General features: G+C 42.7%; 1 protein-coding gene across 1 annotated transcript; it reads right to left on the reverse strand.

The window, feature by feature from the left end:
• Positions 1-33623: 33623 nt before the first annotated feature.
• On the reverse strand, positions 33624-59934 carry TRIM36 (tripartite motif containing 36). The gene is made up of 10 exons (XM_071424339.1): positions 59786-59934; positions 58612-58846; positions 50472-50797; positions 47093-47239; positions 45976-46071; positions 44852-45105; positions 44127-44251; positions 43048-43341; positions 42474-42771; positions 33624-38377 (listed from the first exon to the last, which is right to left on the reverse strand). Exons 1-10 carry the CDS (start codon positions 59810-59812, stop codon positions 38023-38025), a joined length of 2157 nt encoding a protein of 718 aa, XP_071280440.1. The 5' UTR covers positions 59813-59934; the 3' UTR covers positions 33624-38022.
• Between the last annotated feature and the right edge of the window lie 12155 nt (positions 59935-72089).

Below are 72089 nucleotides of genomic sequence, written 5' to 3' on the forward strand. Positions count from 1 at the left end.
AAGGTTTGCAATTATTGTCAGCTTGTTATCCTTGGCACTTGTGTCAACTGAAGGCAACTCTCAGACGTGGTGTGACAAAGCTGTTGGAATGTTAGCACACTTCAGTGGTTTCCTTTTTAAACCTATTGCTTTGTGGCAATCAGCCTGGACATAATTAATTGCACGGGCTGCAGTACGCTCCTCAGCAAGGGAAGCTGCTCGCGGCAGGTCACCTGCCAGGCCCCTGGCGCGGGGCTGCTCTGCTGCAAGCTGCAGTGCCCCAACGCCAGCCTGCACTGCTGCAAGCTGCAGTGCCCCAACGCCAGCCTGCACTGCTGCAAGCTGCAGTGCCCCAACGCCAGCCTGCACTGCTGCAAGCTGCAGTGCCCCAACGCCAGCCTGCTCCCAGCTCCTCGCTTCCCACCCCCGACTGCAGCAGTCGGCGGGGCTGTCTGTGCTGCCGAGCAGTGTGGTGATAGCAATCGCATCGCTCTGCTCAAGGGTTTGTGCTATCACATCTCCCAAGCCAACAGCTCTGCAGCCCCCTTCACTTTTTCTTTGTCTCAGAGGCTATGTGATAAAAAAAACTCCTCAAGGTTACATAGTTCACTGGTGACAGAGTCAGAGAAATAAATTAGGTTTTGCAATTGCTGGCCATCCTGGCCTCAAGTTCTCCTGCAGAGAAGAGGTAACAGCCCCTGGAGGTGGAGAAAAGCCCACAGGGAAAGGCCAGCAGCAGTTCAGCTGATAATACAGCAGAGAAGCAGCAAAACACAGGGCTGCATGGACTGTAAGGCAGGCATCAGCAAGCATTGCCCTCATCACTTGCAAATACCCCATTACTCTGTTAGATCTCAAAGCACGAGAATTTTGTATGAATGAGAGTCCATCTTCTAGTAAAGTTTGGAGAAAAGCAATCCCATCCTCTTTTCAAAGGAAAAGGGAAAGCAGCTTTATCTAAATGCAAATATTTTACTGGTGATTCAAGTTCAACCTCTACTCATAAACTCTTCATATATACCTTTTCATAATGGAACCAAGATTAATCTTTTGTAGTTTATTCTGCAAGACAAATTAATAACATTTTAATAACTAATACATACCAGCCATTCTTAACACCAGCATGAAAATGTGAACACATTCAGACATATGTCTGCTGTTAATACAATCTGTGAATAAACCATGCTACAACAGTATTTTCCTAGATTCACATCTTCTCTTAATCCCCTGTAGCTCTGCAGAGTTGACTGAGATGATCTGTGAGCCAAATAAATGTGTTACATTACAAAAGCTGTTAACATCCAGAGTACCATTTACAAAATGTTTTTTTATTTTTTGCTTTTTGTTTGTCTGACACTAAAATAGCACAGTGACATTACAGCTAAAATATTGTATCATATACAGTATATATATGCACTACTGTATTTTCTGTGTGTCTGTGATGTACAGTGTATATGTATTATACATGCAGTACTTTTGGTACATTAACTGGTTTTCAACCTAACTGTACACTGAGAAATATTCCATAGTAACATACATGACCTTGCCTTTCAAAGCTATGGGTCATGCCTCTGTTGCACTCACTCTGGTAATTCAGCCCTAATTAATTCACTAGGAGATTCTCAGCCAAGTTCAGAATGCTTAAAAAAATGTACCATGGGCACTCTAATTAATTTCAATAATACAGATTTAAAAATTATTCCCTTCCAGGTGTACATTTATCATCTTTGTGATATTTCATTAAAAACTTTGTCTTGGCCACTCACTTCATAAACAATGAAAATGAAACTAGATTAAATCTCACAGGCTAAAAAGAATTTTTCAGGTCAATGATGTGCCTTAGAAAACTTAGCATCTTTTCTACAGATTACTAACAATATATACAAGAGACAATTTACTACATAAGAGAGGTAATTATTAGAAAAAATTAATGACAGTTTCTCTGAAACTTTCATCTCTGAAAAATATAATACTTGGTACCTTGCATGAATGCCTGTTATTTATGTTTCCTGTGTGATGATGAAAAAAGTGTCTTTTTATTTGGTGTATAGTTTTCTTTGACTTTACTATGCACTGCTTAATATTCAAGGAATTTTTCAGTCATATACAGTCCATGTTGTACTGCTGTTGTGATATAAGATGCACCTTCAACACAGCTGACACTAGGAATTGAAGTGGCAACCTTTATCATTCAAAGATTCCCTTTATGTGTCTCTACAGCTTGAACTAAGGAAACAAGCTTCTCAATGAGTAGATTCATATTTGAGATACATCAAGCTCATGCCCAACAAATTAGGTAAATACAATGTTAGGAAATTTAAACTGGTAAGAGCTTGTGTTATATCACATTCATATTTCTTCACGCATTGCCAAGCAACTAGCAATACCAATGAGAACTGATGAGAGACAATCCACTGTATCCTGTGCAACAGAGCCCCTAGGCTCCTTTGAGCTCCTGTCAATTTGTCTTCCCTTATGGTCCTAAAAATAACCTTTGACTGTGTGGTAATTCTGACAAGCCGAAAGAAAAGGGTGCAATTATTCCACAAACACTCAGTGCCTTCTTGTCAATTAATCTAATCAAACTGAGAAACAGTAATATGTCTACAAGGAGCAGGAGGAGGGAGGCCTGAGCCCAGGGAGGGAGGGAGGCGTGAGCCCAGGGATTTTGGCGACAGGTGAAAAGCCCTCAGCAGCATGGCCTAACAAGGCATGCAACACATTGTGGCAGGTAGCTATGCAACTAAATACCTGTCCTGGTTTCAGCTGCAGAATTTCTCTCAGTAGCTGTTACAGTGCTTATTTTGGATTCAGAATGAGAATGGTGATGATAACTCACTGATTTGTTTATCTGAAGTCAAGGACTGTTTTTTCCCTTGTCTCATGCTCTGCCAGTGAGAAGGTATGCAAAAAACCCAACAAACTGGGAGGGAGAATAGCTGGAGAGGTGACCTGAACTGGCCAAAGGGATATTCCACACTACAAAATGTCACACCCAGTCCATAAACTGGGGGGAGTCACCCAGAAGCTCATCCAGTCTGGGTCCAGGAGTGGCTTCTGGCATCTGTCAGTGGGCAGTGAGCAATTGCATTGTGCACTTGGTTTTTTCCATTATTATTATAATTATTATAATCCCCTATTATTTTATTTTATTTTAATTATTAAATTGATATTTTCTCAACATACAAGTTTTATGTTGATTCTCCTTCCTATTCCACTGGGGTGGTGCAGAAGAAATGGGGGAACTTGAGGAGTGGCTGTGTGGTGTTTATTTTCCAGCCGGGCTTAAAACAACAGCAATACTTAAAGGGAGTCTGCCCAGCTACTAACCTGAAAAGCCTGTTTTTGTAGTGAGACACAAAAGACACAGAAAGGACGGGCACTTGTAATATCGCTATCAGCAAAATGTCCCTGGCCATATAGAATCATAATGAAGGACAATTGAACCTCAGGGAACCTGAAATACCCTCCTTCACTCCAAAACAATAAAGACTGAAAATGGGCATGAGAAAGAGAAAAAAAAATTAAAATACATGTGAAATCCACTGCACTGAAAACCAGCAAATAAAGCTTTCTGGTGCATTAAAAGTATCTTCTGGTTGTGTGGTACTGTTGGCAGTACCTCATTACAAGCAGAATAAAGAAACTTTTGGTCCTTGAGAAAATAGGTTATTGCCATTATCCTTGTTCCCTCTTCCAGGGCTTTTTTTTTTTAATGCATCAACTGATGACTGTAGCAGACATCCTGCAGCTGAATATAGCCTCACTGGCTGGAATAAACCCATTTTTATAATGACAGTACAACTCAGAAGTTAAGAACAACTTCCACCGCAGAATGACTGTTACTGGACCTTTGGCTTCAACTTTGTTCCTAAGGAAAATTTCTTTAAAAAGGTCTAAGAAAAAAAAATTATTTCATATTTCATGTGCTTACATTTCCAGAACTTTAATACTCACAGCCTGATTTAGACCTAAAGGGAAGCAAGTCACCTAATCAGCACCATCATTTTCTAAAACGTTCTTTAAGATGTTTTTTTAAGTTTCCTATACCTGTGCTTAATCCCACTATTTCAGTTTAAATAGGCGTGATCACCAGTTGTTCAACGAGAGGCAAATTCCATTCCCAAGGCACAGAACACATTTTCTTCAATTTTCTCTCTTTTCTACTTCACCAGCTCTAGTGATTTTACAAATGGTCCTGGGTTTTCTTCTTTTGGGCAAGAAAAGTGAGTGTTAAAAATACCTTTTTGTTGGTTTAATTCTTCAAGGGGTTAGAACAGTGGAGTGGATTCTCCTTGATACCAGCTTGGATAAATAAATGGACTCAAGTGCCCTCTTGTGTTCTCTGCCTAAAGCTTTGAGAGGCTTAAGAAAATATATAATATTTCAATTGCGAATACCAAAAAATTGAGGAAATATCCTTAAGAAAATATTTAATAGCATATAGCTCTTAAAACATGAAAGAGGTATTCAGAATTTTTTTTTTGCCTAGTCTTTCATGCAAGCACTATCTCATTTCACAGCATGAAAATTATGCTGAAATACTTCTAGTCTTTGTTGATCCTTTGTCCTGTACTGTACTGCCTCAGCACTGCTGCATTCACATCTAAGTTACAGCATAATCAAGAAAGCAGAACAGAGTTACAAAAATAAACACTCATAAAACAGTCCAAAATGTGACATTTTGCTTTAGTCCATTTCCTAAAGTAACATCTTTTAAAATCGCAATAAAGCAAGGTTTTATGCCAAAAAACCCTTCAAGTAGCAAATATTTAGTATTAAACTGGTGTCCTTTTTGTCAGGTGAAGGGGATTACTCGTGTTAAGACGGGATAGGACCTTTTTATCAAGACCAAGGGACAGGCCTGAAATGTTTTTGTGGTTGTCTTATGTTTCACACTAGGATATGCATGTTATATGCAAATGGTAATGTTTATATACTGTTTTAGTGTCCTTTTCTTGGGAGAAACAACGTGAATGATAGCAACAAATTTATCGTTTATATGTGAAGAAGGAAAATACCTAAAAAATGAATTCACTTTGGAAGAATCAATGACAGTTTGAATGTAATAGTTTGCAAAGTAGACTCTCAAACTTTCATGTGTCTTTTACTAGGCATATTCCCGGCACATTTAGCTTGTTGAGAAGTGTTGTGGTTTAGGAATGGTGTTCTCCAATTTCATGCTCCCACTAAAACCATGCTGCCACCCACTTCCTCCCCCTCTCCCTTCTCCTCCCTCTGTGGGTGACTGGGGAGGAGAAAAGGAGGCACAAAAGTTGAAGATCACAGGTTGAGATAAGAACAATTTACTGGAATCAGCAATGAGACAACAACACAAATGGTAACAGCAACAATATTAATAACAAAAGCGTTAAACAAAAGAGAAAGTGATTCACATACAAAATTCTCAGTTTAGAGCCTGCCTGCCTCACCCTCCTGGCATGAACCCATTCTCCTCAAAATACACTCTCTTTTCCCTGCCTCTGACAATGATGTGAGGTGGTAAAGAATGAACCTCTGGGTTCTGGCCGTTCCCTCTCGTGACTACTGCAAAAATTAAGATGGTCTTGGTCAAAACGAGGACAATGAAATAAAAATCAAAAGCAGTATACGACATCCATGAAGTAAATTCAGATAACTGCGGCAGGACAGGTGATACCTGCCTCTTGTCCTGGGCTGGCAGAGACATCAGGCACTGTTCATCACCTGGGTTTTCAGCTCACAGCACAGCATTCCTGTTCAATTACTGCTTTGCTCTGTACCTTCATTTTTGACTGGGAGGTCCTGCAGATATCTCTTTTAATATATAACAGTTGTAATGGAGCAGTTGTTTGGGAAAAGAAGCAGAGGTTCTAGGGTCTTGGAAATTTTGCCTGGAGATGAATTATTCTTTCATTGAAGTGGCTGGCTTACAGTTGCAAAGATTTAAATGTTCATTCTTAGGTTGCACTGAAGTTCTTTTCTTTTTCCCCAGCTATAAAAGCTCATTCTGAAATGAAAGATATAGTCCTGTTCGATTCCTATTTGATGCCCATCAAATTATAAGTTAAATGGGCCTCTAACCACAAATATTAATATAAAGCAGACAATGGGATGGAGTTGGACTGGTTTTGGATCTGTCAAAATTCAAAGCCTGATATGCGTGCAGAACTGGGCTGTCTGTGGAGCATTTCTGCTTTATTTCCCACAACTCTGCTATAATTTGTGACATCTATGTTTTAGGCACAATCTAGGGCAGATTCCTCCTTGCCCGAGCTGCTCCACACAGACACACACTGACATGGCCTCTCCTGAGGAGAGTGGAGCCATTTTTTTGGCTGGCAAATCTCCCAGAGGACTCTGAGCTCTGCAACAATCTACACGGGGGTATCTCAAAACCCACAGTCCTGTCCCATCCCCTCCTTCCTCCCTCTCTCCCTCTGCTGTAATGGAATGTATTTTGAAAGCTCTCATTTTCACAGCCTGTTAATTTTTCTCCTTCCTCCTCTAATACCACTTTATAAGCCGAGACCTTACAAACCAGTATGTTTCACCACCACCAGGTAAAAATTCAGGAACCCTAAAGAGGGTTCACTGGTTATTGTCTCACTGATTCCACCCTACAATATCTGAATACTGATCTGAATACTTTGATGACAGAAATCCCTTTCTAAAATATAATCTGGCTTACAGATGAAGCTATTTGGGTTTATTAATATTCATAACTACAGCCATGAATAATAGCAGTGAACAACTGCCTCTGCTATGATAGGATTAATCTAGTATTTTTCACTTATTACTGTCTTGCATTTTTTTATATTTGGATGTTGTTTTTAGTTTTTGTGTTAAATTTTGTCTTTGTTTCAGCTGCTCATGAATTGTGCATACGCCCTACATAAAAAGCTGTGTGAAATTCCACAAAGCATGAAAGAGCAATTCCCATCAGATTGATGACTAGCATGACCTAGTAACCTGCTTTCTTCACTCAAAGTTACAACTAGTATGCCATTTCTCTGTTCTTGCCATTCCCCTCACTGAAGATTCAATCCAAAGACTTCTGGGTTCAGCAGAGCTCTTCCCAGTGGCTTTTTTTCATCTGGGCTGTCCATCAGGAACCTGACTGTGATACACATGTAGATCACTGATCACTGCAAGTTCTTTTCATGGCTTTGAAGAAATAAAACATGCCTCTGAACTAAGCATTGAACTCACTGGCTGAAAGACCATGACTGCTAGCCATGACAAGGAGGCAAGTGTGTTTTGGAAAAAAGATAACAGAAGCCTTGTGCAATCACTCTGTGGGGAACTAAATGATACATCTCTGCTGTTTGTGGGGTACTCTTCTCTCTGTAAACACAGACACTGATCTGAATAAGTAGATATTATACCTATTCACAAAAAGTGCTCAGATACAAAATATGTTGAGTTAGAAAATTATCATAATGAAATCAGACACTCCCCTGAGCACAATGAAGATGCATCTTGCAAGATTGACTAGTGACAATACATGTGATGATCTTACAAGTGTAAAATTTTATCTTCTTCAAGTAAACTATGACTAAATTTTATGATAGTGTGATTACGCAGAATTTTCTACTTTTGATTTTCTTTTTGTTTAGAGAAATGAATATGCATTTTGCATATCTACTCAATATAGGCAAAAAAATTCAGACTATAATTTATTAAACAGTTTCAGCTATCTGTTCTTTGTTACTGTAGTATGACATGACAGGGAGTAAAAATAAGAAAGGATTTAGAGATGCTGAGCAGAGGACAGTGTCATGGTAAGTCACACAATTCTCCACATAATACTTTGCTATGGATGCAATACCAGCAAAAATCTTATAGGCCCTTGATTTGTTTGGCTATTTCTATTCAGATATGTTTTCAAATAAATTTTTAGTCACCAAAACTTCAAGGCATGTGCTTATTTCTTACTTAAAAACTGTAGTCAATGTATCAGCTCTATCAGTGTCTATAGGAAACTCACTGGAATATTGCACTTCTCATGCTCTAGATAGATGTTGCAAGTTGCATCTCCAAAAGCATTATTCTTTCAAATAGTTGTATTTTCTGTGTGTTTGTATTCCTCTGTCTGTGTCAATATGTGGAACTGACAGAACAGCTGACTGTCCTCGCAGGTCTTTGCTTCTATTCTATACTAAAGCATTAGTTATAGTCAAAGTATCAGTTTTGAAAAACACTTTGGAGGATTAGGGCATAACAAAGGTTATTTACTTCCCTTTTGTCATGTTTGGATGTGTATTTAATTACCAGGACATATGATAAACAAATCTAAGTCAGTCATGTTATAAAACAAGAATTGTTTGCTGAAGTTAGAGGGAAGTCAAGGATGTTTTTTGTTCCCCAGAGATGACATGTCTGCTTTTAAAAAATGTTCCAGTTGATGCTCAATATAGATACCAGAGATAAGTGAATTCTTGAAATGACATGAATTGGCATCTCATAAGCAAAATCAAACTGGTGTTAATGACTTAGCCCCAGATAAGCTAATGGTGCTAAATAAAACCTTAACAGCTGAGGATCTAACATAAGGCATATCTTAGTGTGAGCTTAAGCATTTCAGCCAAGAATCACACCTGAGAAGATGAGTTCTTCTGTAATTATTGGTGGGTGCTTACTGCTGTAGGTTTGATCAACTCATAAGTCAATTCAAGTCAAAAATAGCAGAAGCTATGAAAGGACACCAAGTATCTTCTGCCAGAAACCTAAAAATTGAGGCCAATCTACATACATCCTGGAGAAAGACACCAGCCAACTGGCATATGCAGTAATCCGTGGCTCTCCGGGTTTTGTACGGGTCCAATCCGCCCAGCTGGAACCCAAGCCCACACGGACTGCATAGACGAAAGATAGAAGACGAGAAGTGCTCTTCCTATGTGGGAGCGAGTATCCTGTTTATTGGCTTGGCCAGGACACTTCAAGAAAGAGTGGGCAGAAACTGGGGTGTGGCCCCGTGCAGCGGCGATTTATGCCCCAGGAAAAGGGGGCGGGGAAAGAGGACCATGGCCAATGGGATGCCACTGGGGAGGGGCGAGGGGAGGGGCCACCCATACCACCCGAGAATACAGAAAGGGGGGGAAGTGTGAGGGAGCAACCATGTGAAAGGGAGGGGAATACACCATCCACGTGACCAGTAACATTTTTTCCCATCACCCAATACAAAGACAGCCACTAAATAAAACTATTTAGTGCAATACAACAGGCATACTTTTCATAAAATACTGACCTTTTATTTACCCTAACCCTTAGTAGGATTATTCAAAGCATACATTTTCTCAATTTTTTCCTCTCTCATGATTTTCATGAATAGATTATAAGAAAATAAAAGGTTAGATGCTGTAGATGTGACAGCCTGGTCAGAGAGCAAGAAAACTAGATAAGTTTTCACAGAATAGGCTTGAGAGACTTTAGGGAGTTTAAGATAAACAATGATAGCTTATTATAAACAGCCTGCAGGTGCTGTTTGCCTACTCTCTGTATTCTTGTTTTTCTCAAAGATTGTTTGTAAGAAAGGTGTCTTGTTAATTAGCCAATCAGGTGAAATGTATTGATTGATTGACCAACCAGGTCTATCTGTATTGCAGCAATGTATAAAAAGAGGATCCGAAGTAAAGAAGCGTGCTCTATGCAAACCAGCCTTCTGGTGAGTATGTGTCATTTCTTACTCAATAGTGACAAGATATGATACCCCAGAAAGGACTTTTATATCATGAAAGTAAGATACCAAGCTGATAAATCTCCCTTGGCAGGGCCATTGTCCAGACTCCAAAATGTTCTCATGGTGCTTTCCTAACCTCACATATTGTCATCATCCATTTCATTGTGATAGCACCTAAATATAGTGCAACCTGAATCACCAGAACAACCAATGTGAGTAACTGCATCCACACTAGATGACAGAAGAATATACCGCAATTTCATGAATAATAGCTGCAAAAGAAAAATTTGCTGTGATTTGCTGTATTGCAAAAGGCTGCCCAGCTAGCTGGGGGTCTCAGGAAGGCATCTGTGACTTACAGGCAAGGCTGCCCTCTCAGCTGCATGCCAAGGCTCAGGCAGCTGCAAATAAAGGCTATGAAACTACAGACAATACCTGAAATCTCCACAAAGTCCTAAAGCAGACAATGGTCAAGACTGTGGAAGCAACATAGCAGACTGTCATGTGTCCAAAAAAGTGAAGTCCAAGAAAACCAGTATACTTCTAATCAATTGAATCCATGATCTAAAGCAATTAAATGAAGTACATTTCACAAACCCTATTTTATTTAAAGCCCTATTGACTGTCATTAATTCTGCTTCAATCTTTTAAACATTCCATCTTCTGGCCACAAATCAATGCAAGATTGACCTAAAACTACACAGGTCATTTCACTTACCTTTCTAAAAATATTATCATGGCTTTCATATTCTCCCTTGTCTCCTGGAACACGTGCAATTATAACTTTACAAGAAATTGCAGACACAGCTCAGATATGTCTACTACAAATACAAGCATTTTCTTGTCATCTTGGTACCTTTGTTGGATAGAAGAGACTGGTGGAACTCGGGCCTCTAACCTGTGTTGTCTGATGCAGATGGAGGTGGTATCTCATTTATCCCTACTATTCCCATACATCCCACTTGGCCATTCTCTCCCCAAAATCTTAATGGGCACAGTCAGTCCTGTGCTAAGGAATTTGCAACCTGCACTTCTGCAAAATTCCTCAGGCTTGTCACTTGTCCCTGTGAAGAAGAGTGCGAACGTCAGGAAAGCAGTGTGAATCAATATACCCTGCTGGGGGAAGAGGATTTGTCCCTTAGGATGTGCTGTGGGTTAGGGAAAATGTAATACCACTGAGTAAAATAAGCAAGTCTCTCTCAAACATAATTGGCCATGACTCTGGATTATATACTGCTTACATCATATTACTCTTCTGAACCAACACTTGAATCTTAACATCTTATAGCATTATCAGGCTGTTTGTTCTAAATTCAGTCCTCTCCACACGTCTTCCTTCTGGCTGAAGTAGTACTAAATTTCCGACTTCTTCTAAGATAGGGCTTTGTCTTTGCTTGATTTTTGAACACCATCTCATTTCTTTCAAAAGAGCCCTTCTTATAATGAATGCCTCAACAACCACTGCCATCAAAACTATTCTTTCTCCAGATTTAACAGTGATGACAGCATTAATAGCAAAAAAAAATCAGTGTATCAGGAAGAGTATTGGGAAAGGAAAAACAAACTGGGAGCAACTAGTCCCTTTAAAATAATTAGCACTTATGATAAAATGCATGTCAGAAGGCTTCAAAATTTCAACCATTAAATGAAAGTGCCTGAAAGTAAGAGACACAGGTATACTTAGGTACGCCTAGCTGCTATATTTCCCTGTGCAGTGATTCCTCATGTTAGACTTATCTCTAACTTTCAAGACAGTCCAGAAAACTGAGCATGTTACCAGCACATTCAGAGGGCATTTCACAAGTCAAACTCACTTTGTTACATAACATGAAAGCAAAACTACACACAGTCATGCAGCATTTCCAGCAAAGACACGCTAAGATATGAATTAGGTCCCAAGGCCATGGTGTGATATGCCTCATTTCCCCCAGTAAGGCCACAGGGAGAACAGTAAGGAATATCTCAGTCACAGTAAAGTCAAAGCTGAAACTCTCTGCTGAGGCCTTTAAGACCCAAACTTCAGGTTTATTTTGTCAGTTTCTGGTAACTGCAAATAAATGTATTTTTCATGGTAAATCATTGCTTGCTACCTGCTCAGCAACAGCACCCTTTGCAGACAGCAGCTGGTTCAATGGTTTTATTTTTATTTAGTTTTCCATCTCTATTTAAAGACATGGACAGTATTGACTACAATGCACTAAAGATCTATTTAAACATCATGGTACAGGCAGAATTTCAGACTGCGGAGGTTCTCTCTTCAAGTGATCTTAATGGCTAAACATTGCTTTTGAACTTCTTTTTAGTTTATCTAATAGGCCACTATGTTGTTCATCTAGTTTGTAGGACAGTGGACAAGTGTATAGTAGGACTGGTCCTTGAAAAATATCTATTTTCCACTTTCCATCAGTCTTTACACATAATCCTAACAATACAGGGAGACCTAAAAGGCAAAACACTAGTGACAATTAAGTCTGCTAACTTAATTGCTGTCATCATAGCTGCAGGAGGCCTTCTCCTTCCCCACTTAATAATCATTCCTGTGTTCTCAAACATCAAGGGAATGTAAGGACTGCCAGGATAATGAATTTCCCATACTCAGACTGTGCCAGGAAGCAAGCTAAGGAACAAAAGTATTGAATTTGGTCAGGTTGGCTGTTCAGACAGACATGCTTGTCTTGGCCAGTTGAATTTTCACAAGATTGTTTGAGGGAAATGACATTTGCTGATAATGGATTGACCTAGTTCCTAAATTTGGAAATAGGAGACATGAGCATGGAATTTCACATTAGGCAGAATGGGGAGTAAGAGAAGAACCTCATTTTTTTCTGCACTTAGAAAAGAGCCCCTGGAGTAGTAACAAATCTAAAAAGAACACCAGCACCCAAGGTGAAGATCTGCCATGCAGAGGTGCACAGTCATCAGCAAAACAGGGACAAGTTCACTGTTGTTGTAAGTGGACACAGCCCTTTATATCTCATGGAATTACTTTTCTTTTAACCATCAAAGTAAACATTACTTCTCAGTGTCACAGCACAAAACCCAGCTTACAAAATTGCCATTGCCCTGAGGACCCTTTATGTATTGAAATTATTTTTCAGACAGTAATCAATGTAAACAAATCAGGGGGTCTTCACTCAAATGGAGAGGGTGATTCATCTGAGTGCACTGGTGGACTCTGCCTCTTCTAATGGGAGTGTCAAGCCAAATTCTTTGGTCTCACCCCTTGACTAACCCCTTCTGGTTGACAGGCCTGCTGCTGGACCTGAGCCCTGAGCTCCCTGGAACTCCTGGACTACATCAAGAGCAATAGGGAGCACTTCCCTTCCTCCTCCCGTAGAAGTACTCTCTACTTCTATGGGAGAATTTCCCTCACAGTTAGTAGTAAAAACTCAGGTGAGTTGGAAACGTCATCATCAGATTAATTTGGCCATTATGACTGCAAGTACTGAATTTTAGGCATATTCTGAACATTGCAGAAATCTTTGTAGATCAGTCTTAAGGAAGGACATCCTTAGTGGAGCTGCCCAATGACCTGAGTAAGCACTGCATTGACAGCTACTAGCAACAAGGAAGAAAGGGTTAATATCACTTCCACTGCCAGGGGAACCTTACTGTGGAATGATATCACAGGACCCTCCAAGGTGGGGAAATTAAGGAACAAGCCTGATCATGAAAGTACAACAATTTTTTCCACCGCTCCTCATGAAGAAGGCAGTAGTGAGGGCCATGACAGACAGAAAACCTTATATAGTTATTATCCAAACTAGACGTATAGCAAGATGAAGAAGCACTTCAGCCTCTAGAACAATTTTTTACTAAGAAAAATCATCCCAGGACACTAAATACTTAAAAGACAGCTTAGCAAAGCAAGTGTGCCCATCCCATGCATCTTGCTTTATCCATACATTTATTAAAAAGGCCTTACTAAAAAGGTACCAACCTTGTTAAATTCACCAGCAAAACACTAGGTGGCCAAGATACAGTGATTGAAAAGCACTGAAGCAATTTATTTCTGGGCACAACTAGGCAGCTGCCTGGCACACAGGTATGTGATCATGGGTTAACAAATTAGTATTTGTGTGACCTGAAATACCACATCTTGTATTTGGACTATGAATATACCCATTAAGAAACTGATTGGAATCAGTTGTGTGCTAGTCCTTCAAAAAAAGCAACAGTTTCATGCAATCTTTTTTTGTGGAAACAACACTGACTGCTGTTAAAACACTTAATTGCAATTCAAGCAAAGACCAAATTTCCACAATCCAAGAACTTTTTAAAAGATATCCATTTTTATTCCTCTTACCAGCTACCTTCACAGAGCAGTAAATATGATAATATCAACTCCCAAAGCAGGGAAATAATGTAATTTTTTTAAAGTTTCCTTTCCCTGTCAGTCCGGAATTAGAATTTTCCAAAGGTAAGTGAATGATACAAACAGCCCTAATTGCTAAAGGAGGGATTTATTTTAAAGGGACCATTATGAAGTCATCTCTATAAATATCCAAGAAAAAACACATCTCTATCTTCATCATAGACAGAAACCAACCTGGATTGCTCCAGTCTGAACTCAGATCACGTAGGGCTGTTAAATGAACCCTTAGTAGCGGCTGCACCACTAGGATGTCTGATCCAACATCAAGGTCGTAAACCTCCCTGTTGATACAGACTCTCGGGGGAGATTGCACTGTTATCCCTGGGGTAGCTTGGTCCATTGATCAACTGTACTGGGTCTGGATGCTATTAGCACGTTGAGGGGTTGCTCTCAGTCTAGAGGTATGGTCTAATTTTTGGAGGTTTTGTTTTGCTCCAAGGTCGCCCCAATGAGATGTATTAAGTGATATGTTGCCCTCACAGAAAAGTGTATATTGAACATTTGCATTTATGTACAGCCTCTGTAATGTGCAAGCAAATTTGAAACCTTGCTTTTTGTTTCCTGCTGTTTTCCGATTGCAAGGTCCCATTTGTGTGATTCATGTGAAAAATGTGAAAATATGTGGATCTCAGAACTGACCTGAAAAACAAACTCCACATTTCTATGCAAAGTCACAGACTGGGATGTTAGAGGTCAAGCTGACTGGATTTTTCTGTTGTTTACCCCTCTGTCACATATACATACACTAAATGAACCTTCGCCTCTCTAGAAAGTGAAAAATCTCTGCTGTACAACATTGACTGTCACTGCCAGGTTCCACAGAGCCCTTCTACATGACTGTCAATGCTTTGTGCTTCCTGATAGGGTGGGCTCCTGCAGCCACACTTGACCAGCCAGGACTCATGCAGCCACTCCACTACAGCTGCTCCCAGGAACAACTGCCTCAGTTTACCAGTATTTCCATGGATAGGCAGGATTCCTTATGGAGAAGCTTGCAGAGGCTTGTTTGCTCTCTTGCCACTCTATCAGGATTATTTTAGTTGTACCTCCCAACACAAAATAACTACTCAGCCATCTGTGGAGGCAATCCTCTGCTGCACCCTGATTCAGACGCAGGCACAAAACTGTAACCAAGCCCTCCACTCTTTGATGGGGTGGCATCAGCAGATCAAAAGAGTAAGCAACACATTGCTAAAAATCACTGCCAGACGAATCTTTCAAAGCACCTATCAAATCAATTTCGCTAATAAAATTATTCCCAGTCAATATACAAATTGAGCAATATAGAAATACCTATTTTTAATAAAATAAGGCTTCCAGACTTTAGAGGGGACTCCACTCTGGAAGTCAGTGCTGATGACTAGTGTTCAGGCTCCCAGGAGGCTTCCTAGTGTGACTATCAGAAAACTGCATGTCTAGTTAAATTACAGCATAATAATGGAGAGAATTCCACAAACCTGAAAGCATTGTTTATCATCAAAAAAAACAAGAAGAGACCTAAATAAAAATAAATTGTACAAGGAAAAAAAAATTAAAAAGAAGAAATCACCATATGCCTCTTCTGGTTCTTGGTTACAGAGTATCTAGCTCATTATTGCATGTTAAATTTTCATAATGTGGTTTAATTGCCAAAGATGTTCACCCTTTCCCATGGCATGTTGCTCATTCTCACCCATGCAGTATCAGTCATTGCCCTTTACAAAATATCTCCTGGGGGTGTGAAAAAAGCAGTCAGGCAGCTGGTGGCAGTGCAGTCAGAAGCATCTTAAATCAGCTTTGCTGCTTAAAACTGTAATACAGAATTACATCACTGCTCTTAACAGAAAATGTGACTTAGAAGCCTTGGCCTGAAACATCCCTTTTTCACTTAATCATGACACAGCACTGATGGCATAAGCATGGCACTGTGCCCTTAAGCAGGGCACAGATGATTCAGAGAAATCTGTGTCCGCGTGTCAGAGAGGAGAAAATTAGTACAATTTTTAGGCTAATTATAGGATAAACCCCTGATGCTACTAAATGAGGCTGAGATAATAAGCCATGGGAAAAAAAGCACAAAGACGCAAACAGCAGATAAAATACCTGAGAAATAGAGGATCAGGATGCTGGATCCCTTGGAAATATGAGCCAGGAAATACTCAGGGGACACTGCAGAAGCTGAACGTGCCAAAACAATCCATTCCTCTCCCAGGGCCATCTTCAAGCACACAGTTAATAAAACCAGCAGATATCAGCCCCTAGATGTTTTGAACCTAGCTTAGTAATGCCAGGTGAACAGTCTTCTGGTTGACACCTTCAAAACCATAGTTTTATAACTTTCATATGTTTAATTAGTTAGCAGGTTTCTGGACTGCCCTAGAGAAGCAGCGTCCTTCTTGAATTATTTTTTTTTCCTCTTTGATAAAAAAAATATATCTGCTGAAACTTACAGGCAAGAAGCTGTTAAGAGTGTGAGAAAACAGATATATGTAATTCAGACTTTACATGGCACGCTTGCAAATACGAGATGTGAGGCACTTGCCTGCTCTGCCTGGCTCTGTGTTCAGTTTCAGACGTGTCTTTCCATAAAAATAGGAGCCACTTGAGAGGAACTAGAAGCATGATGAGGGTGGAGGAAGCAATCAGCAAGCTAGAAAGCATGACTTTTAGAGCCAGATTAAAGAATTTGGCAGAGAGCTTGTACTTAAAAAGAAAGGACAAAATAGGAAGTGGTGTAATAATGATCTTTAAAACTTCAAGAAACTTATGCCTAGGAAAGAGGGTGATTTGTTGAACTCCATCATGCAAAAAATTCAACCAGGCAACCAGGCAAGCTATGCTGCTGCAGGAGAGGAGGACACTACCAGTACCATCTTGAGAATCTGTGGAAACTCCCTGATGTTGGGAATGGTTAAGGACATGTCATGTTACTTACTCTTTGTCAGGACATAGTTATCAGTGATCTACTCACACCATGGCTGTGACCCTTCTGCATCAATTATTCTGGTATGTGGCTTTTCATTATAAAGCAATTATTTACTGAGCTGATCATGGCAAAAAATTATCTCCTATGTGTTGCATAAAATAAAGCAAAAATAGTCGAAGACACTTTTTCTGACACACTTGTCAGTAGAGAGCCTTTCCAAAGCTGAATAGCTGCATTGCTTAGTAGGAGATCCAGATATTCAGATACCCAAAAACTGCTTTAGATGGCTACAGCCCCATCTAGACAGCTGTCTTGGTTTGAAAGACAGGGGTCTGCTAAGGAAGGCAGGAGCTTCCCTTGGAGCGGAGAATGTAACCCTCTTCCCTGTGAATTATTATAATTTTGAACCTGAGGGGCTCTCAGGCAAAGATAGGACAATAGGAACAGCAGTTCATGACCAGTGTGTGTAATAAAGCACACAAACATCACCAGCCCCGGCACTGACCCCACACAGAACCCGAACTCGGGCCCGGCCCGCTCGGCCGCGGCGCTTTCCCTCTGGCCGGCAGGGGCGCTGCTGCTCCCGGGGGCGGGGCGGGGGCGCTGCCTTCCCCGCGCCTGCAGGGGTCGCTGTGGCGACGGCGACTCGGCCCAGACGGGCAGGGATGGGGACAGGCCTTGCTCCACAAACCCCATGGCACCGATCCCGGGGCCCAGCGGGACTCTCGGGAGCACCAATCTGGGGCGGCAGGACGTCTCGGCAGGCAGGGGTGGAGGGCTACAGTGCAGTGAAAGCTCGGAGCAGTGCCGAAGAAGCTGCAGGGGTGGAGCAGCGGCAGCCCGGCTTGCAGCAGGGCAGGGAGAGCTCAGGCTCCCCGGCACGGAGCAGACGGGGACAGGTCCCTCTTTTAGTGAGGTCGGTGTTAATGAGCTCCCAGTCCAGTGGCTGCTCTCACCATCAGAGGCTCACCCCATGGCAGGAGAAGCAGCTCTGGGCTGGGGTCTGGCGGCAGCAGCGAATTCTCTTCCCCAAGCAGCAGCTCCGACCGTCCTCCTCTCAAGCTGAGAGAGAGAGAGAGAGAGAAACAGAGACAGAGCCAGCAGCTGCCCTAGCCCGTCCTTTACCTGCCCAATTCCTGCTGTATCTCTGCCCTCCGGAGAGAAACTCCCAGATAAGAAACGTGAAACCAGATACCGTCCTCCCCTAAGCTTGGCCACTTCTTTTGTTTTCCTTAAGTACTCGGTTGTTAGAGTTTCCTAGCAGTTTATGGGGAAAATTTCTACATGTAAAAAGGACGAAAGGAAAGAAACCTAGTCCCCAACAGCAACAAATTTTCAAAAATGTCCTCTAGACTGAGAAGCCTGTTGTGTAAATGGGCATTGTGTCGTCTTTCCACCTGTGGATTCATCACCAGATTAAGAAATGGTAGTGTGATCTTCTCCAAGTCCTTTGGTTTTAAAATTATTTATAGTCTCAGGCACAGAGTGCCTGCAAATTGAGTGTTCAGTATTAGAACAAGCTGTATGTCCTTCTGGGAATGTAGTGAACATATGCCAAGAACAGCCTCCAGCTGAGACAACCCGAGCTCAGCCAGAGGAGGCTCTGCTTCACCTCACCTGGGGTGACTTGCTGCCCACAGACCATATTGTTCCCCTGCACAGGGCTGGGGGAGCAAAAGCAGTGTGCAGGCGTTGCCTAGGCACCGTGAACAGGACACAGCCACTCAGCTGCATGTGTGGGAAGGATGTAGAAGGGAAGGTAGTTGGCATCTATTCAAATTTAATCCTGAGTGGAAAAAAAAATAGTGTTTCAAAAGCATGTCTGGAACTCAGCATTCTTTCAGGAAGTGAAAAGGTGTGTAATCTTTTTGGTTGGCACATGTACTCACACAAGCAACCCCCGACCACCTGCTGATACAGCAGTTAAGAAAATAGACCTAGTGCCCAGTGCAGAACTCCATTTTAGTTTTTCCTGCGATGGTGGCACAAAGCTGAGTGCTCCTGGCATTTCTAAAGAGATCAGAACTGTACATCTGAAGCATGTTTGGTAGATGCATTAACCAAGTGTGGATAGAAACGTCTTTTCGTGTATAGAGGCCTGATCCTCAGCACTGTCAAGTGAACACATACGCTTTTTCCTCAATTTTATTTCACTACATCAGTCTTGGGTTTTTGCTTGTTGGCTAGCCTTTGAAATCTCTTATTTTTATGAACTTGTAGGGCACAGCAGATTTTTACCACTGTAATACCTAATGTATATATCCTGCCTAGTACCTAGTGCATACCTAGTGCATGCATCCTACAGTTTGTTCTTGCACTTTGCAGCAGTTCTCTTAGCACCAGTGCAACAAAAGCAGACATGGTGCACAGGTGGTAATACTGCATCTTCTGTCTCACCTAGATGGCCCAGAGATGGCCAGACCACGACAGTGCCCAGTTCTGCCAGAGACACAGATCACAGACTCGCCTGTCCCACTTCTGCATGGGGAGGTGGGTAAGCAAAGACTCGGCAGGTCTTTGGCAATCGACTTGGCCTTTGCTGTCTTCCGCTCTGGGAAGCTGCTGGCAAAGCATTCCTCCTCCATTTCTCAGCTCTTGGAGGGGCTGCAGGACTCCCAGGTGCTTCTTACAGGGCTGGGGATCTCCCCGGGCCAAGGCAACCAGTGAGCACACAGGTGAAACTTGGCAAGCCAGCGCCTCTGCTGCCGCTCGCTAGCACCCTGCAGCTGCCCCGGCCGTATCCCGGGAAGTGGGGGCGCCTGCTTGGCGGTGACAGAGCAGCCCGGGAGCGCTGCGCGTTCCCAGCCCGGGAGCTGCTCCCGGCTCCCGGGGCAGGGCTGCCCTCTGCCGGCAGCGCCGCGCCACAGCGCGCCGGGCCCGGCTGCCTGGGCTCCCTTCATTTATTGTGTTTGGTTTGCTGGTTTATGTTTTGGACGGTATTTGTTGCTTGGGGGTTTAGTTAGTTTGGTTTATTTTGTTTTCGTTTGGTTTGGTTTGTTTCGTGTTGTGGTTTGGGTGGTGGGAGTTTTTTGGACACGGGGGTTTGAGTCAATAGGCACGGATGCCACCCCTTGCTGCTAGACAGGAGTTCCTGCTACGCTTACAGACCTGCTACTGGGTGTTCCTGGTCTATGGCTGGGTCCCTTGAATCACACTTTGGAACAGCTGGCTCTGGCTATGGCAGGATTTCATTTCGGGTGCTCCTCAGCAAGAGGTGTTTGGGGCCACAAGCTTTGTTCACATGACTCCTTCCAAGGTCACTGGAAGGGCCACATCCCTAAAACCCCATATCTCATCCCAATGGATGGCCAAACACATGGAAGCTGAAGGAAATATATTCTGCTGTAAAGCAACAGAGTTTTTAACTGATTGGTACCGTGGATGCTTGAGACCAGACATTCTTTGGCACAGACTATTCAGATAGACAGTTTTGACCTTCTAAGTACTTTTTTCCTTTTTTCCTCACTGACATTTAGAAATGTTTTGCCTTTATAGCAGCAAATTTATATTTGTCTGCATTGAAATACACCCTAAAAGAGAGCTTCCTCTATTCCTACAGCACAAATTAATACATCTATATCTCTACCACCTGCAGCAATCCCATAACTTACTTTTAGCAGTATATTAATTTGAGCTGTAGGCTTTACGTTTAAGCAGGTATCCTATTTCAAATTTCCCCTTTTTTATCCCATTTTCCTTGCCTTTCATGGCACTCCAAGTAGAAATACATGTTCCTTGGCATTTACAGATTTCTCCTTATGGCATTAAGGTCTGTCATAAGGTCAAGCAGAAAGAAGACACATCTAAACCTCAGCTGCTTGTCTGCACAAATCCACAACCTTTCTCTGGATCTCCAGGTGACCCTTGAGAAGGGGTCACTGGCCCTGGTCCAGCAGTGCCCCTTAGCTGCTGGCCAGCCATGCCATGGCCAGGACACAGGCAGGGCCCTGCTGGTACAGTTGCAGAAGAGTTTCCCATGACTCTAGCTAATCCTTCTCTCATAATTCATTCCAGGCATTTGCTCCATAGACACTCTGGGAGGGCACCCACTATAATCCGTCTTGCCCACCATGGACCGCTCTGCCCCCTACTAACTTCAGCCTGGTAGTGAAAATGGTAGTGACAAACCAACCAGGCAAAGGTCTGCGACTTCTGTATGCAACATGCAGTGGGCAACACTCCTGCCAGTAGCCCAGAAAATGGACTCTGGTCCTCCTGTAGCAGACTTCACTGCTTGCTTCCCTCAGGAAAAGTGCAGGGCACTACCTTACAAAAACAGGGGAAGGCACTAACTTACAGCTTCTACCTATTTCTTTATACTACTTAATGAAAATATAACCATTTTGAAGAGTAAGGGACTAAATACTTCATTAAAAACACTGTTTGAAAGGGTTCTCTCTGGGCTGTACCCACAATAGTTCACAAGAGTTGCTGTGATCACCATGCAGATGGTTTAATGACAACAATTTAATGGAACTAAGCTCACTACTAAATTATATAATTGTCAGATCTGGAAGACTGCATAGAGCACAGTGCCAGGCTTTTGGGCTGAAGAAACACCTATTTAAAACTGAACCTGAGTGTTTCAGTAGAAGCAGAGATGATCATGCTAACAACTGCTGGGATTTCAGAGGTTAAAACTCCAGCCACCTCTCATAACTGGGTGTAAAAATAGTCATGCTATGGAAAGTAAAATATGCAGGTGAGGGAGAAGGCAAATAGCAGAGGTTTTTTTTGAAACACAAAGAAACCCATGACTATTTACTTATTTGCAAGAACCTAGGTTTTCTTTTTAATATGATATGCTTTCATGTCTGATGTTAAGATCTTCACCATTCTGTGACATCCATGCGGGCATACTTGCATCTCTCCAGCAGAAAACTAGTTTGGAGTTTAATGAAATGGTTGTTCTTGTCCTCTTTTGGGGTCTGTTCAGGAATTTATGAAGCTATGAAAGCTCAGTGGTAAGGTCTTGAAACTAATACAGACAAGACAGGTTTAAATTACTTTCTCAAAGCTGTTTTTGTTCCATTTGCTTGGCTTTGTTTTTGACAGCCTTGCTGTGGGGAGCAGTTTTTACAAAAGGAAATGATCAATCAGTATTTTGTTAATATTGTACTTTCTAAAGTAAAGACTTTACTTTTGAAACACAGCTGTGTTTCAAAATGAGAAAGATTATTTGGTATTTTGCTGTCAAGGCTCAACACATGGGCTTTTTTTCTTTCTTCTATTGAATCCAGCAATGTGTTTTAATAATTAAATATGAAAAAAATTTAACACAAAACTTAAGTAATTGGAAGCTTGTTGATGTTAAATGTGTTGAATGAACTACCCAAGGATCAGATCAGAGCTTGTTAATGAAGATGTAAAACAGGATTTTTCTTCAACATAGTTTGGTAACTTGGAATATTGTAGTCTTAGCACTTTGTTAAGATAGAAGGCCCTAGCTGTAAAACAAAACAAACTAACATTCATTATCTGTTAAGTATTTCTACTGCTATTTATGTCAACATATACAATATTTTGAAGGTATTTAGACTAAATCTTTTAGAAGAAGGGGAAGGGCAGAGAGATAAAAATGTTCTGGTAACTTAATTACAGAAAAGAGAAGTAGAATCGGCAGGTTCTTGTATTACAAAGTTATAACATTACCTAATCTTTCTGCAATATTAATAATCATTTCCTTTATTCGTTTTTCAGTATCTTAGCTTAAAGCTGTTTTATTCTGATCTATTACTTGCTTCAGCAAGCCATGGAACAAAGCCCATTTTAGAGCTTCAACCAGTTTTGGACTGAACATCTTAGTCACACACAAAGTAAATGTGTGAATGAAATCTAAACTTGCTTTGGAAACTGGGAAAATTCAGGCCAGAAAGACAGATATGCTGGATTGAAGAACATGGTTAAAATCCTGTCTGGACTGAAAAGGAGAAATAATTATGTCTGCATCAGACATTAGTCTCAATTCAGGAAGATGTAATTAATAGATTGTTTAGAGTTTTGTCCTTTTTAAAGTAAAATATAATTGTGTTTTGAAATTAGAAAAATTGTAGGTTTGTCCATTTGCTTTTTTCTCAATAGAACCTGCTTTTCTTTTTCTTATTCTCAACAAATGAGGGAATCACGGGGAGAAAAAAGTACTGTATCATTTTAAAAAGAAATAATCAAGTGTAAAAAATTCACTTTTTGCTAATTCCACAGCAGGAACAAATGCAACTAAGAAATCAACTTAGTGACTAAGATGACTTTCTTGTATTCATGAAGAATATTATTCTCAAATTCCCTAGTGATGGCATAAGGACGTGGAGCAGATTTCTCAGTGTAGAAGCCAAACTTAAATTTCTTCTGGCAAAAACATTGCAAATGGGAACAATATTGATGTGAACAGAGAAAAACAGTACAATCATCCATTGAGTCACTCTGGGGAAGGGCAAGATTTTAACTTAATTTTCAACAAGTTGGTCTCTGCAAACCTACTTGTTCAACTCTATTTCAACAGGCTGAATATTGTTTAGCATAATAGCTGTGGAAAATAAGAATATGATTTCTCTCTTCCTTTGCTTCTCAAAGCCTTTTGATAGTCATTCTCTAGAATACATTTGCATTGTATTGTGCCATATCAAAGGGAGCAGAGAGGCAGTCACTGGAGCAATGGCTTTGCCATTGCGTTTACATTTCAAAGGAGAAGAACAATTTCCCAGATTTACTTCAAAGCAGCTAGCCCTTGTGCCTTTGCCTTTCTTGTGTGGTCTGTTGAGGACAACCCAGTGCTACCAGCAGCACTGGAAAATTACACGAAGGCCTCATTTGGTCCCAAGTCAAAGAGCACTTCACACAGCTTTAAATCTTTCTTGTCTCCTTTGAGAAGTAAATGGGTACTTTCGAGATTGCAGATTGTAGAAAGCAAAGCATACACTGACTGTACATGAAGCAGAACAAAGAAGGGTCAGCCTGTCTCCCAGGAAAAACTGCTTATGGCTGCTGTGAAAACAGAGAGCCCATCTTTCATAACTATTTTTGTTTCTGCTTATCTATCAATATGTTTTGACTATGCATTCTTAAAAATATTTCAATATTTCTTCCTTGCTGCCCTATTATGTGTTCCAGGCTCACCAGTACACACAACTGGCTTTTTTAGGGTGAACTTGGAGCTAGCCCAGGCAGGCATGTCCTGGAGTAGAGGATCACACCAGGGCACATTGGGGAATTTTCATAAACTGTCAAAACCTCAGTGTTAGTACCAACAGAGGGATCCTAGACCCCTGAGTTGGGAGAGCTGAAACTCTGAGGGACAGTGGCCATCCCCCAACATGGACAACAGCAGAGCACAAGCAACCAAGATAAGAGGCCAGGGTATCTGCTCTGCTCCAAAATTAGCATCTGAGACCCAACAAAAAATCATGGCAGAGCCCCGTGGAAAGGCTCAACAAGAGCAGGTTTGGTGAGGAAAAAAGTGAGAAAAAGTAATCCTGTCAGCTCCACTGGGGTACAATGCCACATCTTCACACCTTCTTTTGGCTTAATGTTCACAGGTGGAGGGGATGGATGCACAGACCCAGCTCCTTCTGCCTCAAGTAAACTGTCCCTTCACCCTGTTCACTCCCAGGTGAGGAAAGGAAAGGGCCATCCTCTGCCATCTTCATGATGTAAATACCTGGCTGCAGTGAGCACACGTAGCCCAACAATATGCACAGTTCTGAGTAAGATGGGCCTAAGAACAATTATCAGGATTATTATAAGTCCCGCTGTCTTCTGATTTTCCTAAAAATATCATGAGTAGTCAAGTAACTTTCCAGAAAAAAAGATACACACACTTAAGCACAAATATAAGCACATTTACCCAAGATATATACAGAGGTAGGTTCTATGAGAAATGGAATTAACTTTTCCTAGCCAAGTACTTAGTTCAAATCCCTGCAATTCTGTTATGAAATGAATTCTCATTCTCAAATGAATTCTCATTTTTAACCTTCATTTATTGCTTACCTTGGTTTGAAAGGAGTATTTATAAGATTATTTCTCAAGCTCTTTTCTTCCACCAATTTAGTTATGGTATTTTTGTGGCGTGCTATGTAGCAAAGCATGATGACTCACTTAAATTAGATTGCTATAAATACTACTCTTAAAAGTTATACCACAGTTCTCTTTTTAAGAATGGATGGATACATATGTATCCATATGGAAATAATGTTTTTGTTGGAGATGGACATCTTTTAAATCAACTAACATAGACAGTCTAAATATATTCTTTTTATTCAAGTTCAGACAGACAGAAAGCTACATGCACATTATACCATATAGGGAGAAACTGAATGTTCCCCTGTTTTAGCCCACCAGGTTGCAGTGGCTTACCAACCCCAGAAACAGTTCTGGACAATATGTCAAGCTGTTCCGTGGGCTGCCCATGTTTAGCAGCACTGGTGGGAGCCTCCTCTTCCGTGCTCATCCGTCTGTGCAGAATGGTCACTCATAGAGTCCAAGGAAGAAAATAATTATTTTTCCTGTCTTCTGAAAATACTTGCCCTTTCTTTCCTTTTTTTTCCTACCAAGTTGAAAGTTTTCTGTTCTACCTAGGGCACTTTCTCTCCTTCTAGCTTAAATATAGCTCTGTACTTTATTTCTTTCTTTTCTTCACCAGTCAGAGTGAACAGAGGAGCAGAATATTGCTGCTTTAGTTGTTTTCAGGTCTGAGAAAAGAGCAGGAAAGCAGCTATGATAGAGCAAAGGAGAGGAAGAATTTAACAAACAGACAGGAAAAAAATTAATTTTTGAGAAAAGTATTTTTTATAGTGTTTAAGTCCCCCACTTCTCCCATGTAAACGTCTTATGGGACACAGGAGGAATAAAAGGGTTAGGAACAAGGACAAAGCCTGTCAAACCAGGCAGGCTTCCTAAAACAAATGGATCCTTTCAGGTTAACTTGGATTTTCTCAGTGCAATGTTTATAGTTAGGCAATAAATACACAAAAAGTCTTACTATTTTGCCAAGGAGCTAGAAATATCCTTCAAGCCGAATCAAAGCTACTTCTTTCTAATTTGAGACTCAGCGCAAACTGAAATTGTCTCTCACACAGATGAACTGTTTGTTTTTCTGAACCTCAAAATAGGCTTTCAGACCTTGGTTCTGAGCAGGAACTGAGCCAAAGACCACAAACCATCTCAGGTTTCCCCTGATGGCAAACACTCTGGAAAGCACCAGACAGCTCTGCATTCATGTGTGGGTGGGGTACTCAAAATATTCTTCACAGTCCTTTTCAAGTGCTTCCTCAGACACCCTTCTGTCTGTTTTACTACATTTCAGTCAAAAAACAAACCTATCATTCATACCTTTGAACAACATACTGAAGAATGGCAACCATATCAAAAGCTTACTCATAGTGGGCAGCTCCCTATTAAGGGGCACTGCGTGCCCCATCTGCCAGCCTGATGAAGAGGCAGAAGATCTGTGCTGCCTGCTAGGGGCTAAGATCCGTGATGTTGCCTAGAGAGTAGCCCAACTTGCCAAGATGCCACTACTACTATTTCATGTGAGTGCAAATCATGCCACAAGCCAAAAAATAGGCAGCATCAAGGAAGACTGTAAAGTCCTGGTGAGGCAGGTGGAAAATATCAGTGCCCAAGTCCTCTTCTTGTCTATGCTACCAGTTGAGAAATAGAGACAGAAGAGAAATAAATAGACAGAGAGAAAGAAATAGAGACAGAGAAGCAGACATAGTGCAGATAAAGATCTGGCTTTGTTATGAACAAGTTTATAGGTTAACTCAGTTACTCAATAGTTATGACGTTTGTTGGTTGTTAAATGTTAATCACCAGGTTGAATGTGTTGATTCTGTTAATTACCTATATTGGTAATCACCCTACCCAACAGTCCCTTACCTGTATCCTTTTTCATTATCCATCAAGTATTACCCCCGCTGCTTCTCAAAATGGTCCTAGTTACAAAGAGGAAGGTAACATCACAGGCATATATGTAAATTGAGAGACACCCGGTACCATTCAGAGGAATAACACCCTAGAAAAGATGAGCCAACCTGCAGTTCAAGAGACTAAGTGACCTGTCATGGTTGAGACCTATCCTTCTATTCCACTGGGGTAATTCCAGGTTGTCACCATAACCCAACAAGAACTGGACCAGGGTGAGGACCTTAGACAATGAACCTGAAGGCATCTTCCTAGGCACGCTCATGAGGATGGAAGCCCCAGCTCTGCTATACAGCAAAGCTGCCTACCTCCTCCTCCACATCACCAAAGGGAGCAGCAGTGGTGTGTGTGACCCCTTGGGCCCCCACCCAGAGCTGATCTCACAATAAAGGCATCAAAGAGGAGCAGGTCTCCTTGCCCATTTATTTCAGCTGGGGACTCATCTGGGATAGCCTCGCCTGAAGAGGACCAGAGATGGAACAGCCACCTGCCCTCTTGGGTCTTCAGGACAGCTGGCTATCTGGACCAGAGAAATCAGCCTGGGACCAGCGATGTCGAGGAGCACCGGAAGGGTAAGAAATTCCAGTTGTGGGTGTAGGAGGTGTGCGGGTGGTGCGTGAGTGAGATGCGGGCCGGCAGCTCGGACACTCAAAGCGAGTGTGGATGCCTTGTACCACGGTTCCAGACTCCCGTGAGGAGCACAGCTGGGAACAGGGGGAAGTGAAAGAAATTGGTGAGTGAGGCACCTCCTGGGGACAAAGAGGGCTCCCCAGGCGGGCAGGGGATAACTGGGTGTGAGCCGCACACATTAGGGCTAGGCCTCCCCTGGTAAGGCTGTAGTGGCCTAGGCAGCTCTGGGCGCGTGGAGAGCCTTTGGTGTGGTGTGAGTCACATGCATCCCTGGAGGGGCAGGCAAACCATACCAGGGTTTACAGGGTGTCCCCTAGACACTGCCGATACCAAGAGCCCAAGAAGGTACTTGCTTCCCAGGACTGGGCCAGACATATTGTAAGTGGTGCACTGCCGTTGTCCCAGGGAGGGGGGCTGCAAACCCATGGTCTGAGAGCACAGGGGTGGGGAGTCAGCCCTGGGAGCAAGCCGAGCACCATACATACACACAATCATCCCTTTCACTGAGGCTACTCTGCCAGGGGAGGGATAGCCAAGCCAGACATGGTGGAAGGCAAAGGGGTTGGGCCCCGCTTGGGTTGATCCAGGTAACCCCACGGAATCTCCTGTGCCCTCCTACCTCTGCATAAAAAAGTCAGGAGAGAGACAGCACTAGGGACAGGATGGTTCTAGCCCAGAGATTGGACTATAGGTCTGGCTTGGTGGGTGGCTAGGCACGGAAGGTCCTGGGGCCTAAGGAGAGGACCCCAGTGCTAGGGACCCCCTCTTGCACCACAAAGTGTGCTCAGAGTCTCAGAGGTGAGGTGAGGCATGGGGGTACATAGGGGGTTGGGTCACTAGGGATCAGCACGAAGTCCAAGCTCTTGGCCGAAGCAGAGGCAGGGGACTGCCGTAGGGGCCAACCAAGTGTGAGCAGAGGCTGCCCGGGATAAAGAGAGAGAAAGTGAGTGAAAGAAGAGTGTGTAAGCCCTATCCTTTATTCCAATACCCTATTCCCTGTGTGAGAGTGAATGTGTGAAAGGTGTAGGAGTAGTGGAAAAAGCATTAAGTTCAGACCAGTAAAAGGATTTGTGTTTAAGTGTTAAGCGTTAAGAATTTGAGGTAAAATAAGTTAAATAAGGGAAGTCAAGAAATTTTTAATTGCTTACGAACTTATGTTGCCCATCAGTATATTTTTGTTTGGGTAGGGGCACCTTTGAAATTTTAGTTTATTGGTTTAAAAGATGGGTAAATGTGTTAGCAAAGAGGGAGGCTGCGTAAGAAGAAACGAGAAAGTGAGAAGTATCCCCCTTGAGAGCCCACTTCAACAGCTGTTAGACAAGTGGGATTCTCAGGAGGCCACAAAAAGCCTAGACCAAATCAAGATGGTTCATTATTGTACAGAAGTCCGGCCAAAGTTAAAAGTTACAGGGAGAGTGGCCTTGGTATGAAACACATGATCAGTGGATGTGCTCCCAATTGAGTCAGCATTTAAGACACCAAGGAAGTCCAAATGAGGAACAACTAGCCTATGCTGCCTGTTGGCAGAAAAAGGCCACAGGTGACAAAAGTATAAAAATTTGTAAATTGAAGAAAAAGGAAAAGGACAAGGAGAAAATTGAGGGGACAAGAGAAGTTAGTAGGAATTTGAATCCCCTCATGACTGGTGCCATCAAGAGGTTTTTGACTTTCATGACAATGGGCTGTACTTTAATGATGATAACCTATCAAGGAGAAACAGGAACCACCTGTCTAAAAGGGGCAAGAGAATCTTTGGCAGCAGGCTGGCCAGTTTAGTGAGACAGGCTTTAAATGGAAGGATTGAGGGCAGGGGATGTGTTGTGTCTGAAGTGGCAATGCTCCTGCCACTGCTTCCTCCTGGGGAGCCATGCAGTGACAAATCTCCCTTGGCTGCCTCTCAATATGAGAACCACAGGGATAACTACATCAAGGTGTGTATGGCTTTGGTAAATCCCTTCTAGGGAAGCTGGATGCTGCATCACATCTCTGAAATGCCTGTACTCAAATGCTTACAGCATGGGGAACAAAAAAGAACTAGAAACCTAAACAGGGCCTTGATGTCACTGCTGACATTACTGGAATGTTGTCATGGATGCCTGTGTACTTTATAGAAAGGACAGCATTGTCCTTAAGTGAGGGAGCACAGGGAATGTATTGAGCACTTTCCAGGGGCAGATGAAAGAGTTGAGAATTTATGAGTAAGAATTAAGGGGCAGGCTGACAAGGGTGACACTGTTGTGGGTAGTTGCTGCAGGCCACCTGATCAGGAGAAGGAAGGTGAGGCTTTCTGTGGGCAGCTGGAAGCAGCCTCACAGTCACAGACTGGGGGGCTTCAAACACCTTGATACTGTTGGAGGGACAGCATGGCTCAGCACACCCAGTCCAGGAAGTTGACCATTGACAGTAACTTTTTGACAGAAGTGAAAGAGAACCCAAGAAGGAAAAGTATGTTGCTGGACCTTGTACTAACAAACCAGGAGGGACTGGTCACAGATAAAAAGGCTGGGAACAGTCTTGGCTATAGTGACTATGAGATGGTGGAACTCAGCATTCTTCGTGGAGGAAGCAAAGCACTAAGAACGAGAACCCTGAACTTCTAGAGAGCTAACTTCAGCCTCTTCTAAGGGCTCTGTGGGTTAGGGCTCTACAAGATAAGGGGGTCCAATATTCAAGCATCACTTCCTCCAAGCTCAAGACCCCATGTGTCCCCATGATGAAACATTCAAGAAAAGTGGGCAAGAGACCTGAATGGATGAGCAAAAGGCTTCTAGTCGATCTCAAACAGAAGAAAGCAATGTATATGATGTAGTGTGCTCAGTGTTATGCATTTGATGGGGGTGTGACACCTCCCCAGGACCCTGAACCTCCTAAGCACTTGCCAAAGGATCACTGTGGAAAAGCAAGATGGGCCTTGCTTGTTTATCTGAGGATTGTTTATTAAAGCAAAAGGGTGAATACAAAACCATCCATAACTCAAATGTAGAAGAGAGGCAAGGACCTCGAACAGGGGTAGTGGGTTTTAAGGGACAGTACAGGAGTGGAATTTAGGGTAGAAAACCAATAACAAAGGGACTTGGGTGGAACATAAAGTGGAGATTACAATGTTAAAACCAATGGGAGTTACAGGGGCGGGGAATGGTTTAACTAAACCAATGAGGCATCAAAGGATACAAAACTGACAGGGAAATCTCTGGAAAAAGGGGTAGGTATGAGGGAGGACTGACAGCTGGGACTAAATCAATGCCTCAGGGGAGGAGGTGGGTACAAAACCAACTATTGAAAACAATAACGTAACAAAAACACACTACAACATTAATGGGATGTAGAAAAAGGGACAGGCCACATGGGAGAATGGTAAGAGCACCATTAGAGTATGCAGGGATGCAATAAGAAAAGGTCCACTTGAAACTGAATCTGGCAAAGGATATCAAGGAAAATAAGAAGAGCTTCTGCAAGTACATCAGCAGCAAAAAGAACATTATGGAAAATGTGGGGCTGCTGCTGAACCAGATGGGTGTCCTAGTGACAGAAGACACAGGCCAGGAAGGATTACTGCATGCCTTCTTTGTCTCCGCCTTTACTGCTGAGGCCGGCTCTCTGGGGTCCCAGACCTCAGAGTTAAGAGAGGAATGCAGGAAAAAGGAAGATTTTGCTATGGTCAAAAAGGGTTGGGAGCTGAGGGAGCTGGCAGATACCATTGTTTAGATACTCTCCATCATCTTTGCAAAATGATGGAGAGCAAGAATGGTTCCCCATAAGTGGAGAAAGACCAATGTTAACCCATCTTCAAAAAGGGAGAACACAGGAAGCTACCTGCCAGTCAGCTTCACCTCCCTCCCTGAAAAGGTGATGGAGCCTTTTCTCTAGAAGTCATCACCAACCATGTAAAAGAAAAGGTGATCAAGAGTAGTCAGTTTGGATATACCAAGGGGAAATCATGCTTGACTAGTCTGATGGCCCTCTGTGATGGCATGGCAGGATGAGTTGGTGAGGGGAGCTATGGAGGTTGTCTACCTTGGCTTCAGGGCTTTTAACACTGTCTGCTATAACATCCTTGTAGGTAAGCTCAGGAAATGTGCACGAGGGGAGTGGACAGTGAAGCAGATCAAGAACTGGGCTGAATGTCAGAGCTCAGAGGGTCAGTGGAGTAGAATCCAGTTGGAGGCCTGTGGTCTGTAGCATTCCCCAGGGATCAGTACTGGATCCAGTGTTGTTCAACTTGTTTATCAATGATCCGGACACAGGTGTATAATGCACCCTCAACAAGTTTGCTGATGATATGAAACTGGGGCTGATGTATTGGAAGGCTGTGCGTGAGCCTTGGTAGGCTGGACAGTTGGGTGGATAGAAACGTAGTGAGGTTCAGCAAGGGCAAGTGTACTAAAACAGGGGAGGAATAACCCTAAGTACCAGCGCAGGTCGAGGCCTGACCTGGAGAGCAGCTCTTTTGAGAAGCACCTGGGAGTCTTCATGAATAACAAACTGACTGTGAGCCAGCAATGCCCTTGGAGGGCTAATGGGATCCTGCATCAGGAAGCACTGCCAGCAGTGCAGGTCAACAGGGAGGTGATCCTGCCCCTCTTCTCAGCCCTAGTGAGGCCGCATCTGCATTGTTGTGTCCAGTTTCTCAGTACAAGAACAACAAGGAGCTAGTGGAGAGTGTTCAGCAGGGGCCACAAAGATGATTAAGGGTCTGGAGCATCTGTCTCACAAGGAGAGACTGCAGGACCTGGGCCTGTTTAGTCCAGAGCAGAGAAGACTGAGAGGGGACCTCATAAATACAAACATCTCAGATGTGGGAGCCAAAATAATGGTGCCAGACTCTTTCCAGTGGTGCCCAGTGAGAGGACAAAGAATAATGGCCATAAAATCAAACACAAGAAGTTCCATGTTAACATGAGGAAGAATTTCACCTGAGACTGGGAAAGAACTGGGACAAGATGCCCAAGGAGGTTGTGGAGTCTCCATCACTGGAGACATTCAAAACCCACCTGCAAGTGCTCCTGTTCTCCCTGGCTCTGGGTGAATGTCCTGGTTCCACCAGGCAGAGTTAACTTTTGCAGCAGCCATGAATGGCACAGCCAGGTTATTCTATAGCAGCTCAGGCCCTGTGCAGTGGGGACAGAGGGGTGTGGGGTTTTTCACCGAGGTGTGCTGGGTGTGCCCTCAGGTGGCACTGGGTTCCATGTGCTGAGCAATCCCATGTCAATTATTCACCTGCCTTGTATACTCTGTTATTAGTGTTACTGGTGTTGCTGGCAATTTTATTTCATTGTTTTTTTCTAGTAAATTCTCCATATCTCAACCCATGATCTTTACCTCTTTATGCCTCCAGTGCTCCTCCTGCCACAGTGGGGAAGGGACAAAGCAGCACATGTATGTGGGCTGTTTCCATGGGAACACTTAACTGAAGAACACCAATCCTAAACCATGACAGTGACCCTGCCTTGGCAGAGGTGTTGGACTAGATGATCTCCAGAGGCCCTTTCGCACCCTAACTGTTCTGTGATTCTGTGAAAATTCAGCAGAATACTGACTGCTCTTGGTTTCAATACTCCTGCTTTCACAGGAGTATCAGTCTGCCTCTCCTAGAGCGTACACATCTACATATTGGCTGCTTTAACTGCGCTGGCACAGCTCACGGGAGATTCCCTGTGGATACAGCCTCTCTCCATATGCACACACAGCTGGCCTGAAAGCAGCAACCACTGGAAGCTGGAACTTTTAAAACACCCTGCAAACAACAACATCAACTAATGTAAACACTGAATTAAACAAGGACTGCAGATTTAAGCAGTGGCAGGTCTACCCAACCTGAGGTCTTTTGGCTGAGCTGTACAGGTTGAAGAGCTAAAGCATCTGCTTCCTCTACTAGGGAAGGGGTAGGTTCCCTTGAAAATGCTCGAGCCAAGTTCCTTCTAGATGCACATTTTCCTTCCCTGATTAGGGAGGGAGGCTCAGGCAGTCAAGTTCCTAACATCAGCATCTTAAGTAAAAGCTTGGCAGTCAGTCCAAACTACTCTTTAGTCCTCCTAAAATCAGAGATACTGGTATATGAGCACACTTGAGAACCAAAGCAATGCTTTCTCCCCACAATTCACCTATTGCCATGTTTTGTAGGAAAAATTATTTCAACCAGGATACTCAGGAGCTGGGATGCAATAATGTGAATAAGATATTTTATTTCAGCTTTTATTAAAAAAAACCCAGGACATCACTTTTACATTTCAGAATATTTTCAAACAAGGCTTTTTTTGTTAAAGCTTTAGGTATCTAAAAAGTGTCTACATGATTCACACCTGTATGAAGCTTTGCAAGCCACACCATAATCACCAAACAGCTATATTGCACAAAGATCCACACAATACCACACCAGTTTTAGCTTAGTCTACATTGTAAAGTGCTGTTTCATAGGGAGAAACTTGAAAAAATAATTATCTGGATAGGCAAGTACTGCTGAACTGTACTTCTGAAAGTTGACACTTCCATAGTAGTTGAAAAAATATCACAGCGTGTTGTCAGTGCCTCTTGACAGTGTGTTTTTTATTTAATAAGCTGGAGTAAGCACCAAAGAGTACTGTCTGGAATGCATACTAAGTAGTCAAATAACACCAAAAGCCAAATTAATTTTTAAACTCAGGATGAGATAAATAGATATATCAAAAGGTAGATAAATGTTTAAAGTAGCATCAGTTTCTGTCCAGTAGAGTAATTGCATAGCAGAACACATGTTAAACGAATTTGAAACTCTAGTAGAAAAAGCCCCTAAATTTTGAATTTCTTACTTCTACAGTCTCAAACCAATAATCTTTTTTAGATCATTGAGTCTGAGACACTGTCTTCATATCTGCAATAGACTGTTCCATTTACAAATATTTCCATAAAGTAAAAAAAGGTCCAGGGATACAAATCCAGATGCTTATAAAAAATCTAAATGTGGCAATGTGGAGTGCTAACCATGACATAAAGCGTCTAATTTAGACCAGTTTCTGAAACAGAGGAATCAGAAATGAAACATTTGTCTACAGAAGCAGATTTGGTCTGGAAAAGAAAGTTCAGCCCTACAACCTACAGCTCTAAGCTGATTCTTGGTGTGGTAGATGAACTGACCATTGCCAGTTATACAAGGGGAGAAGTCACAGCTACTGAAGTGAGAATCCTTTCTCCTGGCTCTCTCTGACTGCTGCACTCACACATAATACTCAGCAGAGTACACTAATGTAAGAGTTTTCAGTGCTTGACTTGGGGTTTAATAAATATTGGAGCGGGAAAAGAAGTGGGAGGAACAAAAAATCTTAACAGCAGAGAGATCATGTGAGTCTCACTACAACCAGTTTGCTCCAAGACCTGGAAAAGCAAACAAACAAAAACATGGGCATGTTTGTGTTTCCAATTAAGCTACTCAGGAACATCCAAGTCTAGAAGTGACTGAAGAGCTGCTGAAGACCCTCAGAACTTAGTGACTAGGTAAACAAGCATTATCAACATAAACAGCCCACCAGGTGGGGAAAACCCTGCACACACCCTGCACAACGATCAGGACTGCATGAAAAACACTGCAGAAGAAGCTTCATCATGAGTATGGTATCGGGTATCAATCAAATAAAAGGCAATTAAGGTTTTAGGACTACAAGAAGAAGGAAAACACAAAACTTTGTCATCCTTCACAGCAACAGAGTGTCTTATGGATGGACTGTTCAGTCAGCCTCAGCAGGCAAGAAGAGAGCAATGGCTTCAATCCAGTAAGAGGGAAGATGAAAGGGATGGAATGACAGAAATTAAAGGCTATAATGATAACTATCTAAAGCAGAAGAAATTACTAAAAAGGCTACCTAGTGAGAGACAGTTTGTCTTTTCTCTTGAGGGAGAAAATTCCAAAAGGTACCCCATACTTCACACCTGCTGCTGGGACATCAAAGTGTTTCTCACACAACTCACAGTGAATCTATGGAGTGCACTTTCACACAGTCTCATCAAGACAGAACATTTGCAGGTGAGATGCAGAAAAGAAGTTGCAGTTGCTCGGCCTTTCTGGCTGTCATGCTCATGCTGGTACAGACAACTGCTTCTAACAGTTTTTTCCAACAGTGGCCACAGTCCGAGGCGTAAGAGAGAAGACACTGAGAGAGGTGGACTCAAGGTCAGATAAGTTCAGACAGCAAAGCCTGCAAAAGATTTGCATTATGACCTACATTCACTTAACTGTATTGTGATTTTCAGGTCCCATTTCAGTGCTCTGCAGCTGTATACATGTACTTAGTAAGCATACTTCACACACATTCATCAAGATGCAACACTATCCCCAAATTACAAAGCATATCCCCAAATTAGAAAGCATATCCCCAAATTAGAAAGCACCAAGTACTTAATAGAAACATCCTTCACTTTAGATCCTTATTTTTCCACAAGTCAACAGTTCACACACCCTACTTTTTTTTATACATGGGTTTCTATAAAGACAGGCAGTCCACCTCCATTCTCAGTAAGATCATGAAACAGATCCTCCTGGAAGATAGGTCAAAACTTACGGAAGACAAGAAAGTGATCAGGGACAGCCACATGAGTTCACCAAGGGCAAGAATTGCTTGACTACAGTCTTCGGTGACCCAGTGACTGCAACAGTGGATAAGGGAAGAGCTAAGAGATACCATGTACCTGGACTTCTGTAAGGCCTTTGATAAGATCTCCCACAACAGTCTTATCTCTAAACTTGAAAGAGAAGGGTTTAAATGGATGGACTGTTCAGTGAATAAGGAATTGGCTGGATAGCTATACCCAAAGAATCACAGTCAACAGCTCAATGTCCAAGCAGAAACCAGTAATGAGCAGTATCCCTCAAGGGTCTGTCCTGGCACCAGTGTTGATGTGGATCTCATGAGGTTCACCAACCAGGGTACTGCACCTGGATCCAGGAAACCTCCATTATCAATACAGACTGGGGGATAGAGAGCAGCTCTGCAGAAAAGGACTTGGGCATCCTGATGGATGAAAACTTGGCCATGAACCAGCAATGTGTACTTGCACACACTGCGTGCATTCAGCTCTGGGGCTCCCAGTACAGAGTGGTTCCAGAGGAAAAATTGTCAGAGGGCTGTAACACCTCTCCTGTGAAGACACTGTAAGAGATGGAGTTATTCAGCATGGAGAAGGCTCCAGAAAGACCTTATTTTGGCCTTTTAATATATAAAAAGGATTTAAAAAAAAGATGGAGGAAGTCTTTTACCAAGGCCTCGAGAGACAGGACAAAGGGCAATGGTTTTAAACTAAAAGATGATTGATTTAGGTTGGAGATTTTTTTTTTTTTTAGGAAGAAATTTCTAACAATAGCGGTGGTAAGACATTGGAGAAGGTTTCCCAGAGAAGTGGTGGATGCCCCATCCCTGGAAGTGTTCAATGTCATGTGGGATGCAGCTTTGAGCAACCTGGTTAGTCGAAGATGTCCCTGCCCATGGCAAGGGCAGTTGGAGCTAGATGGTCTTTAAAGATCCCTTCCAACTCAAGCTGTTCCCATGGTTCTATGATTCTGCGAATGTGATGCAGTTTTTAACATTAGAGGAACCCAAATTTGAAGGGAGACATCCTTTAAGGCAGAAATTAGGTCTCAAAACTTAACCAGTGCATTTTTAACATTCTTACTAAGAAAAATCCAATCTGCTACTAGATTTAAAAAAAATTAGGTATTTCTTTAATACTTGCTTTTATAGGTTAATTTTTTAAATTCACATATAATTACTCATGTCAGCAACTCACTTCCTTTTGCCTAAATACCAGGTACCGTTACTCACACATGCAAACATTTCTGATTTTTTATTCCAAATTCTGACATTTAAGGTACAATTGCACTTTATTTTAGATAGCTTATAGTAAAAGCCGAGAAGAATAAAGAAACTTACCATTATGCCACCAACTATATGACACTGAGTGTCAGAACTTGAGTTTTAACTTACAATCACATTAAGGGTATACAACATGCAATGAGATTCAAGTTTACCTTCATCATTCCAAGTATAAGTTAAACATTCAACACCATTTCTAATTTCTTCTTCTTTCATGTTACATTTTTTATATTCTATTCTGTGCTGAAAGGCCCAACTGGTGCTCAGGGGTAAACTGGAAAGCATTTAACCCTGCAGAGGCATTCAGGCATATTTCTTAAAAGGAGAATGGCAATCACACACTGTCAGCTTTGACTTCATTAAATACAAAACTGACTATGTAAGGATTTAAGTTAAATAAAAGGCAGATTTCTACCCCGAAGAGTAAGTTTTGGTTGCTAGTCCTGAAAAGTAAATTTTGGTTGCTAGTCAGACTTCTTCCCTGCGTCCCTCAGGAAAAGAAGTCTGTAGAGAACAGCATTGCACAGATCACAAGAAAGGCAGGAGAATTCCTCTGGTGCAGAAGTGCCTGGACCATTTACTTTAAAAAAATCACAGGCCAGAGGCTTGTGAGCAACTTGTAGGTAGAATATAATTGATCAGGACTAAAAGCTAAGGTAGAATTCTTCTGCTTTCATTTTCTGTCTCAGAACAGCAATGGGAAGAGATTACTGCACTAGATGTCGTCGTGGTACTCCCTGTCCTTGGCTGTGACAGCCTCCTCAAGGTGCACTGCTGCACCGCCCATCAGAGCAAACGCTGGGTACATCAGGCCAGAGCAATCCACCTCACACTCGTACAGGCACTTCATACGGCCTGCATCGTAAAACCCCACCCTGCCTCTGTCACAGTCAAGGCAGACGCCCAAGCACGATGGCAGAGGAAGGATTCTGCTGGTTGGATCCTTGGGAGCAGCAGGTGTGGCGGGGATAAAGAACTTCTTCATGCCTAAAGTGACCAGTGTGCAAGGCTGCGATGAGTCAAAGAAGGTATCTTCACTCCCACTGTCATGACCACTGTCTTGCTCGTATCTGGAACACAAAAAAACCCCATGTGCTTTTGATAAATGCTGAAGTGGGATCAGCGATGTGAACAGGAGAACATTTCTGTCAGACAGACAACACCACATGATCACCCAAAAACCTTGGGTGGTAAAAAAAAATCATAGAATCATAGAATATCCTGAATTAGAAGGAAAACACTAAAAACATCATATTACAAGTCCTGGCCCAGCACAGGACAACCCCAAGTGTTACACAATGTGCCTGAGAGCATTGTCCAAATGCCTCTTAAGCTCTGGCAGGTTTGATGCTGGGACCACTTCCCTGGGGAGCCTGCTCTAGCATCCAACCACCCTCTGGGTGAAAAACCTTTCTCTAATATGCAGCTTAAGCCACTCATGACAAAGTTTTATGTCATTCCCTTGGGTCCTATCAATGGTCACCTGAAAGATAAGATCAGTGTCTCCTCTCTGCTCCCCTCCATCTCCTCTTCCCCAGGCTGTGCAAGCCAAGTGACTTCAGTCACTCCTTATAAGGCTTTCACTCCAGACCCTTCAAAATCTTCATGGCCCTCCTCTGGACCCTCTCTAACAGCTCAGTGTCTTTTTTGTATTGTGGCACCCAGAACTGCCCCCAGCACTCCAGGCGAGGCTGTCCCAGAGCAGAGCAGAGCAGGACAATCCCCTCCCTTGCCTGGCTGTGATGCTGTGCCTGATGCCCCCCTGGACATGGGGGCCCTCCTGGCTGCCAGGGCACTGCTGGCCCATATTCAATTTCCCATTAACCAGGACCCCCAGGGCCCTTCTAAAACACTGCTCTCCAGCCTCTCCTTTCCCAGTCTGTCTGTACATCCAGGGTTGCCCCATCCCAGGTGCAGAACCCAGCACTTTCCCTTGCGGAATTTCATACAGTTGGTGCCTGCCCAATCCTCTCATTTGTCAAGGTGTCTCTGCAGGGCCTTCCGGCCTTTGAGGGAGTCAGCTGCTCCTCCCAGTTTTGTATCATCTGTGACCTTACTTAGTAACCCTTCCAGTCCTGTGTCCAAGCCATTCATGAAGACAAAGAGCACAGAGCTGAGCATGAAGCCCTCCGGAACCCCCCAGTGACAGGTCACCAGTCTGGTGTCACCCCATTCACTGTAACCCTTTCTGCCTCACCCATGAGCCAGTTGCTCACCCATCACATGATGTATTTATACAGCTGTGTGCTGGACAGTTTGTGCAGAAGGATCCTGGGAGACGCAGCGTCAAAAGCTTTACTGAAATCAAAAAAGATTACATCAACTTCCCTTGGTCAGCTCAGTGGGTTACATGGGTCATGAAAGGAAAGTAAGTTTTTAAAGCAGGACTTTCCCCTGATGACTGCACTGTCCTTCAGATATTGTTCAGTAATTCCTAGAATAATCTTCTCCATAAATTTACCAGTCACTGAAGGGAGACTCACAGCCCTGTAGTTACCAGGGTCATCTTTCCTGCCAGTCTTGAAAACTAGGACATTTGCCAGTTTCCAGTTGACTGGCATGTCCAAAGACCATTGAAACATCAGAGAGGTCTCACAATTACATCAGTCAGCTCAGCACCCTATGAAGAATCCCATCAAGCTCCACAGACTTATGGGGATTTGGATGGAACAGCAAATCCTGCACAAATTTGGGATTGGGTGGGAGTTTATCATTCTCACAGCTATGGTCCTTGAGTTCTGGGACCCCCTAAGACCACTACTGGTGTTGAAACTGTCAATTCCTGTCTTTGTCTCTTTTAGTGAGGTGACCATCCTCCTCCTGTAACAGGCCAATGGTATTTCTGACTCCCTTTTGCTATTAACGTATTTTTAAAAAACTCTTTTTATTGTTCCCCACAGTTCTGGCTAGCTTCAACTCCAGTTGGGCTTTGACCACATGAACTTTTTCCCTCAAATGTCAAGCAGCATCTCTTTATTTCCCCCACATTGCCCAACCTTGCTGCTATTTGCCATACCGTTTTTTTTTTTTTTTTGCCTTAGCTCTAGAAGTTCTCTGCCCACCCAAGGCAGCCTTCTGTCTCACCTGCTTGACCTACAATATTTTGAAATTGCCTGCTCTTGTGCCCTTAGGAGGTGGTGCTTAAAAAGTGACCAGCACTGATGGATCTTAGCACCTTCAATAGTGGTCTCCCAGTCTTTCCTGACTAGTATCCTCACCAGCCTGAAGTTTGTTCTCCTCATGTCCAGAGCTGAAGTTTTGCTGGCACTTCTCCTCCTGACAACAGAGATTTTAAACTCAATTGCTTCATGGTTTCTGGGGCCAGAGAAACAACAGAGATTTTAAACTCAATTGCTTCATGGTTTCTGGGCCACTTTGCTCACAAGATCCTCTCTGCTGACATGGAAAAAATCAAGGAGAGCACCTTTCTCAGCTGGCTCCCTTAAAACCCACACCAAGAAGTTATCATCCAGGTCTTTTAGGACTCCTCTGGACCTGTTTGTATCATCTATGTGGGGCTCCCAGTTAACATCTGCCAAGCTGAAGTGCCCTAAAAGACAAGGGTGGTTGATGTAGAGATATTCCTTAGTTCCTTAAGGAATAATTCATCAGTGTCTTCATCTTGGCTGCATAGCCTGTAGTAGATTCCCACAATGACATCCACTTTGCTTGTGCCGTAATCCTTACCCAGAGGTTCTCAACTGCAGCATTGCCAGCTGCAGGCTCCATACATTCCAGACACTATGTTACAGACAGTGCCACCCCCACCTCATCTGCCCCCTGTCCCTCTGAAGAGCCTGTAACCAACAGGGCACTCCAGTCACAGCACTCATCCCACCAGGCTTGGCTTACACCAGTGACACATAGCTTAGCCAGGAAAGAAGAGGCATTTAGTAGGTGGGATTTCACTTGTGTTACTTCAAACAATTAATAACAGCTGAACTCCAATAAGGACAAAACCACAGAAGGCTTTACTAAGGAGTGGATGTATCTAAATGTACTTAGGCTAGGCAATCATTAATGAATCTACAAGTACAGTAAATTAGTTAACTTGAGAAGTAACTTAGCAAATATGACCAATCCTTACAGACAAGAACATGTCCTGTGAGTTTTCCATGATGCTGCTATGTTACAGTATCTATAAAATTCACAAAACAAAAGGTAGTGTTTTAGTGGTTTAAGTTTGGTGGCTTTTTTTAAAGTGCTTTGTCTGAAGACTTCCCTGAAAGTTTTCCAGATAGTTACTGGAGAGTCTGCAGACATGTTTGGTCAGTCTAGATGCTTTTCTCTCCACCTCTGTCCTCAGATAAAGACACATGGAGAAGCACACATTTTTCAGTAGAAACATTCCCTACTTAGGATTTCAGTTTTAGGGTGCTTGTGGGGGCAGTTCTTTCTGTGTCAGCTAAAATTTTACAGCTATCTATGCAGAGAAGGAAAAAGAAATCAGGAAAATTAGATCTAATTTCTCACTTTGCAAATAGCTCCATCTGGCTTTAAGCAGCTCAAGATTGTGCTGACACATTTTCTGTGTGTTATACAAGAAGACGCCAAACATATTAAATTTCTAAATAAGAGTCCCCAGGAGATAGCCTCCCTGCCTGCAGTTCCCACATATGTCCAGGCTTGCTATAAGTGTAATTGTGAGATAGAAATCTTTTTATTGGTTTGTCCACTGTACTTTGGCTTGTGCTCAGTAGCACTCCAATACAGTATGCAAGCCTGGGGTAAGCCAGTGTGACTTGGAATCTACTGTGACACAGCTAGTGCTAAAAAACACAAATATGCACAGTGAATACTGTTCCTCTGCAAGGCTGCCAAACCTTATATGCCAAGGGAATTAAGGAAGAGCCTTACTACTGATAATCAAGTACTGCTTCAATCTTAAAACTTACACTTATTTTTAACCTTCTTGGTTTAACTGACATTCCTTGGCATCTACAGGAACCTAACTTCTTTCCCAAAAAGAAAGAAAATAGGACTCTGGATAATCAGGACATCTTTCTGCTAATAACAGGAGAAACTGCTTACACAACATCCTACAAACTTTTCACTGGTGAGGTTCACCTTGTGTACTAACTGAAAACAGACTTGCTCTTCATTTACTTTTTAAAAAAAACATCCTCTTATGTAAAACATGTATTAAAGCAAGAGTATGCAATTTACCTTGGACTGATAACATCAGGAGTATTGTGGAACAATTTCTGTATCTTGCTGCTAGGAACAACTCCCACTTTCACCAGGTATGAGTAGGCTTCAACATTAAAAGCCCAGAAGTGCTTCCCTTTGGCAATCCCAGTGTCACCAATGATGTAGTCCAGGGTTGTGAAGCATCCAACCTGCAAGCGCTCAGATCCCAGAAGCAGAGGAAATCCAGCCCTACTTTCCACAGATGTTCTTCTTGGGTTCAGCTGGAGATGTTCATTGTTGTACCCACATTTGTCATCAAAAAGAAAACTGAAAACTGAAAAAGAGTATCCCAAAAAAAAATTCTGCTTAGTTATGTATTTGGCCTTCTGTGCTTATAAACTATATTTTAAGTCATGCAGGCATTAGAATTTGCCACTTTTAAAGGCTACCAGGAATGTCATGCAAGCTAACAGTCTCTGTATGTTACTGACTTAATCTGTAACAGTGCTTCTAAACATTTATGAAACTGGTAACAGTGTAGGAGGCATCTGGGAGCTACTGGAAACGACTTTCAGCTCTTAACCCTGATGGACATAAGCAAACCCCATACCTGGAGCTGGAGGAGTACGCATGATAACTTCTCGGCTCCAAGGGCTGCAGATGGACCCTTTGTAACCTCGAACTCTAAAGGCGTAGCTGCTGTCATCATCGAGATCAGATAATACTTTGCTCTTGCCACACACTTCAGTCTTCTGCCATGTCACACTCTCCTCTTCTTTATTAAGTTTATGATATTCAAGGACATAGATATCAGCTGAATCTGTCTTCCCAGAGCATTCCCAGCTGATCAGAGCTTTGTTGTACATTCTGCTCTGCTCTTCATTGATTTCTGGTATTTCTAGACCTGAAACATGAGAAAAAAGGCTCTGAAATTTAGACACATGTTGTTTTGGAGTTAATCATACAACCAGTCCTGGGTAACCCAAACTGTTATTGTATTCCAAATCTAGCTGTGCCCCTGTGAGATTTCAGCCACTTTGTAACTGGGGACTATTACAGTTATTTTTGACCCATTGCTATTTTGTTTTTTTTAGTAAACTGTCATTTTCTTCACTTCTATCTACTCATATTTGTTTTTCCTTATTGGTGGAAAGGGACTGGTTAAAACTATATTGGAAGGAAACTCATTTTAAAGCATCCACCTCTTAAAACCTTCTTAAACCAAGAGATAACCCCTTTGTTGAGCTATAGCACTGTTAAAAGGGGGAATGTGACTCTCTCAGTTAAAAGGAGTAGATGAGGATGGTTCTCTGTTCATACACTTAAATAAATCCCCTATTTTCTGTTTTTACTTTGAAAGGCTTGAGCCTTTTTTTTTCTGGCAGCTTTAAAAACTATTTCTTTCTGTCACACAATAAAAAGCTTTTAGAAAGACTGAGTGTGATGTAAATACAATATTTTGGAAGCCAATGCAAACTGGTACTGTAGGAAAGGAAATGTAATTTTAATTTCTTTATGAAAACTGAAACTAACACTGCTGCCAGGTAATGCCTTCTGAATCATGGAGACAGAAGGAACAATGCAAGCCACACTGAGCTCTGCAACTGCTGCCCTGTGCAAGTTCTGCCTTTCTCCAGATAAGCCCTTAAAGCTAAAACTTGAGAAAGACCTAATGCTCTCAGAATTTACCATTGGAAAGGAAGGACAAGTCACCAAGGATGTCTTCTTGCTTGGCAGTGTCCACCACAAAGTCTTCAAAAGTAGTTTCAGCTGCTGGCCTAAAGCTCTTCAGAGACTCAGTAGCTTTTTGGATTCTGAAAACACAAAAGTGGGATAGCACAAGAAAAAACAAAGGCAATTCAAGTTGGACATTCCTAAAGTAAAAATGCCAGGTTTTGCTTTTAAAAAAGTTTTGCTTTCATGTACTTACTGATGTCTCCCAGAAATTTTCTCTAGAATCTCTAGAAAGACTCTCAAATGCCAAATTTAAAGGCCTTTTATACATCAGTGTAAAGATAATGAACAGGTAGTCATTCAGTTGGCAAAGCATTTAAATAATCTGGAGCAGTATGTTTAAAGAACAAAACTGATGTAGGGTGCTACTAGAGAACACAAAGATCAAAGAGCCTAAAGCCAGAAGAGACCTGGTAGATTAACTTGCAAATACCTGATAAAATCTCTGAGAAAAGGAATTTGTCAGGGAGCTAAACAGACTACCCTCCCACTTCAGTCCCACTGAACAAGGCTAGGCATTGTGTTAGGACAAGAGCACTCCTCTCCTGAGTGTTGTTTCCTAAGACACACTCTAATGCAGGAATTCCAGCTAAACATGACCAGGATAATCTCCCAAGAATACAACTGCACAGACATCCTGGAACAGTACTTGCACTTCAAGCAGAAGATATTTAAGATACCTGACATGAAGTTGTTTTGCTGTTTGAACAAAACAAGAGGGATCTGTTTCTTTAAGCACTTCTTGAGCATATCCTACAAGGCCATTATTTTCCAGGAGCCCTTGGTATTCTTCCACTTGTGTTTGCAATTTTTCCAACCTTATATTCTTAGAAGTTTCAATTGCCCTAAGAGCTGCAGATTTCTTCTCTTCCAGGACACAATATAATTTCTCAAAACTCTGAGATGCTTCTTGTTTAGCTCTTTCACTGTTGCACTAGGAGCAAACAAAAGACATTTCAGACAGATTCTATGTCACTGTGACTGTACAGAAACATACTTAAGGTTGTTCAAGATACCACAGTAATCTAGTCATCCATTTGACAGGTAAGACTAATGAGCTTTGTTATGCTATTCAGCACTGAAAATGAGATCAGCACACCACCCAAGCTAGTCAGCATTTGCTGTCTTTAACAGAGAATGAAGAGCAGGAAAGTATTCCTCTGATTACACCCTGAGTTATGCATTACATTTGTCTAGATAGCTCATGGAAAAGCACTGTAAAAACAGTCTCAGAAGTCTTCATGCCCAAGGGCTAGATGCTCTCCCACCTTCCCCAACCACCCTGACCTGAGGGTCCAGCCCAGCTTCTTATGTACACCCTCTGAACCTCTGAATACTGCCCCTGGATAAAAGAAACTGCAAAACTCAGAGGCAGTCTGCAATCAAGACACACCAGTACTAGGAGCTTCTTTCATTTCTGCCTTTGTGCTTTTCAGCTTGTATGTGACTCTTTTGCAGGGAAATTTTGCCCTTAATTCTGCCTTTCTCAAGGTAAACAGGCAGTGTAAATAGTGCACCATCATAAATACACAAACACCCTATGTGTAACCCACTTTGATTAAGGTATCAAGTAAGCTTTATTTTATTTAAATTTACACAAACATAAACTTCCTTTTGTCTGCTTCCCATACTAGCAGGACTAGGTCTTAGCATGTGTGACTCAGTCTACCACAAACTGTTCAAAAATTGTTTTACTGCTTAACTGAAAAACTCAAAAGTTTGAAACATTTCACTGAAAACAGTTTTGAATCCTTCCTGTGACTGTACAAAGGCCAACCCCAGACAACCTTGAAGCCACTCTTACCTCTGTTTCTTTCAGCAGCAGATCCAGCTGTGTGATGTGAGCTTTTACCTGGCTCTCCTTACTGATGAGGTATTCAATATCTTTTGAAAGTTTCTCCTGTTGAAGTAAACCAGCAAGAACAGGACATCTCACACAAAGTGACAACCAGCACAAACAGGTCATCCTGTTTTGTCTTCAGTTTATCTAGCCACAAGGACAAAAGCATGACACCAGTTATGAGCAGCAGTCCTGTGGAGAATTGTTTGGTGACCTGCAGTGACACTGCAAAGCAACTGTGAGAGAGACTGCTGGCACAGGCTTAAGGATCAGAGGTAACAAGTGTCAGCTGGCTCCCAATCACCCAGGAATCACCTTCTCTTGGATTGGGAAAAAGAGGCTTCAGGACATTAAACTTACAGAAAGGATAGTTATTAACTCATTTGTAGTAAGAGTTGCTAGAAAAATGAGTAGTTCAAATCACAGATTTGTCCCAGTGCTTCCTTAGCTGCAAGAGTTACAGGAAAAGCCTTGCAAACTGGTGAGGAGGCCAAATAGCACAAGGCAGGCTAATCTGGTCTTTTTTTTCCTTTTTTTTTTTCTCCTGAGAGCAAGAGAGGAAGAAAAGGAAGAAGAGGAAGTAGGTGCTGTCTTCAATAACAATCTTTATATTATTGTGTTTGCAAGTCTTTACTATTGTGCTTTGCTTAGGAAATTAACATTCTAAAGGTATGCAGCTTCAGAAACATACGAAGATATCAACAGATACTTCAGATGCACATTTCTCAGATCGGCTTCTCAAGTACCCTCTACCACAAGCTACCTGAACACTTATATTAAAAAAAATTGATTGTAAAGTTGATTAACTACTTAAACCTTCTGCGTTGTCTGTTCTGCTGTACAATTAGCTAAAATAAGATGACAGTACTATTCTGGGGTTATATTTCAAGCATCATAGCAAACAGTTTGGTTTCTAAAATATGCCCTATATCACATTAATATATACATTAACAAATGTTGCAAATGACAGGGCTCAAAACTAGTCCAGGGTCTCCTACACACACATCCTGTGGGAGTTTGCCCTCACATCAGAAGTACTCTCTCCCTTCTTAAGGCCGGGTCCAATGATATTTTCTTGTACCTTAAGGGTTTTGTAGGCAGTGCTCATGGTTGTTACTCTATGGTTTGCATGACCTCCACCCAGTTTGCAAAGATGACAAACAGGCCTTCTGCAGATTTCACAGTACATGTTTACTCTCTCCATTTCATGTTCTGGACACATCAAAATCTGTGGGGAAAAAAAAAAAAAAAGAGCAGAGACAGTACAGGTGTACTTCCAAAAATGGAGGTTCTCAACAAAAAATCAAAACATCCAATGAACCCAAAGCAGCATGTGACTTGATCAGTGAATTTTTTTATAGTCAGTTTATCTCTACCTTTTATATTTATTTGTCAATGCCATTGAAAGCCAGCAGATGAACACATACAGTTTCACAAGGTTTACAGTAAGTAAGCCTCTAGCGGTGTCTGTGTAGCCTCCATAGAGCAATCAATCTTTTGCTAAACCCTGCCCATGTTGTTTGCAATCCCTCCAGCACCCTGCACGCCAGCTCAGAGCTGTAAATGCAATATATACATTAACAATATATTCATTAACACACTCAGCCTGTCAAACTTAACCATGCTCATGCCAGTATCTCTTGCAAGAGCTATGAACTGATTTGTAAAGCAAGAGCTGACATAACATTGTAGCAGTTTAAGTCCAAGCTAGATTTTAATAAACCACATAACCATTGCTTTTGGAGCTACAAAGTGCAGCCACCACCTACAGCTACAGTAATTTTAAAGACAAAATTTCAAATTTGTGTTTCAAGTTTTCTGTCTGACTCCAGTTACAAGCTGTTCACACTGGCTGCTACTTCCGGGATTAGCTCAAAACAGCATTGCAATAAAGCTGGTGTTTGCTAAAAAAATCACCTTTCAAAACCAGAACTTGTTGAAATAAATGCTTAAAGAGTTAAAAAAGTGCTCCTCAAGTCCAAGTTCAGGCAACAGATTAAACATATAAAGCATGTGTGTGTTTGTTTAAAAAAAGAAACAATGCTTGCTCATTCTAGAGCACTGAAAGACAACATTTGGGTCATCTATTACATAGAAGTTACCAAACAGGAACTTTTGAGGGAGCTTTTTAGTTTCAATATGCCCCCACACAAGAAAGGTCAGAAAAGGGCATAAAAATAGAAAATTGTGAGCATCACAAATATGGACACAATAAGCTAAAACCTGAAACCAGCTTTCAAGTCTCAAATGTTATCCTAAGGAATAGTGAAAGGCACCAGTCTCACCAGCACCTTAAGACTATCCTTAAACCAAATATGCAATTAGCGATCCCATTTGGATTGACTACTAGATTTGGAAGGATATAAAAAGAGAAAAAAGGAAGCTGCCAAGAAAATCAGATGTGCAGGCAAACATCTCCAAAAGCTACAGTCATTCACTTAATCCGTGGAAGTAATTTTTCCACAGCAGTGTATAGCCACACCTCACAGAAAATCCTTGTTTTTATTCATCTCCTCATATACAGCCTGCAAGCAAGAGACAGCAGAGGTCAGCAGACTGCCTTGTCTTCTCTCAAAACTCAAGAACAATCAGCCCAGTATGTGCTTCTCCCATCCCCACCACACACCCTACCAAGTGCTCTCCAGCCTGGTTGTAAATTAAAGTGGTGACTGAGGACATTGTTTAGGGAATCAACAAATACTTCATGCTTTCAGCTCAGGTCTTAAAAATGCAGTGCAATGAAAAATGCACTTTTATTACTTTATATTAAGCTCAAACAGTCCTCAGAAAAGTTTCTATAAGAGCACAGTAAAGATCAGCTTGCCGCAGTTGGGAAGCTTTTCAAAACAAGTAGATTTATCTAAAGTTAACTACACTGTGCTTTTCTCCTTTTTTTCCCCTCTTCCTGTCTTCACATACAATTAGAAATGCTAAATCCCACATGTGCACACATACTCAATACATCAGTGTCAGAATAATCTAAACCACTTCACCCCATTTTGCTCTGCTTCAAGAGAATTCACCTACTGACTTTTAATCCTGAATTTAGTCTGCGTGTAGTGTAACACCACAGGGCACTTTTAGGAGTGCACAGGGATCACAAGATGCCTTTGGTATTTTCCCATAGCAGCACAGCAGCTGTGAGGATTTAGATGCCATAGAAGAAAAGTTTTTAAGGAGCTGTATAGCATTTTAAAGCAAGAGCTAAAAGATAGCATGCAAACTTTCACCTTTCTCATTTATCCAATAGAGGGACATTTCACACAATGTGCAAGCACATTTGAAAGCATATGAAGCACATGCTCACTTTTAACTGGAATTAGTGTTTTAGACTCAAGGAAAACACCACCAAGTGGACTTCTGGATGTTCAGTATCTCCCAGCCTGCTAACTTTAGAGGCTCAAATTTTTCCAGTCTCAGAAGGAAAGTACACCAGCAGTCAAGAGCTTCTTACACATTGCACATTAGTCAAATTTACTTAATTTAATAATAATTAATCAGGACTCCTTTACCATCAGCATTTCTGGCACCTGTGGGACGTCCAGCAAGGAGGCACAGGCACATGCCCCTTCATGTCCCCCGATCTGTGCTGGGACATTAAGGCCATTATTGTGGTCCCTGGTTAGCAAGATAGTATCTATGACATGTAACATCTGTGATCTAACAAATTCAATAAGGCACTGCCACGTACTGCACTATGCTCAGCATGAGACACAAAGGTAGTGGCATTTTGTTATCACTGTTTTGCCTGAATGCAGTAACAGCAGCACCAGGCTATAAAGTAGAATTTTTGCCATAGCATTTTTATCTCTTCTGCTATAGATTTAAAAAAAATGGTGTAATAACAATGGAGAACATAACTCCACCTTTTGCTCTTGTTAGATGCAAGGAAGGAGAGAAAGAAGATGCTTGGTGATGGATCAAATTCAAGCACAAAGCATCCAAAGGGGATGTACCTAAAGGGGGCATGGAAGAGGCCAGGTGTGTGGGGGTTTTTAAGTTTACCACACACAGGCATCCTCCCTAGGCAGTCCATTCTAGATGATCAAGACCAAGGTGCCAGTAACACCAAGGGGGGTATGGATTCAATCCCTGTATGAATCATTCACTTAAAAGTTGGACTTGATGATCCTTGTGGGTCCTTTCCAACTCAGAATATTCTGTTATTTGTGATCAATAAGCCTTAAAAAAGAAAAGAAAAAGAAAGGAAAGACTCAGATCACAAGTAACACAATCTATTCCACAAAGTAAAAACCCTTATCTTTATAGGACCCTTCAAGTATGTTCTCAATGTCCCCTTCAATGACAGCAAGGAGCAAAAGCTTGTGGTTCACTCAATAAATAACAGCAATCGTCAATAAAGCAATCATGGTCCTAAAAAGCAACTATCATTGCACAGATATGTCTGCAGCTACATGAGAATGCTGCAACCTGAATTCTGTAAGGTACACTATATTTACCTTAGGTCTGAAGTTGGTGGTTGGTCCTACGTATTCATGCTGGGCTTTCACTGTTCCCCAAGGATGGTGTATCTTGAAACATTCATTGCAATAGCTTGCACTGCAGTCCATGCAACTCTTTGTGGACTCCTGAGGTGGAGGTTTGCAGAAATCACACATAATAGCAATGGCTGCCCTGGCTGCCTGTCTGTATCTTTCCACAATGGTTTCCAAAGTGAAGTTGCGAAATAAGCCATTGATGCCACGCTCCCCAAGATCAATATCCCGCTGGCAACTCGGACAAGGAAACAGAGTTGATCTAGGAGTCAGTGAATTGCGTTTTCTGCCTGTGTAGACACCAAAACCCAATTTAGGATGAGTGTAAACCAAACTGGTTTAGATTTTAAAAGAAGCACAGGAATTTACGAACCAATTCCAGACTGTAGCACATCATCCAAACAACACCAATTCATATGCAGTCTGCCAAGCCAAAGAGAATACAATTGCCCTGACAAGGCAGTGTAATGTCTGACTCCAAAGAACATTACAAACTACTACTCGAAAACTTAATTTTATGTTAAGATAAATTTAGCTCTTCCAATTCCATTTTCTTTATCTAGTTTTGGATGCACTCAAGCTGTAACCTTCTGAAACAATAAACAGAAAACTTTGTGGAAGCCAAGTGGTTTCAGACTAACTGGTTACCCATATAGAGAGCAGCAGCCTCCTAACATATTGAAGTGAAAGATGCTTACTCCCAGAGCAACAGAAACACATAGCCAACCTTGGGTCCCTGATATTTGCTTTGGCTGAGTTCAAACTTACTTTACTCATCCCAAGAGGCATCACAAGAAGAATGGAAAATGAGGCAACAGTGTGACATCTTGTAGATGTGACAGTCTGGTCAGAGACCAAGAAAACTAGATAAGTTTTCCCAGAAAACTAGGTAAGTTTTTCAGCTTGTGAGACTTTAGGAGTTGAAGAGAAACAAGGATAGCTTATTAATATAAAAAACCTGCAGGTGTTGCTTTCCTACTCTCTGTTTTCTTGAATTTCTCAAAGATTGTTTATAAGAAAGGCTTTTTGTTAATTAGCCAATCAGGTGAAACGTATTGATTAATTGACCAATCAGGTCTATCTGGATTGGAACAATGTATAAAAAGGAGGATCTGAAGTAAAGCTGCTATGCTGTGCAACCAGCCTTCTGGTGAGTCTGTGTCATTTCTTACTCAACAGCAACATCATCTCAGCCAAATAATTTCATCAAAAAATGCTGAGGCTCACTTGGCCCCTCCTGAAAGGCCTCAATAAAGGAGGGCTGCTAAATCAGCCCTGCACACCAAAGGTAGTTATATCTTCAAGTTATCTGAGGTAGTTATATCTTCAAGTTACTCTACCCTGAACTGAGGAACCACAGATCTCCACAGGGATGTTAAACAGCATACATCTACCTCTATTAATTTTTAAAGGGGGAGCTGCAGAGAAGCTGCGCTCCTACCAAACAGCTACACACAAATTTCCCCCTCTCTCCAAAGTAAAATCACAGGCTTAAGCAAAGCCACTAATTTAAGAAGCCTTTTGAGTCTGTAAGGAGATGGCTCACACAGACTCAGAGGTTATTCTCAAGATAATATTCCTGAGGTTATCAAACCAGGAGGGCATCCTGTCTCACTCATGAACCCACAAGCTGCAACTACCAGAAAGAATCCTTTATGTATTTCAAAAGCAGGCTAAGCCAGTCTTTAGGCTTAACTTGTATTCTCTTCGCTTCCCCTTACAAAGAACCAAAAACCCCAAATTCTGTAGTGCTGGTGCATTGCTTTAAGATCTCTTTAAGAGCACTGTGTATTGGTATAACTGTCCTGATTTCATCTGGGTTAGAGATCATTTTCTTAGTAGCTGGTACAGTGCTGTGGTTTGGATTCAGTATGAGGGTATTACACACTGATGTTTGGCTGTTGCTAAGTAGTGCTCACCCTAAATCCAGGACTTTCCAGTTTTATATGTTTCACCAGAGAGCAGGTGCATGAAAAGCCAGGAGGGAGAACAGCCAGGACAGCTGACCCAAACAGCCAAAGGGATATTCCAAACCATAACATGTCCTGGACATGACATAAACTAGGGGCAGTCAGGTGTGACAGGGTGGGCACTGGGTGAACAATTGTATTGTGCATCACTTGTTTTTCTTGGATTTTATTCATTTCTCTCTTTTGTACTACTATTTTTTTTTTATTTTTGTTATCCCTTCAATATATACTCCAGTACATAATTAACTCTATTCCAGCTGAAACCAGGACACTAACAAATTTGTAAATGGAGGTATGACTTAAAACTGAATTCTTAGTGTTGAAATTGACTCTTCTTCAGAAAGGGAAATTTGTTCTTCTCTGTATTTAATCAGTATTTTCCCATCAAAATTGCCAATGCTTTATTTCTTTCTGAAGTGTCCTGTACTGCTACCCAAAATAGACTTGCCTTGAGCTGCTCTCCTGCTCCTTCACCTAACAATCCAAAACCTCCATTCCTATCATGCCCTTTCCAGTCTCTTCAAATAAAACACCAAACCGACCCTCCTATGAGGAATCAGTTCCTTTAAATATCTTTGAAATTTAACCCGTGGTAGTTATGCATGACTGTCAGCTAAGAAGTCAGAGTCAGAGCATGGATAAGTGTGCACTGACAGTCTCCCACCCAGCTTGGTCCCATGCTTTTCTGTAAGTTCTGAGCAGAACAACTAGGCTGCATTTACGGAAGAAGATGGGTGACACAAGGCACAGGTATGCAACTCTCTATCTAAGGGAGCAGAGATTGTTGCCTGATTTCACTTTTTTTTCATATTTACTTGAAATGAATTAATTACTGCACATCCTGCAGTACCTATAACTTGGCATACACAGCAACACATGCATGCAAGGCACAGCAACAACAGTGAAACACAAATTGTATTTTCAGTGTACGCTCCAAGCTAGCGCTGCACACAGGAACACAGAGAAATCTTCTATACAGACTTCTACAATGTCCTAGACAAAAAGATGACTTCACATGCAGTGCCATGCAGACAACAGCTACAAAAAGTGGTCTAGAATACACACATTTGCTGAAACTAAGAAAATAATCATACAATGCAGCACATATCAGGACTGCCTACAAGTAGTATGCTAGAGCAGAGAGTGAACAATGACAAAGCAAGAAAACAAGGAAAAAAAAACATGGTGCAGTGGTCAAGTTTAAAAATACAATCTGAAATTCTTATCCATCCGAATGGAGGCCTTTCATTCTGCCAGTGGTGGACCAAAATGAGACTGTCATCATGAGCCATGCTCTGCAAAGACTGGTGACATTCTTTACAGAAAGCAATCCAGTATCAAGGAAGTCCTGCACACCTTCAGATGTCTCATCCCTTTTCACTGACAGCACTCTGAGAATCTAGGTTGGAGGTTTTTTCCCATTTTAAATCCTAGAAATTTATTTGCTAAGCTGCTTGGCATGTTCTGCCACTTCAATACTCAAAAATAAGGAGATACATCCTCTTTTTGCCTAGTGAGTGTTAAATACTAACACTCTGCTAATACTAACAAATGCTTTCTGCTTAAAGGATTTCTATACTCTTATTTTAAGAAGAAAGCACTGATGAAGTAGTGAATTACTTTGGACACTATCTTTCCTATCTGTATGGTGTCCAACTTGCTGAAACTAAATTCTGGTTATATTTTAAAAAATCCAAACAAAAAAAAGCACACAAAAAAAAGAGCAAAAAAACCCTTGGATTTTGTAGACATATTTAGAGGTGCAGCTCAGAGAAACTTAGCTCCTACCCACACTCTCTTTTAGACTTGCCAATTCAGTTAACAACAAGCAAATATGTATTTTGTGAAATATTAGAAATCACCACACGAAATTTTCCACTGCGATTTGTAAACTGATTGCTCCATTTGCAATAAGTTGCTCAATCAGTTTACAAAAAAAAAAATCACAACATAGACTCACAAGTATTACCATACACATTGCAAAGATTCAAGTCAAAAAGCAATTTTAAGTATGTCCTTTAAAGACAATGTTTAAACATCATCTTCGCAAGGAGAAGTACCAACACTTAAAATGTTGAAAAGTCCAAGCTGCACTGAATGGTTTGCAAAGGGATAAGACATCTTAAAGTTGTGTTTTTCAAGTAAACAGTATTACCATAATATTCTATGGTTGTGGAAGACGTGGACATTTAATGTGTGAAAGTCTAATAAAAAAAGATTTAAAAGTCAACTGGATTCTCTTGCAACTGGATTCTCTTTTTTAAAATACAAATACATATGCTACCCAATAACTCACTTAATGTTTTTGGATGGGGTTTTCAGGGAGAAGGAAAAACGGAAGGGAAAAAAGGGGATAAGGATCGCAACGGGAAGGGGTAAAGAGGGAAGCAGGAGAGAAAGAGAGAGGGAAAGGTGAAAGTGCAGAGGCCTCCTAAGAGAAGCCAGCAGAGCTAAAATGTTACTTTCAGATACTTTAGTCTTTCACAAATCAAAAGAGCTTTCTGCAAAAAGAGCAGACATGGACAGCTTTCCAAGAGGTCTGATGGTACTGTACGGTATCTCCATTTAATGACACTTTCAGCCTTCAACCAAGGCAATTTAAACTTCCTCTTCCCATCAGCTGCTTTGTCCTTCACTGAGTGTGAAATTCAGATTTGTGTTTAGCTCACTTCACATCTGTCTTGAAGGACACCATATCCTATGATTACTCATGTGTCTGCCAATACTGTGGCAACAAAGAATTCAGGGACTTTTTCTCCCATTTTTGGCCAACAATTACATTTTAAAAATGTAATTTAAAAAGTCCACACAGTGGCTGAGCTGCTCAGACAAAGCTCAATTTTGGAAACAAGATATAATTAAAAGCCTGACTATGCTTCAATCTGATTGTGTCATTAGACACACCAAATACTACAAGTCTAAGTGTCAAATGTTTCATTTTCCTCACACATTCATGTGCTGTGATAAACTGTGAGATTCATAACTACCTACTCATTTCAACATGGTGTAAATTTCAATCTGTTCTTCATCAAATTAAGCAGGTTTAAATACAATAACAAACCAATATTACATTCCATTTAGCAGTGATGGCCAAACACGACCGGTAAACATAAGGAAGATCAATCCAATAATCACACTTCATTACCAGTAAGACAGTTTCATTGAAACTTGAGCATGTAAACTGCTGAAAATTAAAAAGCAGGGTGTGGAGGAGGCGGTGTGGTGATTGCAAGGGTTCTGTGTGCATTTTTGTACCCACCAATGTATATTCAGTCATATACACACAAGGAAAAAAATATAATCCAATCCTTAACTGAATTCCAGTCCAGTTGACCTTTAAATCACTCTTGCACAGAATGAAAAGCTGTCCTTATAGAACTTCTTTGCTGTACCTTTAGTCACTGCAAAAGAATTTTTGTGGACTTGACCACTGACAAAAAGCTATATGCTAATTGACAATATTTAACTTGAGATCTAAATGCTAGACTATCTCTAGCCAACACAAGAAGTGAAGCATTTCTACCTCTGCACCCAAAAGACCTCCTCTGTGAGGCTGCGAACAATGAACAGAGAGCTGTTTAGACATCAAAAAATGAGATATACCATTGGTTTACAATGGTTCAAATGAAAAGCACCAACTCTTTTCTCTCCTGTGGCTGCTTAACTCCTGCAGGGTTGAAAGGCAAGAATGTTTAATTTCCTAGCATATCAAACAACGGTAAGATTTAAGCAGAACAGGAAAAGGGAGAAATAAGGCATTGGCAGGGGGAGGGGCATAGGGAAAGATATTTCAAACTTTCACACGAGTGTCAACATAATCGCATTACACGCTTTAATTGCACCCACACTATAATTACAGTAACATTAGAGATAATTGAACAGCAATAAGAAATAGCCTTCATTTTCATGTTATATACAGCAAGACTTTGCTAATTAAAAATTATTTTAAATACAATACAAACAGGAGAGTATTTTTAACCAGCACATACACTGGTTTTTAAGCAGCACATACACTTTATTTCAATGAGTTCTGTTGCTTTTACATTAAGATAAATTGTACTTGTAAATGCAAGCTGTGTGTGCACAACAAATACAGAACATGACCAAATACAGACCAGCTCCTTCTGGCATACCAAGAATTTAAATGCCAACCCATTTAAAATAGATTATATTCCTTACAGAGACATCAGGGATTCTTTAGGTGGGAGGAAAAAAGAAACCCTGTAGTGGGAATAAGGTGTCATATGCATTTTGAAATGTGACACTAAGGTCTTGACACTGACATGCCCTGCACAAGCCTCCCAGAAGTTCTAGTGGATTTTTGTTATGCATGTGAGACCCCACTTTGAATGTTTTCCTTGCATTATCTCTCTTATGGAGCTGTTTTCTTGCAAATTCCCCTACAGATCACAAAGAAAATTTAGCAAGGCAATGCACAGTATGAGTTCTTCAGATGCAAGAAAACAACTATGTAAATGTAAATTGCAAGCTGGCGACCATTGCTGGTACCAAACTGGTCTGAGAGCAAATCTCACATTTGATATAGCAATGGAGCTATAATGCCTATAACATTAGAAGCAAAGACAGTATAATCTGAATTTAAACATCTATTCTTTAATGCTTCAATTTCCATATGCTTTTCATTCTATAAATTTGAACTGTCTGAGATTGTAATTTTCCTGTGATGTGCATCTGCCCAAAGTTCTTTGAGGTAAGAGGGGGCAAGCTCATTATTTCCAAATCTCAACCCTCTCTTGCTACTCATCAGACAGGTCTTTAGGAAAGCCATCACCTCCCTGTTAGCAGGTCAGATCAGGAGATATATTCCCATCAGTTTGCTGAGACAGTGGCAGACCACAGTGGATTTAAAGATTTACAACTCCTGCAACAACCTGTGTACGTGTATCTCAGGACAGGGTGGTGGTGGCAGGAGAAGTACCAAGTGGCTTTTTGCTTAACAAATTTATTTGAAAGAGTACCAGTATTAACAATTCAGTACTAAACAGAACTAAATAGTTGTTTAAAATAAGCTGATGAAATTGCACATTTGATCTGCGAAAACTGGGAAGGATGAACTTTAGTAACGTCAAATATAAGGTAACTCATGAGCTGTCTCCAGCCTAGGTGTAAAATCCCAGGACACCTCAACCAAACCTCCTTCCTTGCCTCCCAGCCAGGTGTTTTTGACGGAAAATGCTCAGAAATCTGTGGAGCCAACCACAGCTTCATACCAATTGTAGTAGAATCCACCCCACTCGCCAAAGCTGATCCTCTTTAATATCAGCCTAATCATTAAGAAGCTATGAACCAGCATTAGCTTTTTAAAGATAAAGCTTTAGAGTTTCTCTTGTTGGTAACTCTTCCTGAACACAGAGGAGTGTGGTTTTAAAGTGGATAATTATGTCAGAAAAAAGCCTGAAAGCCAAGATTAGATATCTTTCAAGAAGTAAAGCATGCACAAAGCACTGTCAATGCATCTGTAGGAGAGCAGACCAACTCATCCACAGATTACAAAGACTGGAAGAATCTTTCTAGCACGATACCACAAAGAGCATGAGGAGTCCTAAAGCTAATCACTCCTTAAATCTTCAAGCAAGAAGGAGGCTGTTAGGGCTGTCTGCTTCCAGTCATCTGCCCTTCAAATCTGCAACCGTGCAATAATCATAACCAATAGAAAATTATTTACTGTATGCATAATGAAGTGGGCAGGACAAAACTAGCTTGCGAAGTCTACACAGGCTCAGAAGGAAGTCAGAACTACTGCATTGAGGCTGGTAGAAACCAGAGCAAACCATGGCAGGCAATTAAATCGCCAAAATCTATATCTCCATGCTACTGAACATGATGCTACTACATCGCCATGTAACTGAAATACAGAAATAAACAACACAATGGTCATAAAGATTTACAGAATGCCACAAAGACGAATCTATTAAAGATGGAACAGAGTGCACTGTCCTTAAAAATATTCCCATTGTTCTGGACACAAAATTAACAAGAGCAGCACTATCCCCAAGTTATCTCTATAACCGCATCAGGAGTACCAGGAAGACATTTTACCAATGCAGACACCATTCCGCTCAAGCCAGTCTAATAATAAAATCAGGAAAACATGCACAATTTCTGATACATACCTGATCTATTAATCCTGTCAATTCTGTCCATGCTAGAAGCAGCGATTCTAATTCGAGGGCTACTCTGATTAGAGGATTCAGAGCCTCCATCAGCAAAGGAGTCTTCAAATGCAAAAAGTATTTCTTTCACACATTTGTGACAGATGTTGTGCTGGCAGGGAAGGATCAGTGGATGGGTAAACAATTCCTTGCACGCTGGGCAGATAAGCTCTCTTTCAATACCCTTAATGGCAATCTTCATGACAGAAAGAGGGAGAAACAAGTCTAAGTGCAGGAAAACATGAATCACCAAGACTTATGGCACTGGTCTATGTCACCAAACCCCAGCTCTGCAGAACAAATACACACAATTTTATATGGTTTGAGGCACTTATTTGACTAAAACACATATCAATTAACATTTATGAAAGCACTGACAGCATTCATTTCAACTGAAGTGAACATTGCCACTAGGCAAACTCAGTTCATCTTTAGGTCATGTCTGCATTGCAGGGGAGGAAAGGAGGGGAGTAGTCTTAATTCCACTCAAGGACCTAGTGAAATGCAACCGAACGCAACCATACTTCTTAACAATAGGAGTCCATATGTTTAGCTTCCTCGCTGGCTTACGAAGAGGGAGAAGGGGGGAAAAAAGGGAAATTAAGTGTCAGACTGGTTAAACAACAGGCTTTCCTGACGTGTAATTCACGTTTAAGGGCTGAAACTGTCTTGACTTCATTAGGGTAACAATTCCGAGTCAGGAACATCATTTATTTATTTATTTATTTATATGTTTATTTACGTCTTTTATCTGTCGCACAAAGAGCCGCCTGTAGATAGGTGCGGCTCTTCAGTAATTCCGCGACCCCCGCGGCCGCCCCTAGCAGCGCGCCCCGCCAAGCCCCGGGCGTCGGGCGGGCAGCGCCAGCGGCGGCAGCGCCCGGTCCGCCCGGCGCCCTCCGGCAGCGCTTCCCTTCCGCGCTCCGCGCCCGTCGGAGCTCCCTGCGAGCCCTGCCCGCCGTCCCGGCTGCGCCGACAGCCCCGCAGGGACGAGCCTGTCGGCGCACACCGCGGGGGACTGACGGACTGACAGACTGACAGTCAGGCACACACCCTATAGCCCCCCGCAGCACAAGAGGAGGAACGACGCACCCCGCCCTGGCGGCCGCGCCCCGCCGGTTCCCCCCGCGCTCACCGGGCTCTCCAGCCGATCGCTCTCCATCCCTGCGCCTCTTCCTCCTCCTCCTCCTCCTCCTCCTGCGCCGGGGCGCCGTCAGCCCGGGCGGGCGGCCGGGACACGCACGGAGCAGCGCCCGCGGCGGCGCCCGGCGCAAAATGGCGAGCGGGAGGCAGAGCGGGCGGGAGGCAGAGCGGGCTGGGCGGGCGGGCGGGCGCGGGGCAGCGCGGGCGGGGCGGGGCGGGCGCGGCCGCGGCAGCCGCCGCAGAGCGGAGCTGTCCAGCCGCCCCCGCCGCGCAGCTCCCCGCGGGACACCGGCTGTCTCGCCCTGCTATTGTTTTGGTCCTTGTCTTTCGCCAGGCGGCACCGGAAGCGCCGCCCGTCCCGGCAGTGTTGAGGGCTCGCCCGCTCAGCCATTGATCACCTCCCGTGGTACCCGTGTGATTGAATCGCCGAGTCGTAGAACGGCTTGGGTTGCAAGGGACCTCGAAGATCACAGAATCACAGTATCAATCAGGTTGGAAAAGACCTCTGCGACCATCGAGACCACTCTGTCCTAGAGCCATCATGTCAACTAGACCTTGGCGCTAAGAGCTACATCCAGTCTCTCCTGAAATACCTTCACCATCTCCCTGGGCTTTGAAGAAATTCCCTCTCATGTCCAGCCTAAACTACTCCTGATGCAGCTTCAGATAGTGTCCTCTCAACCCAAACATCTAATTCCAATGCCCAGGACACCTTCCAGAATGGACTGCTCAAGCCTTCTTCAACCTGGCCTTACTCCAGGGTTGGAGCACCAACAGCTACTCTGGGCAACCTATGCCAGTGTCTCATCACTGTCTCAGTGAAGAATTTCTTCCTAACATATAATCTAAACCTGCCCTCTTTAAGTTTAAATTCATTATGCCTTTTTACACTACCTGGCCATGTAACAACTCCCTCTCCCTCTTTTTCATAAGCCCCCTTTATGTACTGAAAGACCACAGTAAGGTTTCCTTGGAACCTTCTCCATGCTCGGTAGTCTCTGAGGGCTGTCGGCCTGTCTTCACAGGAGAGGGCTATAGCCCTCTGATCATTTTTATGGCCCTCTTTTGGACTCACTCCAACAGATCTGTGTCTGTCTTGTGCTGAGAATCGCAGACCTGGATGCAGTACTCCGGGGGGATAGAGTAAGGGCAGAGGAGAGGGGGATAATCTCCTCCCTCAAGCTGCTGGCCACACTTCTTTTGATGCAGACCAGGATACAATTGGCTCTCTGGGCTGCAAGTGCACAGTGGTGCCTGATATCCAACTTTGCATCCTGAGAACCCTCAAGTCCTTCTCCTCAGGGCTGCTCTCAATGACTCCTTCTCCCAGTCTGTCCTTGCATTTGGAATTGCCTCGATCCAGGCACAGCTCCTTGCACTTGCACTTGCTGAACTTTGTAAGATTCTCATGGCCCCACTTCTCTGGTTTGTCCAGGTCCCCGTGTGTGGAGAGCTTTGTGGACAGTTGGCTAGCTGAGAAAGGTCACGTCGACATAATACCATTAGTTACGTTAGAAGGAGGCAAGTCTAGGATTCAGCAGTCAGTGTCCAACCACTGACAAGGACATTGTGCCCTTGGTGCAACAACAGGATAGAGGAGAGGATCTTTTGCCAAAAATATGAGGATAGTTTCAGCAGAATAACCACAAGAATGTAAAAGTAGTAACAAAATAACCGTAAGAGTATAGAAGTAGGCGTAGTTGACTGATAAGTAATTAACCAGTAATGAGCTCAGCTTTGCAATATGTATGAGCTTCATTAACACCAATCTAAATATGTGTGAACTATCAATAAAGTTCGAGATGTGCTGGTCACTCATATTGAGTGCTGCTTTTCTTCCACCGATCCAACACCCCTGGATGGCATCCCTTCCTTCTTTTGTGTCAGCTGCCCTGCTCAGCTTTGTGCCATCTGCAGATTTGCTGAGGGTGCCCTGGATCTCACTGCCCATGTCATTAATAAAGATACTGAAGAGCACCAGTCCGAAGAGAGAGCTCTGGGGAAAACTACTCATCACTGGCCTTCACCTGCACACAGAACCATTGACCACAGCTCTCTGGCCAATTCCTCATCCACTGAATAGTCCATCAATCAAATCCATGTCTCTCTAATTTGGAGATAAGAATGTCATGTGGGACTGTGTCAAAGACATTACAGAGGTCATCTCTTGGTCTTGCCTTGTCAACTTTTGCAGTCACCCCATCACAGAAGGTGACCAGTTTGATCAGGGACAATTTCCCTTTTCTGAAGCTGTGCTGACTGTCTCAGACCACCTCCTTGTTTTTCATGTGCATTAACATTTTTCCATGAGGACCTGTCCCATGATCTTCCCAGGCACCGAGGTAAGGCTCACAAGTCTGTAATTACCCAGACCATCCTTCATCCCCTAATCAAAAATAGGTATGGTGTTCCCCCTTTTCCTGTCACTGGGGGCTTTGCCTGACTGCCCTGAGTTCTCAAATATCATGCAGGGAGCATGCACCAGGCAGGTTTTGTGGCAGCTAGGATGAAAAAGAGGTGAGGAAGTGGTTATGATGGCCAGCACCTCCTACCCTTCCCTTACTGCACGTTTCCATTGGTAAAGGGGTAGTAAATACCCTTTTCACCATCCACTAGAACAAACTAAAAATACTTTTAAATTTCCAGCACCTTCAGGTTTTGGCAAGGGTGCACACACAACCATTGCAGTGGCAATAGTTAACATAGCTTAAGCTAAGGGAGAAAGAACCAGTTAGAAAGCTTTGAGTGAAAGCATGCACTGTCCTCACATTACACAGGGGAAGGAGGTTTAGTTAATTAAAATACATGAAGCCTGGGTTATGAGTGATGAAATGTTGCCAGTTTGACAAACACCAAATTTGACATACTTGCCTATTTGAAGAAAAACATCAGGATAAGAAGTTCCCTTTTCCCCTGAAAACCACTTTTCATATGAGTCAATAAAACAAACACTGTTGAAATGCCTTGCTTGGGCATAATTTACACCTGGGTTTTGGGGCCTGGATGTTAAACTTGAATGGAAATTTACACTCACAAATCATGGAGACAGAGGTGATTTTTTACACGTCCAGTATAACAAAGAAGAACTTTCTACAGAAGACTTATAAAAATATTATTTAGCATTTACTTTAGTAACCAGTTTCATAAAAATACAGAGTGCTCTGGTTGAAATTATTCTGATAATGCCAGCAAATGTACAGTATGTGTATTCAAACTGAAACATGTCACTTAACTGGGCGTGGGGAGAACAGGTTGGTAAGGTCGTATGTTGTCAGCCTTCCAATTATGTTTTGAATACTGATTTGCAAGCCTCTGAATAAGGATATTATCTCTTACCACCTCTACCATTCCCCAGCTTCCTTGATTCCAGCTTTCCTTACCAGCAGGCTTACCAGTTTTTAATAGGCACTTGTCTGCACTAGCACGCTACCCACCACTGACGCTGGATTGTGGCTGATGCAGGGCCAAATAAACAATCAGCCACAGGCTAGAACAAAGACCCCTGGGCTCTAAGGCTGCCTTTGAAACAGTAGGATGAACTTTTGTCTTTGGTGCCTCAGCAAGGGAAACCATTCTGAACTCCATGCCAAAGGTGCAGATGCCAGCGCAGGTGGATGTTGCTAGTGCAGACAAACATGGAGCACACATTTTCCCCTGGCCTCCTGAAGTCTTCACGTGGACCACAGTGCCAGCTACTGTTACTGACAGGACTTGTGAATTATTCCTTGATCAATCTCTTAACAGGTCATTAAGGTATTATCTTGTTTGTGTACTTGTTTGCTCTGGCTTCAGGGTAGTTTAGAGCAAGATTTTAATTACCACCTCCATTACATGGAAGAAAACGTCCTTGAAGGTCTGCAAAGGGCAAAACTCCCTCTTCTGCACTCACACCTTTTTACTAGCCTTTTGATCCTCCCCCAGCTCGGGACTACTAAATTTGCAGTGCCAAAATTCTCATTAGCCTCAAGTACTGGGAGGAAAAGCAACAGCTAGAAATGACTGATACATTAAAAAGATAAGAGCACAAACCAATGTCAGAAAAGACTCCTGTCCTTGGCTTCTGACAAGAGGGTTAATAAGATCAGCATGACTACAGAAGTCAGACCTACCTTTCTGCTTTTTTTCCAGCCAAATATGTGAATCAACTGGACACCCGTTCTGCTCACAAGGGACTCTTTGCATGGAGTAATGCCTGGGTAGTGTTTAAGTAGCTCTACACATCGTTCAAAATTCAGCCCCATTGCTTTGGCAGACAGGGTCTGACCAGGACTTACAGCATGCCCTGCACTCCCAAGACAGCAGAATAAAACAGTAACTAGGATGGGTGGGCATTGGCATTCTCTTTTCCACCCTACCTCAGGTTAAATATGCTTGTTAATTAAATAATTGATATGCAGAAATCTCCCAAGTGCTCATTTACATTAACTACTAAGTCTGAAGAAGGATGCAGCACTGCTTTTCAACAAGCTGTAAAAATCCTACACTTGTTAAACAGTGCAGCTGGAGTCCTACTGCAGGAAAAAACACAAGCCTGTCCCAAAGCACCAGAAAGGTTCTGCCAACACCTCCCCTGCCTTTAGAAGGTCCTCAAACCAAAGCTTTTCAAGACATTTTAATGCTGATTTTGCAACCACAGCTTGAGACTGAAGCAGTTTCCTGCTGGTCTGCCTTCCTCTGACTGAAAATATTATTAGAGCCAGTGCATCACAGTGGAGATATGCAGGATGAGAACAGAATTTTTCCTGAGCTAGTATGACTGACTGTCCTGACACACAAACACTTTTCTCCCTGTGCAATGTGTTTTCTTCCAGGAGGAATTCAGAGGGGTGTTAGCCCTCATCCCACTCTCTGTAAATTGTCAGTGATGCAATTTGCTTCTCTACTTACTTCTCCTGAACAGCTGAACCTAATGAAGATGACTTTTACCCACAGGTTTCTTTCAGTCACGCAGGCTAAAAAATAAGGCCGCAGTAAGGCAGGAATTTATGCTGCCTAAGATAAATGTGCCTGTTTTGGCTCAGGAATAGAGGCTCATTTTTGTCTTCGCAATGGCTGCCCTTCAACTGTGGGACCTTGAAGAGCTAGCATGGATCTGTAGACCTTGGGTGTTTCAAAGTGAACATAACTATGACCTGAGTATCTCATCATAAAACAAAAATATCCTAATCCCTTGGTTCAGGGTTGTTTGTCTTCTCTGCACAGAAGTGCCACAGGTCCATAATCCTGAAGGCTGGGCAGGTTTCCTAACAGATCCCATAACCTGATCAGCAGCACTAGACAAGTGCAGAAGGTCCCATGTGCCACTGCTTTGCAGAGAGGACTGAGCAATAAAGACCGCACTCATTGAACTGCCAGTACACTTGGTCTGCAATTAGCTTTGGGTAGGATTTGTAGCTAGCATGTTTCAAAGTGTGCTAAAGTGGTTCAGTGTGTCTTCACTTTTTAACTTACTGCCAAATGTACAGCACTGTGCTTCAGTTCCACGATGCCTGGAAAGCAGCAGAGGATCCAAGGACCAGCTACATCCAATAGTCCACACAGAGGACTCTGCTCTTTCCCTCCGTATCTTGCAATCACTTGCCAAGTAGTGAAAGAATTCTAATGAAAAAGCTTTCCAAAAATACAATACATTAAAATCAAAATATCTCCCAGCTCTAAATTTAGAGACAGTCCTACCTCTAAAGATATTATTACTGTTTAGCAGAAAAACAATGTAAGGTTATTTTGAAAAGTATTTAGAATATAAACCATTTTCATGAAAAAAAAATAATATAAGCAAATCAGTCACGGGCTCAGTTTCTGACACCATAAAGATGTGACACAATAAATAGTACAGTACACATGGAGCACATGGGGAGCTTCTCTCCTTTGCTTCAGACTTCATATACCCCTGTCACAGAAGAAAAAGCTGGCAGCTCACCCCTGGCATGTCACATCCCATGTGCTTCTAGGTGCTTCAGGAAAACTGTTGGAGGGATGAGGACATGTCTAAGATGTGGAAACACACCTTTGTCATACAGGCTGACTAACCCAGCCAAGTAACTGATTAAAAGCTGTGAAGACAGGCAAATTGGATTTTAACTGCTCTTGACTGTTAGATTTCCATCTCAGACCCCTCTGAAGTATCTAACTTAATGCTGCTGCCTGACACTGAACTCCAAGTTATCTTTACATACTCTCTCAACCAGAGTCACTTCTTTGTGCAAATGCCCCTCACAATATACACATATTCTGGCATGCTTTTGAATACTCTGTAAAAGAAAGAAAATTGCTGTTAGAGGAGAATTCTCCTCATAGGGGCCCAAACCCCAAAGAAGCACTTTCCTGCACATAAGCAAGAAATATGCAAAGCCTTATCTTCTTTCACATGAGGAGCAGAGCTCCAGTTCAGCTGAGTCAGGCAGCCCAGAGCCACCTGCCAGCCACCACAGCCACTAGCAAATGTTTCATTTCTCCTCTCCGGCTCCTCACTGTGATTTCACTTTGAACCTCTGTATAGCTGTATCCCTTTTTGTCACCTGGACAAAAGGTGAAATGCTACCACAAGAGAATTTTACATTAGTCATTACATGGAACCAGGCAGAAGGCAGGGACAGAAATCAATGTCACCTGCAGGTTGCAGGTAGAGAGCATGCAGAACTTAAAATGCTCTTAAAATTATTTTTATATATTTCTCATATGATATGGGGCTTAGAGCTTGTTTCCAGTAGTATCTATTTCTCTAAATGCTTTTTCTGGATAATAGCTTTTAAAGCTGTTTCTTATAAACAACAAACTGTTGGTTTCTGCAAACCATGTGGAGTGTAGGAAAAGATGGTAAAACAAAGCAAACAAGTGAGGACCTTGATTAAAAAATCGAGCATGTTGCTAGCTTCCATCTGAAACTCCCACTGGTTTATATCAGCTTATTGATTGTATTCTGCTTATAGAAAAAAGCTCACAAATGGTTTTACGGAACAGATGGCAAGCATTGGTATCATTTAACCCATCAAATATGATTGTTTTTTTACAACATCTAAAAATTCTCTGGAGTTAATACTACAAGAGAATCCTATGCATTTCAAAAGAAGAAAACATACACCTATGAAAGTAAACCAATTTGAATTGGAGTTTGGGTGAATAGCTGGGGTAGGAGTGAGTGTATTTTGACTACTGCAAAAGTAAACTTACAGGGAATAATTTGGGCAAGGGTGAGGAAGAGGCCTGAGACCATTTCTGGAATGATGTATCGTTTTGAGAGAGATGAGTGTCCTTGCTGTGGTTTGAACTGAGATTTCAGAGTCCTGAAAGAAGGTCATACAATCTCTTTCTGCACCAGTGCCTCTGATACAAAATGCAGTTAGTTGTTAATCTGTCTCTCAGGGGTATTTTGGAGTTCTCAGATGCTACTGTGACATTTGTGACAGGTGCCAGGGAGGCCCAGAATATCTCAGAGAGTATTGTAGTGAGCCTAAACAGATGTTGTGGATATATGGATTACACAAGGAGTGTCTTGTTGGAACTAAAAGTGCTACATGCATCTTTCTGTTCTAGGTACTATGTGCAAGTTGTATGTATGAAGGGGGAGTCACAGGAGAATTACGAGTACAGATCCTTAAAAGAGATAACAGGTTTTTGAAGTGACATTCCCCCGGGGAAAAGTGATATATAATGATTTGCCCTGTTTGAGAGGTCTGAGGGAGGTTGCCAGCTAAGTGGAAAAACAGCATGCTTGCCAAAAGGGGTCATGTGCCCAGGGTTCAAGAGCTGATGCACCATACTGCAGGGACCCTGTGTATTGAGAGTGAGTGTGCAAGTGTAAAGTATTCTTATTGTGTCCTGATTTTCTAATAGATCTTTGTTCAGTGAAAGCCAGATGCTTAGCAGTTAACTCAGAGAATGTTAATGCTTCCAGGCTTTATTGAAAAAGCTTTATTGATGGGGGGAAGTGGGAACAGGAAGACTGGAGTGCTGAAACCTCTAAGCAGCAATACCCTGACCCCAAGCAAATGCAGTTTAGCATGCAGAAGAGTCCTTTTGCTGGCATGATTTATGTCATCTGAGAAAGCAGTTTAATTATCCCAGCAGAATACCTCCAAGCTGCTGGATAACATCAATAAATTACAAAGAGGCTGTAATCTAAAACCCCGGTCTGAAGGTTCAAAAAATGCAAAAGGAAAATGTGGAGAGCAAAAGGTCTCAGAGCGGGGAGCTGGAGAAGCTCAAGCAGTGACCGCCACCATGGGAAGTCTGTGGCAGTCACACATCTGGTCTTGCTCCCCTTTTCTTCATGTACATCAAGTGTCTGTGATGATGGGACTTGGCAATGTCATTGTCTATGTATAAACAACAGCACTGTTTATAATAAACATGCATATTTCACACTACTGTGCCAACTCTGCTGTCTATCGAGCCATATGCTCTTGCAGAGGGTGTCTGAATTAAGTCCAAACTGCTTAACTGTGGAATAAGGGACAGATGTAGCACTGTCCCATTACAGGGACATTCCACACACAAGGGGTTTCTGGCCTGAAACGCTTTATGGTTTTCTTTGGTGTGTAAAATGGACAGAGCAAAAATGAATTTTCCTTTGCATGATTATGCTCAGGCAAAGAGAAGCAGAAAATCACCCAGGAAATTCCTCATTCACCTGCTCTCAAGGCTGTTCCAGAAGTTTTAGAAGAGGGAGTGGAGGAGAGGGAGGGGGAGAAGGATGTGCGCAAAGACCTGGCTGTGAAGGGAGCCTTTGAAGATATGCTGGAAAGCCATCAGGATGAGTCTGGAATAAGCAATATTTCTGTTTGCCACAATTACTTTTAAGTTTTAAGTTTTATGTTTAAAAATAATTGTGGTAAACAGTAATCAACCAATAGTTTAAAATTGTGGCTGCTTCATTTTTTGAAAAAAACCCACTGTGCCTGAATCTTTGCTGCTCCCTGGTTTTCACACATATCAACATCTCAGCAGTACAAGAATTTGGATTTGCTCTTTTTTCTTTTTCTTTTTCTTTTTTTTTTTTTTTTTTTTTTTCCTTTCCTACGAAATGCGCGTGCAAGTTTTCCTCAAAATACATGCCAGCTCTGAATCGGTGCCTGGGGAAGGCAGCTCTCTCTCCAGCGTTGCCCGCAGCCGGTGGCCAGCAGCAGCATCCCCCCGGGCAGGGCGCATCCCATCCCCGCGCTGGAGCGGGGCATTCCGCCGCGCACGGAGCAGGAGCGGCGCTGCAGACGCGGCAGATGCGCGCCCAGCTGTGCTGGGCTGGGGGACGCTTCGCGTGGAAATTATTTTTTAACGTTTTCACCTCGTAGCCTCGGAAGTATGCGGCAAATATTAGTCGAACCTCCAGAGTACATTAGCTGTGAAGACGGGTCATTCGTCCCCCGACATTCCCCTAACAAACCCGACAAACCACTGGCGAAGGCAGCGGTCTCTCCCCGCGGGCTCTGCCTGCCCGCCCCGCGCTGTCCCGCTCGCCGTCCCTACCTTGTCCCGCCGCAGCAGCTCCAGGATGTAGCCGAACCGGGTGCTCTCCGCGGCCGCCTCCATGGCCCCGCGCCCGCTCCAGGCGGGATCGCTCCAGGACCGCCCCTGCGCTCCCTTCGTGCCCGCCGCGCTGCCCGATCCCGGTGCCGGGGCGCTCCGCGGAAGGGCCGCCCTGGTGCCGCAGATGCTCTGCCCGCCCACCCGCTCACGGGACTCGGGATGCTCCCGAGAACGCCTCATCCCGGAGCGTGGCGGCAGGGCTGGCAGGCACCGGGAGGGGCCCAGGAGCACCGCCTCTGCTCAGGTGCCGCGGCCGCGGGAGCTGTGTCAAAGCCGACAAAGTTGCACCTACTGGTGGTCTCGTCCAAACTGAGTGATGCTGCATCAGTCACTGGGCCTGTGGCATTGGGCTGGTGCCTGTGCATGCCCCACAGGGCAACACCCAAGGTGGGCATGCCTCCCTTCAAAGCACGGCTTGTACTGGATGTATGCTGAGGAACAGAATGATGCATTTGTACTCAGGGTACATCTGGCTTTCTTAACTTCTAAGCTTTTGTTTAAATGACAAATCGTCTCTCTACCTACTAATGTGGATAATTGCATACATGATCTCTCTCATGTGTTTGCACTCTACTGGCGATGTGTTTGTGGGGTAACTCAAACAGGAAGAAATCTTCCTGTCAGCTCTTTTCTTCATCCCAGGCCTGATGAGGCTTTTAGGTATGAGTTGGATACAACATGCCTGTATACAACTGTGGCAGAAAAACTGGTCCCAGCAACCCAAGTACCATCCTTTGCTTGATGAAGGCAACCATCAGTCCCACTGAAATGTTCACACCAGGCATGAGGATCAGCTATCAGGTGAGGCACTGCACAACCACCCAGACACAGTGGGCAAGGGGACTCCACAGGACAGCTGGGGAATGGTGTTAGACATGTGGCAGACATCACATTTCTGCTCCGTGCCTGTGCCCACTCCATGCCTTATATACACCTTCCTTCTGGTGGAGGAACTGCAGTTCGCTTCAGCCAGAAGTGGCTCATTTCTCCTGTTCTGGAGTCAAACTTCCCCAAGCACAAAGGTCCCAGCTGCCTGCAAGACCTGGGGGAGAAGCACAGGTGAATGGCCAGCCCACTGCTATCTCACCAGTCCTCTTCCAAGCTGAGAGGTGGAAGGTGACAAGCCTTTCTTACGCTGTAGCTATCAGGTATCCCATGGAGCACATCACCCCTGTGTGGTGAAAACACACCAAAGAGTATTTTATAACAGTATAATGTATCCCCTCAGAGGCTGCATTTCCTAAGATATTGATATAGTAGTAATGTTATCTCAAATTCTCTCTACAGGTTACTCACTGAAATAGTATATCCTTCCTTTCTCAGGAAACGGGACTCATGAATAGCTCGAGACTTTTCTGTTACTAGATATTGCACAATTATGTCTATCAAATTACTCATTATTCAAATAGCTCATTATAATGATATAGACAGGCTTTCAGTGCACTTCTTGCTTTTGTGCAAACAGCCCAGGAATAAACAATAGGCAGTGGCACTGGGGACAGTCAGATGTCATTGCCTACACAGCTGAGCAGTCCTCCATATATAATTGAATTCAGTGTGAGATATTTTGCTTCCTGGTTTGATTTCAGCTCACAGAATGGCAGTCATGTAGGAAGTTTTCACTACTCTAATTTCTTTGTCTCAGTGTGGGCTGCTGGTAGAGGGCAGGGCTGGCTGAGGCTGGGACAAGGGACTGCCTGAAGGAATACCTTGCTTCTCCCAAGCTGCTCCAGTCCAGCAGCCATCTGCAGCAAACCATGCTAGCCTCAGCAGCACTCCTGCCTCAAGGAAGGCTGTACCACAATATCAGTGTGAATCTCCAAACCATAACCAGCACCAAGAGCAAACATACCTTTGACCCTACAGCTCCTTAATGGCAGGCTGTGTGAAAAGCCAGGGAATTTACAACCCTTTGTGCTCCACAGTAAAAAGCTGTTTACTCCCTGGAATGCTTTCTGTGGGAGGCATGCCTGCACCTGAACCTCACTGCAGCTTTGTCATGTCTCGGTCAAGCAATCCCCAACAGCCACCAGCCAAAGTATGTGAGACAAGTGCATATCCTCCTGTGCATGCACCATGGATCTGCTCCAAATCAGAGCTCTGTCTTATGTTCTTCAGCCACCAACCACACCAGTACTGTGAACTACGTGCTCTGAATTTCTGGCTGCTGTCTCATGACTTTTTTTCTTCGACAGTTGGATTTGGGTTGTGTGGTTTTTTCTCTATTTTTGCCAAATCTTGTAGTTTATGGCCAGCCTGGGCTGCAATTCAAGGACTTAGGACAAAAAAAAGGACAATTCCTTGTTCCCCTTCCTTCACCTGCTCACGTCCCACTTCCATAAATTGATAAATGTAAATGTAAATGTAAATGTAAAGAGATGTAAATGTAGCTCAAGTCATGAAATCAGCCAGGGTAAAAAGGATACAGGAGAAGATGGAAGAAGCTGATGGTTCTTTCATGATCTCTTCCTGGAGTGGTTTTGTTTCAGGATTAGCTCTGTTAGCACTCCAGGTTCAGATGGCTGCCAGTGATAGTTAAGCATGAGGAAGCCACAAACCACTTTTGCATTGATTTCACAGCTTCAGCAATGGCATCCTCCCAAGCAGCTCTGGCCAGGATGATCCTGGCCCCTGCATCACAGGGCACTCTGCCATCAGGCCTGCAGAAAAGTGTTTTTTCTGCAAGTCCAGCAAGCCTGAACAGAGCCCTGTGGACAGTTCAGCGTCATTTACACAAGCTCTCTCCATATATCAAGACTAGCTAGGAATTTGGG

Source organism: Agelaius tricolor, unplaced genomic scaffold (genome assembly GCF_023055355.1).
Source record: "Agelaius tricolor isolate 1412-34295 unplaced genomic scaffold, bAgeTri1.0.p SCAF_4, whole genome shotgun sequence".
NCBI classification, from domain to species: Eukaryota; Metazoa; Chordata; class Aves; order Passeriformes; family Icteridae; genus Agelaius; species Agelaius tricolor.

Coding starts and splice junctions, on each gene's coding strand:
- TRIM36 (XM_071424339.1), bottom strand. CDS start 59,812: ATGGAGAGCGATCGGCTGGAGAGCCCG. Junction 50,798..58,611: donor TGACAGGATTAATAGATCAG/GTATGTATCAGA, acceptor GTGTCTACACAG/GCAGAAAACGCAATTCACTG. Junction 42,772..43,047: donor GCGTACTCCTCCAGCTCCAG/GTATGGGGTTTG, acceptor ACTCTTTTTCAG/TTTTCAGTTTTCTTTTTGAT.